This window comes from Macrobrachium nipponense, chromosome 49 (assembly GCF_015104395.2).
Source record: "Macrobrachium nipponense isolate FS-2020 chromosome 49, ASM1510439v2, whole genome shotgun sequence".
In the NCBI taxonomy this organism is placed as follows: Eukaryota; Metazoa; Arthropoda; class Malacostraca; order Decapoda; family Palaemonidae; genus Macrobrachium; species Macrobrachium nipponense.
The window spans coordinates 471,712-543,800 of NC_087224.1; the positions used below are offsets into that span (position 1 = coordinate 471,712).

General features: G+C 49.3%; 1 protein-coding gene across 2 annotated transcripts; it reads right to left on the reverse strand.

Annotated features, from left to right (window-relative positions):
- Nucleotides 1-11,393: 11,393 nt before the first annotated feature.
- On the reverse strand, nucleotides 11,394-38,080 carry LOC135205261 (FIGNL1-interacting regulator of recombination and mitosis-like). 2 transcript variants are annotated; one of them, XM_064235612.1, is made up of 8 exons: nucleotides 37,861-38,080; nucleotides 37,398-37,549; nucleotides 36,609-36,826; nucleotides 34,556-34,701; nucleotides 34,023-34,149; nucleotides 33,679-33,835; nucleotides 26,941-27,169; nucleotides 11,394-11,604 (listed from the first exon to the last, which is right to left on the reverse strand). In XM_064235612.1, the coding sequence occupies exons 1-8, from the start codon at nucleotides 37,923-37,925 to the stop codon at nucleotides 11,409-11,411; spliced, it is 1,290 nt and encodes a 429-aa protein (XP_064091682.1). In that variant the 5' UTR covers nucleotides 37,926-38,080; the 3' UTR covers nucleotides 11,394-11,408. The 2 variants fall into 2 exon arrangements, with proteins under 2 accessions (XP_064091682.1, XP_064091681.1); XM_064235611.1 differs by having other exon boundaries at nucleotides 37,398-37,552; nucleotides 37,861-38,078.
- Nucleotides 38,081-72,089: the final 34,009 nt, after the last annotated feature.

Genomic DNA, 72,089 nt, shown 5'->3' on the forward strand with positions numbered 1-72,089 from the left:
TAATTCGGGGCGAGCAATGAATATTGCACACCTACGAATACGAGATATTTTGAAGACAACTCAGATGTCTGCAAAAATCATTCGCATTATCGCGGTGCGATGCAGCGGGAGACTAGTACAGACTTCTGTTACTGTGCGGTAAACAGAAAGATGAAAGAGTCCAAGAGATATCTCTGTTGAAAATTCTCGCAAATGTCGAAGGCGATGAAATCGAGCGTCACAGCAGTAGATGGTCCCTCATTATTGCGAGAATCCCCGTTAATCAGAGACCTAAGTCCATGATTGTTGGGCAGAGATATGGTTCGGTAGTCAATCAAACCAGGGGAGAGAGAGACGTAACCGAATGTGCATCTCCGAGACCTAGCTGATACTGAGCTGCTATCAGGCAGTTCACAATACGCAGTAGCTCTCGGTGACTCGTCATCCTGAGTTGCCAGGTTAATCCATTATTCCACGAAGGAATTGCGTTCGGCTAGAACCATCGAGCATGAAAGAATACGCTCGAGCAATTATATTTTAAACGAAACGGATTTCGGTAAATACAAAAGCTGATTTGGTGTTGTCATGACAATACCAAGTATCTAAAATCGAAACTGATAACTGCTGGGAGGTTGCAGGCAACCCCGAGTTGCAGTTCAATTAAGATACAATTCGTCTCGGTCACAAACCGTAGAGTTAACTACGGTATGCGCCTACCCCCGGACAATTCAACTGTTAAAAGAATCATGTCGCGAGGATAATATACGTAGTATATTTGTAGGTTCTGTACCACGACCTCCATCCTAAATTCTTTTTCCTCTCGAGGAATGAGAATAAGGATTGGAGATCGACCGCCTTCGTTCTCTAGTCAAGAAGAGTGAAGGAGAAGTCTTTCCCAAAGAAAAGCTTCAATGGTGAACAGAATACGAAGACGATAGTTCAAGCCAAACTGGAAGTTCCCATCCGTTCTTCTCTATTCCAGGTTAATCGCCTACTGTGAGATACTCTTCTTTCAGCAGCAGTCTTCTTCCAAATGCTAGAAATTACAGGAATTCGAGCATAAGCGAGTTCCCGATTATCGTGTAACAATTATCGGGGATTCTCGCTCACTTTGGACCGTGGTCTCGCCTAAGTGTTTGGAATCGTAAAAAACTCGAACACTCTGAGTGCGCTAGAAATTTCCGTAGAATTCTAAGCACTCTGCGAAACCCCCTACCGAATTCGTCAAACGATATCGGATGGTGGTCCTCTCGATTCCCGTAGAAATCGAGAAAGGGGCAGGATCCCTCCTCACGACCGGGGCTTACGTCAGGTAGGACCCGAAGGTCCCCCCGGTAGCGCAGCCCCTAACGTGGGATCTTACCAGAGAAATCTCTGTAGGATCCCTCCCCTTTCCCTCGTAGCCGTAAGGAGAGAGGGAATGGGGGAGGAATTGGATACTGGCTTTGTTGCCTTCCCAGCGTAACTAGCAGTTGGAGAAGAAAAGGAGCAGCCATCGCCTTACGGCGATGGCCTTTCAGAGCTAGGAAAACGTATCGTCAGGAGAAACGTTTTCCCCCGAGGAGGGTTACGAACTCATACTGTAGGTAAGGGTCTGCCGCCACTGTGAACGTCGTCTGGGTGGGGCTGATCGACACCTGACAGGAGAGAGCCGATAACCAGTCCTCCGACTCCATTCCAGTCCTCGTCGAGGTCGAAACCTCTCAGGAGGACCGAAGAGGTATTCAAATACGGTGTCCGAAGACACGTAGAAACGCCTCTGTCGCAGTAGAGGAGGTGAAGTAGCTTGTTCGACCGGCCAGAAACTGAGAGAGCCTTCTTGTCCGGAGACGAGAGACTACCTGGTCAACTCAGTCGGCAAGCTCCGATCGCGGCAGACCCCCACCGTCGATTTGGGTTCCCTCTCGGAGCCCCAAAACGACTCGAGCCGAGACGTGGCTCTGCTGTGGGAGCGGCGATCCTTCCCCGAGGTCGTTGTGCTGACGAATCAGCGCCATAACCTCGGCAAAGTTCCTCTGGATCTCGGAAGTCACAGCATCTTGCAGAGTAGAGACCGTTAAGCCCTTCGAACAAGAGCATATTCCCGAGAACCTTCCTCCTAAGAAGGGGAACAGCGACAGCCCTCTCGGTCTTCTCCATCCACTTGCGCATAAGTCCTGGCCGGTCCAAGAACCCGTGCCTGGCACCCGTAGGGCGTTCGTGGTGGATCATGAGGGCGCACCCCTCACGATCACTCCTCAATACCTCGCTCCTCCCGGTGTAACCCGAGGAGGTTGAAGGTACGGGAGAGGCAGACCTGACGCTCCCTCCTCGCTCGCTGGCAGAACCAGCAGGCTTGGAGGGCTGCAGGCGATCGTCAACAGCCGCGGTGGCGATCGAGCTGCAGGCCTGGTCGAACGTCTCGCTGTGGAGAACGGCTGGACTGAGCACAGCGGCCCCGATCCCGAGGTGTCAAAGAGCTGGTGCTGGTTGCCGTACCCGATCGCTCTCTGTGAGAGCGACGGTCAGGCGACCTGTCAGGCTCCACTGTCACAGTGAGACCGGTGCTTGTCCTCACGGCACGTCCACGTCTGGCTTCCAAGCCGATGGCTGGCACCAGCGAACGGGAGGACCGCTTCCCAGCCTCAGCCCCGTGGCCGGTCGTGGACCATCACGTCCCCGGGTAGCCAGCTGGTCGCCGCGAGAGCGAGAGCTGGTCTGGTGAGTCGCGTGAGCGGCGTCGCCAGTCTTCCGCCCCATGCCGTGAACCTGACGCTGAGCGGGAGCTCAGAGGTCTGGTTACTGGCTGCACGGTCGCTGGTAGGCAACCGTACACTCGGTACCTCCCGCGAACGAGAGGCCGAGACGGACCCTGATGCAGTGGCAGAACCACTGACACCAGGCGAGGAAGTACCGGTGTTACCCGGTACCCCTCTGGTCCCCGTAGTCTTCTTCCTTGCGGAAGAAGAGACGGGCCCCGCTCCCGAAGGAGCAGGAGGACCAGCGGAAGGAACCCTCCCGTCCCACTGAGGTGAGACGGGTCCCGAGAAGCTCCCGAGGGAGACTTCTTAGGAGGGAGGAGGCAACCTTCTTCTTCCTCGGCTGTGAAGCCTTAGAAGTCGAAGGGGAAGAGGCGGCAGCCGACGACGATGAAGAAGATGAAGACGACGACGACGACACCTTCCTCCTCTTCTTCGTCAGCTTCCTCAGGACAGACGTAAGATCTGCTATCCAGGGCGGAGCCGGGGCTGCTGTAGCCGAAGCCACAGGCCCGGACGCACCTGTACAGACAGACCAAAGTCTGGGGTAGTCCACCACGAACAGGGACACGTCAGCAGGTATGGGCATCTCAGGAACAGCAGCACAGCCAGCACAGCATCGGTAGGGACAGCCAGCGCATCAACAGCAGGGACAGCCAGCGCAGCAACGGCAGGGGACAGCCACGCAGCAACGGCAGGGACAGCCAGCGCAGCAAACTGCATGGACAGTCAGGCCCAGAATCGGCAGGTACGGCAGGCAGGACCGGAAACACAGGAAGTGGAGCAGCAGCCAGCAACATCCTGGTACCGCGGCAGGTCCAGGGGCGAGCTCTAGGGCAGCGGAAGTGTGGTCGCGGCAGCGCGGCAACCACGAGCGGCGGCGGCACGCCCCCTTCTCGGTACGGCGAACGGCACTTCACAGCGGCTGTAGGCAAGACTGTTACCACGTAGGCGAGTACACCAGGTGAGGAGGGACGTCGTCACCTGGAGCGTGGTCACCACTCCATGGGTGACCGCAGTAGGCCCAGACTAGAACCGCAGCCCCTGGACACTAGCACGCCCCTGCAAATGGAAGGACGCCCATACCTCACCAAGGTCCACCCTCGTGGCAGTACCACCTGCGGAAATAACAGTAGTAGTGATTAGTGGGGGGGAAGTCCCCTCGCGCGGGGGGGTGAGAAAAAAAAAAAAAAACCCCACACCGAACGAGTGGAAGACCCCGAATACAATTGTATATCGGGCACCGAGCGCCCTCCCCCCGCGCTCGACGGATCTCGGCGAGGAGAAGAACCCAGATAAACCTCCCCCCCCCCGAAGGGGAAGGGCCATCTGTGGGAGCTGAGCGGTGGGGGGGGGGGGGGGGGGGGGGGGGGGGGGGGGGGGATTCTCGTTCCCCACCCCCGCACAGCACCCATGTACCCAACAATAATAATAAGAGCCCGAGAGCAATCGTGCCCTCGGCCCGAATGCAAGGGCATAAGGATCAATTCCCTGACTGAGCGGAACTTGAACCAAATAAATATTGATGCAATCAATAATAAAAGGAATAAAATGAAAAAGAATCTTGCATTACGATTCACTTCACAATGAATAAGGGCTCGGATCGAGCGCATTTGCGCCCTCGGTACCGAGCGCAAGGGTAAAAGGATCCGTTCCCGATTATGAACGGAAACCTTGATCCATAATGAATTGATGCAATCAAAATATATATGAAAATGAAAAAGAATACTGCGCTTGCGATTTCACTTCATACAAAATAAAAAGGGGAAGGATCAATTCCCGGGAAATAGCGGAAACATTGATCCAAGGTAAATAATGCAATCTCATAAAATATGAAAATGAAGAAGAACTGCACTTGCGATTTCGCTTCATTCAAATAAAAAGGGGGAAAGGATCAATTTCCGGGTAAGAGCGGAAAACTGATCCAAATGAGTATTGCTACAATCAAAATAAATATATGAAAATGAAAAAGAATACTGTACTTGCGATTCCACTTCCATACAGAATAAGTTTCCGTGCCGAGCGCATTCGCTCGGCAACGAGCATACAGGTCAAAAAAAAAAATAAATGAAAAGGGCACTTACTTACGATTTTCATCTACACATTTTCAACCAAAATATAAGCTCGGAGCGAGCGCTCTCCCGCCCTCGGCACCGAGCATACACAATACAAGGATCATTTCTGGGAAAAATGAATTCCCGCACTTACGCCCTTCAGTCCCAGCACTCGGTAATCGGAGGGCGTGGAGAAACCGAAGATCCTTTAATTCACAATTGAATTCAATGGAAATAAAGATGAAATGATTGTACTTACAATTCAGTTTCACTAAGATAAATAGAAAAGAAAAACAACAACCATGCGAAAGCAACGACGATGAAGCGGGCAGAGAGCAATGATACACGTCTACACGCCAGCAGGCCGAAAGCAAAAGTGATTTGTTTACCTCCCCAGTCGCGCGCGCGCGCCTGTCGACAAGCAGTTAACTACCGAACCCCTTGTACGAAAGCTTACAACCTATCCAGCTGCCGCTAGTACCTTCCTATTGTAAAAGGACCGAAGGTTTCTATGCCGTGTCGGAACAAAGAGATGCCTACCTGCATCCTCTTCCATACAACCATAAAAACACAAACCAAAAAACAAAGGGGAAAAAATTAAAAAGGATATGCTTCAGCTCCCTGCCCCAGCACTGAATCCGCTGATACGTATGGGCCTAACCCAAAGCACTTCTCATATGTAATTTTCACGTCTCTCAGGTAGTGGTTGGCGAAGACCGAGTCGCATCTCCAAAAAGTTGCTGTCATGAGATTCTGCAGCGACATATTCTTCTTGAAAGCCAACGACGTGGCGATGGCCCTCACTTCATGCGCCTTGACTTTCAGGAGCTTATAATGGTCTTGATCACATGCCACATGAGCTTCCTTTAATAAGTTCCTAATAAAGAATGCCAGAGCATTTTTTGACAAAGGCCTACTGGGATCTTTTACAGAACACCAGAGGTTGTCCATATTGCCCTTAAGTTTTTTCTTTCTCTGGAGATAAAACTTAAGGCTTCTTATAGGGCAAAGAGTCCTCTCTGTTTCTACTCCAACGAGGGAGGATAAGCCTTTTATCTCAAAACTCCTGGGCCAAGGTGAGGAGGGGGTCTCGTTCTTGGCTAAGAAAGAAGGAAGAAAGGAACAAATCACGGAGTCTCCTTTGAATCCTACACTTCCTTCTAAGGCTTGCAACTCACTCTCTTAGCCGAAGCCAAAGCCATGAGAAACAGGGACTTCATCGTTAGGTCTCTAAATGAGGCTGATTGAGGTGGTTCAAACCTTGAAGACCTCAGAAAAAGCAAGACTACATCGAGATTCCAGCTTGGTGTCAAATTAGAGACTTTCTTAGTTGTCTCGAGAGATCTTACCAGGTCATGGAGATCTTTATCTTCCGAGATGTTCAATCCCTTGTGCCTGAACACTGAGGCTAGCATGCTCCTATAACCCTTTATGGTTGAGACCGCCAGACCGCATTTTTCCCTAAGGAAAAAGAGGAAGTCTGCTATTTGGGTCACAGAGTTACTGGAGGAGGAAAGTTTCTGATTCCTGCACCAACGTCGAAAGACATCCCACTTCGACTGGTAGACCCTGATGGTAGAAGGTCTTCTTGCAGTGGCAATAGCCCTTGCAGCCTTTGCCGAAAAACCCTTCGCTCTGACAAGACTCTTGACAGTCTGAATCCAGTCAGATTGAGAGCGGGGAGGTTCTTGTGATACCTGTCGAAGTGGGGCTGTTTGAGCAATTCGATCCTTAGTGGCAGGGATCTTGGAATGTCTACTAACCATTCCAGTACCTCTGTGAACCATCCTTGGGTCGGGCCAGAACGGAGCTATCAATGTCATTCTTGCTCCTTCCGATGCTGCAAATTTTCTTAGCTGTCTCTCCCAGAATCTTGAAAGGAGGGAATGCAATAAGGTCTAGATGCTTCCAGTCCAGCAGAAAAGCATCTATCGCTACTGCTCTCGGGTCTGATATCGGGGAGCAGTAAAGGTCTATCCTCGCGTTCTTGGAGGTCGCGAATAGATCCAAGTGAGGTCTGCCCACGTCTTCCACAGCTCCTGGCACACGTCCGAGTGAAGAGTCCACTCTGAGGGAAGGACTTGGTTTTTCCTGCTCAGAAGGTCGGCTCTGACGTTCCTTTCTCCCTGCACGAATCTGGTGAGGAGTCTTATCCTCCTTTCCTCTGACCACAGAAGAAGTTTCCTTGCTGTTTCGTACAGGGAGAAGGAGTGCGTCCCCCCCCTGCTTCCTGATGTAAGCCAGGGCTGTGGTGTTGTCCGAGTTGATCTGAACCGCTGCATCCCGGACGAGGGACTCGAAAGCTTTTAGGGATAGCCAAACCGCCATCAACTCCTTTTTGTTGATGTGCCAGGACACCTGTTCCCCCTCCCAGGTGCCTGACACTTCCCTTGAACCGAGTGTCGCTCCCCAACCTGTGTCCGACGCGTCGGAAAACAACACTAGGTTGGGGTTCGGCATGTGCAGGGATATACCTTCCACGAAGCGAAGAGGGTCTGCCCACCAGAGGAGATCCTTCTTTATCTCCTTCGAGATCTTGAAGCGGAATTCTAGATCTTGAGACCGGCGGTTCCAAAAGAACTGTAGTGGTCTCAGGTGCAACCTTCCTAGAGAAACGAATTGCTCCAGCGAGGACAGCATCCCCAACAGACTCATCCACTCCCTCGCTGTGCATACATCTTTCTCTAGAAAGGTTCTCTTGTGAAGGTCCTCCAGACATCTATCTTTTGATTTGGCTCTGATAAGCCAGTCATCCAAGTAGAGGGAAACCCTCACTCCCTCCAAATGTAGCCATTGTGCTACATTTTTCATGAGCCCCGTAAAAACTTGGGGGGCTGTAGAGAGGCCGAAGCACAAGGCCCTGAATTGGAAAACTTTTCCTTTCCACATGAACCTTAGGAATTTCCGTGAAGATGGATGGATCGGCACGTGGAAGTAAGCGTCCTGAAGATCTAGGGACACCATCCAGTACCCCGGGCGAAGAGCTGCTAAAACTGAGGATGTCGTCTCCATGGCAAACTTTCTCTTCTTCATGAAGACGTTCAGGGCGCTTACATCCAGAACCAGTCTCCATCCTCCTGAGGTTTTGGGAACTAGGAAGAGGCGGTTGTAAAAACCCGCAGAAAGAGGGTCTTTCACTAGCTCTATAGCTTCCTTCTCCAGCAAAAGCTCTACTGCTAGAGCAAGGGCTTGGTTCATGTGAGGGTCTTTGTACTTGGCCACCAACTCCCTTGGGGTTGTGGTCAAGGGAGGTCTTGAAATGAAGGGAATGAGGTACCCCTTCCTGACGATTGAGAGGGTCCAGACGTCTGAGAATCTCAGTAGTCTGGCACCTACTGTAGTCTGGAGGACTTGGGTGCTACTTCTTCGATCTAATAGATCGAGAGAAGGTCCTTCCTCTCTTAGGAGGTCTTGTTCCTCTAGAGGAGGAGGAACGGAAGGGAGGGCCTCCTAGAAAGGGCTCCTGCCTTGCGGGTGTCTCCTTCTTGGGTTTCGTTTGGAAGGATGTACGAGGCATCCTAGCTGACTGGGCTAACATATCTTGCGTGGCCTTCGCTGAGAGGGCACTCAAGTTGTCTTGTATAATTTTCTTAGGAAAAAGCTGAGGCGAGAGCTGTGCATACAACAGAGGCTCTCTGCGCGTGGGAAACCGCTTTAGTTAGAAAAGAGCAGTACACTGCCCTCTTCTTGATAACTCCCGCTCTGAAAAGAGAAGATACCTCGCCAGAACCGTCTCTCACTGCCTTGTCCATACAAGACAGGACACAATGTAGATCCTCAGGTGAAAGGGACTCCTGGGATTGAGTCTTCTTCGCTAAAACTCCCAGGGACCAGTCTAAGAAGTTAAATACTTCAAGGACCCGGAACATTCCCTTCAGAAGGTGGTCCAACTCACTCATTCCCCACGTCGTCTTAGCTGAAAGAAGAGCCGAGCGACGAGCAGAATCCCCCAACGAAGAGAAGTCCGAGACCGCGGAGGAGGGAAGAACCAGGCCCAAAGGCTCCCCTGACTCGTACCAAAAGCCCATCTTTCCCGTCAGCTTGGAAGGCGGGAAAGAAAAAACAGCCTTTCCTTTCTCTTCCTTGGAGACCAACCAATCCCCAAAACCTTTAAGGGCCTTCTTCATCGAGATGGTGGGCTTCATTTTGACGTATGAAGAAGTTTTCATTGTCTTCGAAGTCGAAAACAAAGAAGGAGGTGAAGGAGGAGCAACAGTAGAAAGGGCGTCTCCAAATTCCTGTAACAGGAGGTCCGTAAGACTCTTGTATGAAGAGATCGAAGAATCCTTGGCCAACTCTTCATCCGTTGCCTCTTGATCCTCTTCAGAAGAAGGGCGCTTATCCTTCGAAGGTCGCCTGTCCGGGGAAGAGCGGCTGCCTGGAGGAGAGCTCTTTCTAGGAAAGCGCCTACTAAGAGATCGCCTACTAGAAGCGGCGCGCTTGTCATGCTCTAAAGCCTTGCCCAGAGGGGAGCGCCTGCCAGGAGAAGAGCGCCTGCTAGGCTCTTGGGGCCTGCCACGAGGAGAGAGGCTCTCAGGCAAAGAGCGCCTACCAGACGGGTAGCGCCTACTAGGCTCTGTGCGCCTGTCCAGAGGAGAGCGGCTACCTGGGGAAGGGCGCCTGCTCGGAGATCGGTGCCTACTAGGTTCTTGGCGCCTACTAGGTTCTTGGCGCCTACTAGGCTCTTGGCACCTACTAGATTCTCGGCATCTGCCAAGAGGAGAGAGGGTCTCTGGTGAAGAGCGAACGTTAGGTGAAAAGCGCCTGTCCAAGGGAAAGCGGCTGCCTGGAGAAGAGCGCCTGCTTGGAAAGGGGCGCCTCCCAACCTCTTGGTGTCTACTAGGCTCCCGGCGCCTGCCAGAAGGAGAACGGATCCTTGGCGAAGAGCACCTGCTTGAAGAGAAACGCCTGTCCTGTTCCAGGTGTCTGACTCTGGACGAGCGGCTATCAGGAGAAGAGCGCCTGCTCGAAGAGAGAAGCTTCCCAGGCTCTTGGCGCCTGCTCAGGGGCGAAAAGTGCCTACTCGGAGAGTAGTTCCTATCAGGCTCTTGATCGAATGAAGAGCGGCTGCGAGGCTCTTGGTACCTTTCTGCTGGAGGCGAGATATCCACGAGGTCTCTCTTAGACTTCTTCACCGGGAGCGAGATGTCCTTCCGACGGTGAGAACTCCCTGCCAAGGAGTCCGCCAGAGCCGAAATCTCCGCCTGCAGACCTGCTAAGATACGCGCCGGAGATCTCTTGAAAGCCTCTACTGGGGACGAGGCTCGAGGGTGAAAAGGAGATGAGAGCTCTTGCGATCTCCTGGTTCTCTTGATTTCTACCTCAGGCTCTTCCGAGAAGTATTCAGGGCTGGAGGGAAGGGCGCAAGGAGCCTTCCAGGCTCTCTTGAGAGGGCGCGAGGCTTCCGAGGCGCTCCATCCGCGCTTAGGAGAGGGCAAAGACGACGAAGAGAAGCACTGGCGCAACACTTCTTTCTTGGCTCGATCAAAGGCAGCCTGGGAACGTACAACAGGATTTGCCGAGGGGACGCCTGACCGGTGGGGGTTCTCCCTCACCTTCCTGCGGCTGTTGACTTTCCTCCTCCACTGGGTCTGGGAGTCTGGAAGAGGTCTAGGCCTGGAAGTGTTAGTGAGCCGGTCAGACGTACCCTCCACTGCACTAGGGGCACTGCACAATTCACTGGCACTATCACTCTTACCTTCTAATGAGCGTATTTTGCTCTCCATGCTACGAATCGTGGCCCTCATGGAGGCCACCTCCGAAGGCGTATCTTCAGGTTCCATGCCGGGAGCAGGGGCTGAAACAGGAGAAGGTACTAACTCTACAACAGGGTTCTCTACTTCAAATTCGCTAATGCGCGATCTACTGGAGCTTCTTGAAGAAGCCTTACGGACCCTATCTTTCTCGAACTTCCTTAAATAGGAAGAAAGAGACTTCCATCCATCTTCATCCAATCTTTCACACTCCTTACACGGGTTATTGAAAGAACACTCATTACCTCTACAACCCATACATACATTGTGAGGATCTACCAATGCTTTAGGTAGCCTCACCTTACATTCACTCACAGAGCACACTCTAAACATGATAGATTTTTTAACATCAGAATCAGCCATCACAAGAAAAATCCAGAGAAAATCAAAAAAACCAGTCCACAATCACGTATGCCAAGCCAACGGAAAAGCTACTTCACCAAAAAAGTCAGTCCAAAGAATCCAGGCAACGAGAAACAAATCCAACTATCGTGAGGACCTAACAACAGGTGTTGTCAGGACCGGCGACAGAGAAAATCTGACAAGAAAGTGGGTTTGGTTCTTACACCCGCCACCCAGCGGCAGGTAAGGTAGATCACCTGACCTACCTGTCGCGTGTGCTGCGAGTTTTGAATTCTGTCGTGACGTCAGAGACGTAAGCTAAGTATATATCTGACAGGAAAGTTCATGTACAAAAACATTAATTCAACACAATTTACATTCTTTGTGTTTTCATATGTAATATATTTCATTACTGTCTCTTAGCACTGCATTTCTTTTACCACATCTGGGTTTTTCATTCCACATAAGCTTGTTTAACAAATTCACAGCTTTTACAACTTTTTTTTACAACAGAAACTCATCCCAATTTTTCTAGCCAAGGTCTACGAACTGACGCCCTCCTTACTTCTTTCCTTCAAAATCGAGACCAACTTCTCCCTGTCTTTGGGCGCTAGCTTGGCAATCAGCCGACTCAAGAGTGATGCCACGATCAGACGTTGGTGAGAGTGAACTCTTCTCTTGGGTAATATGTCCAACAGCAGTATGCAGTAATCCCAGCACAGCTCACTCGTTCCATACCTGGAAAAATTGAGTGTATGATTTCCCAAATAATTCTTCTGTAATAATATAATTCATTACTGTTAAGACTTCAATATCATATATTCATTACTGTATAAATATATTTTCTCTAATTATAAGCGTATTTATACATTTTCTCAATCTTCCATTACGATACTATTTATCATTAATAAATTTCTATATCGTATTACTCACTGTCAGTGAATATTATTCATAATAATTAATAAGTCTTCCATAGCATAAGTCATAACTATTTTATAAAAATAATATACATTACCATAATGAAAACATCTCTTAGCACTATGAGGGTTCATATGAACATTTTTTTCTAAAAAAAACTGTGAAAAATTGAGAGAAAGTTAAAGAAGTTGGACAGGACAGCTAAGAGGGAAGGACAAAGTGAAAGGCCAGAAAAAGTGTCTCCTTTACTGAGTTGTATATGATAGTTAGCACTAAGAGAGCTCAATTTTATCCCAGTGGTCGATTAAACTACCACTTAATAATAATTTAGCAGATGCTATTCATTAAAATGACAATTTGTCCAAAATTGCATTTTTCCTAACTATACAAACCTGAGGTCCTTTTACAATAGGAAGGTTACTAGCGGCAGCTGGATAGGTCGGTAAGCTTCGAACAAGGGGTTCGGTAGTTAAGTGCTTGTCCGACAGGCGCGCGCGCGTGCGACTGGGAGGTAAACAATCACTTTTGCTTTTGGCCCAAGCAAAACTGCAGAGTGAGGGGTGGCATGAGGTGGGACTAGTGTAAAAGGACCTCAGGTTTGTATAGTAGGAAAAATGCAATTTTGGACAAATTGTCATTTGTTCCGACACGGCATACAAACCTTCGGTCCTTTTACAATAGGAAGACTCACTTCTTGGTGGGAGGAATCTGAGTCTTTTGTGAACAGACTGGTGTTCGCCCAACCTTGGAATGCCTCCCTGGTCGTAAGAGCGAGGGAGGGATCCAAGCCTCTGTCCGATTGATCGGGGTGTGCACCGCAGGATCAATGGTCAGACCTCTGGACCAAGTACTAAGAGAGAGGCAAGCGTATCTCTTCGTACCAGCAAGCAAGAACAAGTTCCTATTTGCAAGAGGCAACATAAAGTTATGGTTTGTCTCTTGTTGGCATCCACTTCCCCCCCCCCCCCCCTTGTAGGAGGAAGTGGTGGATATTCGCTCCCATCCCTAGTGAAAGGGATAGGATGGGGCTCTGTCGAGTAGCTCACCTGCATCTCATCCTTATCCAGCAAGGTGATGACCGTATCCCTCTACCCACCGGTAGAGGGGGAGAAAAAGATAGGAAGAGAAGCCAGTCACTCTCTCATTCACTTATCTATTCTTACAGTCACACCAGGACTCGATGCTGTTCAGCCTGCTAGGGTCTGGGTTGGCTACACAACGTGTTGAGCAGCCACCACGGGTCCCAAGGAAAACGATCCAAGGACCTGTGGGCAATATCCAAAAGGTAGAAGGAGGTGCCCTGCCTTCAGTACCTGCGCCACGGAGAAGTTCTTGTGTAACTCGAGGGAGTGTACTTCTAGGTCATCTTGTGCTGACGAAGAGTCTTCAACAACTCAGCCTGGATGTCGAGTTTCTTCAGAAAGCGCGGTCGCGCTTTCACAGGACAAAGCAGCATCTCCTTCGCATCGAAGGCGGTGAAGTCCATTAGGGAGGGGATTGTGAAGGACTCTAACTGATCGTCAGGAACCGAAGGGTTCTGAGTCTTCGCTACGAAGTTTGGTACGAAATCGAGCGTCACGAATCCCCATCCCCTAGATGCTTGACTTCGCAGGAAAAGTCATGCAATTACCTCGGAGGAAAAGAAGGGAATGGTCATATGACCTATCCCTCTTCTCGACTTCGGTGATGTCCTGTACCCATACTGGTCTATCCGTCTGCAGCGAAGTGTCTCACATTCTCCTATCCCCATGCAGTGAAGTTCTTCTTCTTGGTAGTGGATAGGACACCGACACTCAATGGTGGGTGTCGATGGTATGGGTACTGTGACAAGCCGTTAGGACGAAGAAAAGACTGTTATGGAACAACCGAATTAAGTCCACAGCGAAGTTCGTAACTGACTTGGGCGCTCTGACAGCTGCCGACTGACTGCGTTCGGTAGGAGGCAAGTTGTCCAAGCACCCGAGCAAGTCACGTGACCTTCGCCTTAAAAGGGTTATGCCAAGAGACTAAACAAATAATTTGTTCGTCACCGATGCCAGACGGCGAGGTGATGATTCTCTTAAGGCATGTGCCCAACAGGCGAAAGTCAATTGCCCTCTAGAGACCGAGGTCCCTGATGGCAAGATATCTCATAGTATAGTTGACTCTCAGCTAAGGAGAAACAACACTATGTGTCGTTGAAGACGAAGGTGTACAGCCTACGTCTTCACAGCTGAATCGAGAGAAAGGATTCTCAAGATTCTGAACCTGTGCTACAAAGACTGAGAACGAACGCTAACCGCTATTCATTGCTGTCCGGTGAGGATCGTAGTTGCAATGAAAGCGGTGTGCTTTTCAGTAATGAAGACACGGGAATAAAATACTGCCTGAAAAACTGCTTCTCTGGGCTGAACATTTGGAAGTAGAGCTGTCAGGTCGGAGAGTAGGCGATGTCTTCTGACACATCTGTTAATTCGGGGTGAACAATGCATAATTGCACACCTGCGAATAAGAAGATATTTTGAAGACAAACTCAGATGTCTGCAAAATCATTCGCATTATCGCGGTGCGATGCAGCGGGAGACTAGTACGACTTCTGTTACCGTGCGGTAAACAGAAAAGATGAAAGAGTCCAAGAGATATTCTCTGTTGAAAAATTCTCGCAATGTCAAAGGCAATGAAATCGAGCTTCACAGCAGTAGATGGTCCTTCATTATTGCGAGAATCCCCGTTAATCAGAGACCTAAGTCCATGATTGTTGGGTAGAGATACGGTTCGGTAGTCAATCAAACCAGGGGAGAGAGAGACGTAACCGACCGTGCATCTCGGAGACCTAGCTGATACTGAGCTGCTATCAGGCAGAGGCAGTTTAATACGCAGTAGCTCTCGGTGACTCGTCATCCTGAGTTGCCAGGTAATCCCTTCCACGAAGGAATGCGTTCGGCTAGAACCATCGAGCATAAGAATACGCTCGAGCAATTATATTTAAAAACGAAACGGATTTCGGTAAATACAAAAGCTGATTTGGTGTTGTCGTGACAATACCAAGTATCTAAAATCGAAACTGATAACTGCTGGGAGGTTGCAGTTCAATCAAGATACAATTGGTCTCGGTCACAAACCGTAGAGTTAACTACGGTATGTGCCTACCCCCCAGACAATTCAACTGTTAAAAGAATCATGTTGCGAGGGTAATATACGTAGTATATTTGTAGGTTCTGTAAAATGACCTCCATCCTAAATTCTTTTCCCCTCGAGGAATGAGAATAAGGATTGGAGATCGACCGCCTTCGTTCTCTAGTCAAGAGAGTGAAGGAGAAGTCTTTCCCAAAGGAAAGCTTCAATGGTGAACAGAATACCGAAGACGATAGTTCAAGCCAAACTGGAAGTTCCCGTCCGTTCTTCTCTATTCCAGGTTAATCGCCTACTGTGAGATACTCTTCTTTCAGCAGCAGTCTTCTTCCAAATATGACAATTTGTCCAAAATTGCATTTTTCCTAACTATACAAACCTGAGGTCCTTTTACAATAGGAAGGTACTAGCGGCAGCTGGATAGGTAGTAAGCTTTCGAACAAGGGGTTCGGTAGTTAACTGCTTGTCCGACAGGCGCGCGCGCGCGACTGGTAGGTAAACAAATCACTTTTGCTTTTGGCCCAAGCAAAAACTGCAGAGTGAGGGGTGGCATGAGGTGGGCTATGTGTAAAAGGACCTCAGGTTTGTATAGTTAGGAAAAATGCAATTTTTGGACAAATTGTCATTTGTTCCGACACGGCCATACAAACCTTCGGTCCTTTTACAATAGGAAGACTCACTTCTTGGTGGGTGGAATCTGAGTCTTTTGTGAACAGACTGGTGTTCGCCCAACCTTGGAAGCCTCCCTGGTCGTAAGAGCGAGGGAGGGATCCAAGCCTCTGTCCGATTGATCGGGGTGTGCACCGCAGGATCAATGGTCAGACCTCTGGACCAAGTACTAAGAGAGAGGCAAGCGTATCTCTTCGTACCAGCAAACAAGAACAAGTTCCTATTTGCAAGAGGCAACAACGTTATGGTTTGTCTCTTGTTGGCATCCACTTCCCCCCCCCTTGTAGGAGGAAGTGGGGGATATTCGCTCCCATCCCTAGTGAAAGGGATAGGATGGGGCTCTGTCGAGTAGCTCACCGGCATCTCGTCCTTATCCAGCAAGGTGATGACCGTATCCCTCTACCCACAGGTAGAGGGGTAGAAAAGATAGGAAGAGAAGCCAGTCACTCTCTCATTCACTTATCTATTCATACAGTCACACCAGGACTCGATGCTGTTCAGCCTGCTAGGGTCTGGGTTAGCTAGACAAACGTGTTGAGCAGCCACCACGGGTCCTAAGGAAAACGATCCAAGGACCTGTGGGCAATATCCAAAAGGTAGAAGGAGGTGCCAGTGGTCTGGTTGTACCAGACCCCTGCCTTCAGTACCTGCGCCAAGGAGAAGTTCTTGTGTAACTCGAGGGAGTGTACTTCTAGGTCATCTTGGTGCTGACGAAGAGTCTTCAACACTCAGCCTGGGATGTCGAGTTTCTTCAGAAAGAAAAACGCGGTCGCGCTTTCACAGGACAAAGCAGCATCTCCTTCGCATCGAAGGCGGTGAAGTCCATTAGGGAGGGGATTGTGAAGGACTCTAACCCGATCGTCAGGAAACCGAAGGGTTCAGAGTCTTCGCTACGAATTCGGTACGAAATCGAGCGTCACGACCCCATCCCCTGGATGCTTGACTTCGCAGTTAAAGTCATGCAATTACCTCAGAGGAAAAGAAGGGAATTGTCGTATGACCTATCCCTCTTCTCGACTTCGGTGATGTCCTGTACCCATACTGGTCTATCCGTCTGCAGCGAAGTTGTTGTTCTCGGTAGTGGATAGGACACCGACACTCAATGGTGGGTGTCGATGGTATGGGTACTGTGACAAGCCGTTAGGACAAAGAAAAGATTGTTATGGAACAACCGAACTAAGTCCACAGCGAAGTTTCGTAACAGACTTGGGCGCTCTGACAGCTGCCTACTGACTGCGTTCGGTAGGAGGCAAGTTGTCCAAGCACCCGAGCAAGTACGTGACCTTCGCCTTAACAGGGTTATGCCAAGAGACTAAACAAATAATTTGTTCGTCACCGATGCCATGAGCAAGGTGATGACTCTCTTAAGGCATGTGCCCAACAGGCGAAAGTCAATTGCCTTCTAGAGACCGAGGTCCTTGATGGCAAGATATCTCATAGTAAAGAGTTGATTCTCGGGTAAGGAGAAACAACACTATGTGACGTTGAAGACGAAGGTGTACAGAAAATGCAACCTACGTCTTCACAGCTGAACCGAGAGAAGGATTCTCCAGATTCTGAACCTGTGCTACCAAGACTGAGAACGCTAACCGCTATTGATTGCTGTCCGGTGAGGATCGTAGTTGCAATAAAAGCGGAGCGCTTCGAGTAATGAAGACAGGGAACTACTGCCTGAAGAACTGCTTCTCATGGGCTGAACATTGGAAGTAGAGCTGTCAGGTCGGAGAGTAGGCGATGTCTTCTGACATATCTGTTAATTCGGGGCGAGCGATGAAATTGCACACCTACGAATACAAGATATTTTGAAGACAAACTCAGATGTCTGCAAAAATCATTCGCATTATCGCAGTGCGATGCAGCGTTGACTAGTACAGACTTCTGTTACCGTGCGGTAAACAGAAAGATGAAAGAGTCCAAGAGATATCTCTGTTGAAAATTCTCGCAATGTCGCCGGCGATGAAATCGAGCGTCACCAGCAGTAGATGGTCCTTCATTATTGCGAGAAATCCCCGTTAATCAGAGACCTAAGTCCATGATTGTTGGGCAGAGATACGGTTCGGTAGTCAATCCAACCAGGGGAGAGAGAGACGTAACCGACCGTGTATCTCCGAGACCTAGCTGATACTGAGCCGCTATCAGGCAGTTCAATACGCAGTAGCTCTCGGTGACTCGTCATCCTGAGTTGCCAGGTAATCCATTATTCCACGAAGGAATGCGTTCGGCTAGAAACCATCGAGCATAAAGAATACGCTCGAGCAATTATATTTAACGAAACGGATTTCGGTAAATACAAAAAGCTGAATTGGTGTTGTCATGACAATACCAAGTATCTAAAATCGAAACTGATACTGCTGGGAGGTTGCAGGCAACCCCGAGTTGCAGTTCAATTAAGATACAATTCGTCTCGGTCACAAACCGTAGAGTTAACTACGTATGCGCCTACCCCACGGACAATTCAACTGTTAAAGAATCATGTCGCGAGGTAATATAACGTAGTATATTTGTAGGTTCTGTACCACGACCTCCATCCTAAAATCTTTTCCCCTATAGGAATGAGAATAAGGATTGGAGATCGACCGCCTTCGTTCTCTAGTCAAGAGAGTGAAGGAGAAGTCTTTCAAGGAAAGCGTTCAATGGTGAACAGAATACCGAAGACGATAGTTCAAGCCAAACTGGAAGTTCCCGTCCGTTCTTCTCTATTCCAGGTTAAGCGCCTACTGTGAGGATACTCTTCTTTCAGCAGCAGTCTTCTTCCAAATGCTAGAAATTACAGGAATTCGAGCATAAGCGAGGTTCCCGATTATCGTGTAACAATTATCGGGGATTCTCGCTCACTCTGGACCGTGGTCTCGCCTAAGTGTTTGGAGATCGTAAAAAACTCGAACACTCTGAGTGCGCTAGAAATTCCGTAGAATTCTAAGCACTCTGCGAAACCCCCCCACCGAATTCGTCAGACGATATCGGCTGGTGGTCCTCTCGATTCCCGTAGAAATCGAGAAATGGGGCAGGATCCCTCCTCATGACCGGGCTTACGTCAGGTAGGACCCGAAGGTCCCCCCGGTAGCGCAGCAGCCCCTAACGTGGGATCTTACAGAGAAATCTCTGTAGGATCCCTCCCCTTTCCCTCGTAGCCGTAAGGAGAGAGGGAATGGGGGAGGAATTGGATACTGGCTCGCCTTCCCAGCGGATCTAGCAGTTGGGAGAAGAAAAAGGAGCAGCCATCGCCTTACGGCGATGGCCTCTCAGAGCCTGGGAAAACGTTTTCCCGAGGAGGGTTACGAACTCATACTGTAGGTAAGTGTCTGCCGCCACTGTGAACGTCGTCTGGGTGGGGCTGATCGACACCTGACAGGAGAGAGCCGATACCGCTCCGACTCATTCCAGTCCTCGTCGAGGTCGAAACCTCAGGAGGACGAAGGGGTATTTAAATACGGTGTCCGAAGACACGTAGAAACGCCTCTGTCGCAGTAGAGGAGGTGAAGTAGCTTGTTCGACCGTCCAGAACTGAGAGAGCCTTCTTGTCCGGAGACGAGAGACTACCTGGTTCAACACAGTCGGCAAGCTCCGATCGCGGCAGACCCACCGTCGATTTGGGTTCCCTCTCGGGCCCCAAAACGACTCGAGCCGAGACGTGGCTCTGCTGGTGGGAGCGGCGATCCTTCCCCGAGGTCATTGTGCTGACGAATCAGCGCCGTAACCTCGGCAAAGTTCCTCTGGATCTCGGAAGTCACAGCATCTTGCAGAGTGGGACCGTTAAGCCCTTCGAACAAGAGCATATTCCGAGAACCTTCCTCCTAAGAAGGGGGAACAGCGACAGCCCTCTCGGTCTTCCCCATCCACTTGCGCATACGCCTGGCCGGTCCAAGAACCGTGCCTGGCACGTAGGGCGTTGTGGTGGGATCATGGAGGGGCGCACCCCTCACGATCACTCCTCAATACCTCGCTCCTCCCGGTGTAACCCGAGGAGGTTGAAGGTACGGGAGAGGCAGACCTGACGCTAACCCTCGTTGCTCGTTGGCAGAACCAGCAGGCTTGGAGGGCTGCAGGCGATCGTCAACCCGCGGTGGCGATCGAGCTGCAGGCCTGTTCGAACCGTCTCGCTGTGGAGAACGGCTGGACTGAGCACAGCGGCCCCGATCTCGAGTGTCAGAAGAGCTGGTGGCTGGGTTGCCGTACCCGGTCGCTTTCTGTGAGGGCGACGGTCAGGCGACCTGCAGGCTCCACTGTCACAGTGAGGACCGGTGCTTGTCCTCACGGCACGTCACGTCGCTGGTTCCAGCCGTGGCTGGCACCGGCGAACGGGAGGACCTCTTCCCAGCCTCAGTCCTTGTCGGTCGTGGACCGTCACGTCCCCGGCCCCGGGTAGCCAGCTGTTGCGCGAGAGTGAGAGCTGGTCTGGTGAGAGTCGCATGAGCGGACTGTCACCAGTCTTCCGCCCCGTGCCGTGAACCTGACACTGAGCGGACTCAGAGGTCTGGTTCCTGGCTGCACGGTCGCTGGTAGCGACCGTACACGTCGGTACCTCCCGCGAACGAGAGGCCGAGACGGACCCTGATGCAGTGGCAGAAAACCACTGACACCAGGCGAGGAAGTACCGGTGTTAGCCGGTACCCCTCTGGTCCCCGTAGTCTTCTTCCTTGCGGAAGAAAGAGACGGGCCCCGCTCCCGAAGGAGCAGGAGGACCAGCGGAAGGAACCCTCCCGTCCACCGAGGTGAGACGGGTCCCGAGAAGCTCCCGAGGGAGACTTCTTAGGAGGGAGGAGGCAACCTTCTTCTTCCTCGGCTGTGAAGCCTTAGAAGTCGAAGGGGAAGAGGCGGCAGCCGACGACGATGAAGAAGATGAAGACGACGACGACGACACCTTTCCTCCTCTTCTTCGTCAGCTTCCTCAGGACAGACGTAAGATCTGCTATCCAGGGCGGAGCCGGGCTGCTGTAGCCGAAGCCACAGGGCCCGGACGCACCTGTACAGACAGACCAAAGTCTGGGGTAGTACCACCACGAACAGGGACGACATCAGCAGGTATGGGCATCTTCAGGAACAGCAGGCACAGCCAGCACAGCATCGGTAGGGACAGCCAGCGCAGCAACGGCAGGGACAGCCAGCGCAGCAACGGCAGGGACAGCCAGCGGCAGCAACTGCTGGACAGTCAGCCCAGAATCGGCAGGTACGCAGGCAGCACCGGAAACACAGGAAGTGGAGCAGCAGCCAGCAACATCCTGGTACGCGGCAGGTCCAGGGGCGAGCTCTAGGGCAGCGGAAGTGTGGTCGCTGCAGCGCGGCAACCACGAGCGGCGGCGGCACGCCCCCCTCTCGTACGGCGAACGGCACTTCACAGCGGCTGTAGGCAAGACTGTTACCACGTGAGGCGAGTACACCAGGTGAGGAGGGACGTCGTCACCTGTTGCGTGGTCACCACTCCATGGGTGACCGCAGTAGGCCCAGACATAGAACCGCAGCCCTGGACACTAGCACGCCCTGCAAATGGAAGGACGCCCATACCTCACCAAGGTCCACCCTCGTGGCAGTACCACCTGCGGAAATAACAGTAGTAGCGATTAGTGGGGGGGAAGTCCCCTCGCGCGGGGGGGGCGAAGCCCTCTCCGAACGAGTGGAAGACCCCTAATACAATTGTACATCGGGCACCGAGCGCCCTCCCCGCGCTCGACGGATCGGGCGAGAGAAGAACGCCGAAAACCTCCCCCCCCCCCCCCCCCCCCCCCCCCCCCCAAGGGGAAGGGCCATCTGTGGGAGCTGAGCGGGGGGGGGGGGGGGGTCTCGTTCCCCACCCCCGCACAGTACCCCATGAACCCAACAACAATATAAGAGCCCGAGAGCAATCGTGCCATCGGCCCGAATGCAAGGGCATAAGGATCAATTCCCTGACTGAGCGGAACTTGAACCAAATAAATATTGATGCAATCAATAATAAGGAAACAAAATGAAAATGCATCTTGCATACGATTCACTTCACATGAATAAGGGCTCGGACGAGCGAATTTGCGCCCTAGGTACCGAGCGCAAGGGTGAAAAGATCAATTCCTTACCTTTATGGATCAAGGTTTTTCTGGAAACCTTGATCCATAATGAATTGATGCAATCAAAAAATATATGAAAAATGAAAAGGACTACTGCGCTTTGCGATTTCACTTCATACAAATAAAAAGGGGAGGATCAATCCCCGGGAATCGCGGAAACATTGATCCCAGTAAACAATGCAATCTCAATAAAAAATGAAAATGAAAAGAACTGCACTTGCGATTTCACTTCATTCAAAAATAAAAAGGGGGAAGGGTCAATTTGGCCGGGTAAGCTCGGAAACTGATCCAAAATGATATTGCTACAATCAAAAAATATATGAAAATGAAAAAGAATACTGTACTTGCGATTCCACTTCCATACTAAATAAGTTTCCCGTGCCGAGCGCATTCGTTCGGCAACGGGCATACAGGTCAAAAAAAAAATAAAATGAAAAGAGCACTTACTTACGATTTTCATCTACACATTTCCAACCCAAATATACGCTCTGAGCGAGCTCACCGCCCTCGGCACCGAGGGGCATACGCAATACAGGATCATCTTGGGAAAATGAATTCCCGCACTTACACCCTTCAGTCCGGCACTCGGGTAATCGGAGGGCGTGGAGACACCAAGATCCTTTAATTCACAATTGAATTCAATGAAATGATTGTACTTACAATTCAGTTTCACTAGATAATTAGAAAAGAAAAACACAATCAGCGAAAGCAAACGACGATGAAGCGGGCAGAGAGCGATGATACACGTCATCACGCCAGCAGGCCCGAAAGCAAAAGTGATTTGTTTACCTACCAGTCGCGCGCGCGCGCCTGTCGGACAAGCAGTTAACTACGAAAGCCCTTGTTCGAAAGGCTTACGACCTATCCAGCTGCCGCTAGTACCTTCCTATTGTAAAAGGACCGAAGGTTTGTATGCCGTGTCGGAACAAGCTAGAAAATTACAGGGAATTCGAGCATAGCGAGGTTCCCGATTATCGTGTAACAATTATCGGGGATTCTCGCTCACTTTGGACCGAGGTCTCACCTAAGTGTTTGGAGATCGTAAAAAACTCGAACACTCTGAGTGCGCTAGAAATTCCGTAGAATTCTAAGCAGTCTGCGAAACCCCCACCGAATTCGTCAAACGATATCGGCTGGTGGTCCTCTCGATTCCCGTAGAAATCGAGAAAGGGGCAGGATCCCTCCTCAACGACCGGGGCTTACATCAGGTAGGACCCGAAGGTCCCCCCGGTAGCGCCAGTCCCTAACGTGGGATCTTACAGAGAAAATCTCTGTAGGATCCCTCCCCTTTTCCCTCGTAGCCATAAGGAGAGAGGGAATGGGGGAGGAATTGGATACTGGCTCGCCTTCCCAGCGGAACTAGCAGTTGGAGAAGAAAAGAAGCAGCCATCGCCTTACGGCGATGGCCTTTCAGAGCCTGGGAAAAACGTATCGTCAGGAGAAAACGTTTTCCCGAGGAGGGTTGACGAACTCATACTGTAGGTAAGGTCTGCCGCCACACTGTGAACGTCGTCTGGGTGGGGCTGATCGACACCTGACAGGAGAGAGCCGATACCGTCCTCCGACTCATTCCAGTCTCGTCGAGGTCGAAACCTCTCAGGAGGACTGAAGGGGTATTCAAATACGGTGTCCGAAGACACGTAGAAACGCCTCTGTCCGCAGTAGAGGATGTGGAAGTAGCTTGTTTGACCGGCCAGAACTGAGAGAGCCTTCTTGTCCGGAGACGAGAGACTACCTGGTTCAACACAGTCGGCAAGCTCCGATCGCGGCAGACCCACCGTCGATTTGGGTTCCTCTCGGGCCCCAAAACGACTCGAGCCGAGACGTGGCTCCTGCTGGTGGGAGCGGCGATCCTTCCCCGAGGTCGTTGTGCTGACGAATCAGCGCCCCATAACCTCGGCAAAGTTCCTCTGGATCTCGGAAGTCACAGCATCTTGCAGAGTAGGACCGTTAAGCCCTTCGAACAAGAGCATATTCCGAGAACCTTCCTCCTAAGAAGGGGGAACAGCGACAGCCCTCTCGGTCTCCTCCAGCCACTTGCGCATACGTCCTGGCCGGTCCCAAGAACCGTGCCTGGCACGTAGGGCGTCGTGGTGGGATCATAAGGGCGCACCCCTCACGATCACTCCTCAATACCTCGCTCCTCCCGGTGTAACCCGAGGAGGTTGAAGGTACGGGAGAGGCAGACCTGACGCTCCCTAACCTGGCTCGCTGGCAGAACCAGCAGGCTTGGAGGGCTGCAGGCGATCGTCAACCCCGCAGTGGCGATCGAGCTGCAGGCCTGGTCGAACCGTCTCGCTGTGGAGAACGGCTGGACTGAGCACAGCGGCCCCGATCTCGAGTGTCAGAAGAGCTGGTGCTGGTTGCCGTACCCGATCGCTCTCTGTGAGAGCAACGGTCAGGCGACCTGCAGGCTCCACTGTCACGGTGAGACCGGTGCTTGTCCTCACGGCACGTCACATCGCTGGTTCCAGCCGTGGCTGGCACCGGCGAACGGGGGGACCTCTTCCCAGCCTCAGCCCGTGGCCGGTGGTGGACCGTCACGTCAGCCCGGGTAGCCAGCTGGTCGCCGCGAGAGCGAGAGCTGGTCTGGTGAGAGTCGCGTGGGCGGTTGTCACCAGTCTTCCGCTCTGTGCCGTGAACCTGACGCTGAGCAGGCTCAAAGGTCTGGTTCCTGGCTGCACGGTCGCTGGTAGGCGACCGTACACTCGGTACCTCCCGCGAACGAGAGGCCGAGACGGACCCTGATACAGTGGCAGAACCACTGACACCAGGCGAGGAAGTACCGGTGTTAGCCGGTACCCCTCTGGTCCCCGTAGTCTTCTTCCTTGCGGAAGAAGAGACGGGCCCCGCTCCCAAAGGAGCAGGAGGACCAGCGGAAGGAACCCTCCTGTCCCACCGAGGTGAGACGGTCCCGAGAAGCTCCCAAGGGAGACTTCTTAGGAGGGGAGGAGGCAACCTTCTTCTTCCTCGGCTGTGAAGCCTTAGAAGTCGAAGGGGAAGAGGCGGCAGCCGACGACGATGAAGAAGATGAAGACGACGACGACGACACCTTCCTCCTCTTCTTCGTCAGCTTCCTCAGGACAGACGTAAGATCTGCCATCCAGGCGGAGCCGGGGCTGCTGTAGCGAAGCCACAGGGCCCGGGACGCACCTGTACAGACAGACCAAAGTCTGGGGTAGTACCACCACGAACAGGGACAACGTCAGCAGGTATGGGCATCTCAGGAACAGCAGGCACAGCCAGCACAGCATCGGCAGGGACAGCCAGGGCAGCAACGGCAGGGACAGCCAGCGCAGCAACTGCATGGACAGTCAGCACAGAATCGGCAGGTACGGCAGGCAGCACCAGAAACACAGGAGGTGGAGCAGCAGCCAGCAACATCCTGGTACCGGCGGCAGGTCCAGGGGCGAGCTCTAGGGCAGCGGAAGTGTGGTCGCGGCAGTGCGGCAACCACGAGCGGCGGCGGCACGCCCCCCTCTCGGTACGGCGAACGGCACTTCACAGCGGCTGTAGGCAAGACTGTTACCACATGAGGCGAGTACACCAGGTGAGGAGGGACGTCGTCACCTGGAGTCGATATCGTTGTCGTGGTCACCACTCCCATGGGTGACCGCAGTAGGCCCAGACATAGAACCACAGCCCCTGGACACTAGGCACGCCCTGCAAATCGAAGGACGCCCATACCTCACCAAGGTCCACCCTCGTGGCAGTAGCACCTGCGGAAATAAACAGTAGTAGTGATTAGTGTGGGGAAGTCCCCTCGCGCGGGGGGGGGGGTGAGCCCCACACGAACGAGCGGAAGACCCCGAATACAGTTGTACATTCGGGCACCGAGCGCCCTCCCCCGCGCTCGACGGATCGGGCGAGGAGAACCCCAGATAACCTCCCACGAAGGGGAAGGGTCATCTGTGGGAGCTGAGCGGGGGGGGGGGGGGGGGGGGGGGGGGAGATTCTCGTTCCCCACCCCCGCACAGCACCATGTACCCAACAATAATAATAAGAGCCGAGACCAATCGTGCCTCGGCACCGAATGCAAGGGCATAACGATCAATTCCCTGACTGAGCGGAACTTGAACCAAATAAATATTGATGCAATCAATAATAAAAGGAATAAAATGAAAAAGAATCTTGCATTACGATTCACTTCACAATGAATAAGGGCTCGGATCGAGCGCATTTGCGCCCTCGGTACCGAGCGCAAGGGTAAAAGGATCCATTCCCGATTATGAACGGAAACCTTGATCCATAATGAATTGATGCAATCAAAATATATATGAAAATGAAAAAGAATACTGCGCTTGCGATTTCACTTCATACAAAATAAAAAGGGGAAGGATCAATTCCCAGGTAAGAGCGGAAACATTGATCCAAGTAAATAATGCAATCTCAATAAAATATGAAAATGAAAAAGAATACTGCACTTGCGATTTCACTTCATTCAAATAAAAAGGGGAAAGGATCAATTTCCGGGTAAGAGCGGAAACTGATCCAAAATGAGCATTGCTATAATCAAAATAAATATATGAAAATGAAAAAGAATACTGTACTTGCGATTCCACTTCCATACAGAATAATTTTTCGTGCCGAGCGCATTCGCTCGGCAACGAGCATACTGGTCAAAAAAATATAAATGAAAAAGGTACTTACTTACGATTTCATCTACACATTTCCAACCAAAACCTATAAGCTCGGAGCGAGCCCTCTCCCGCCCTCGGCACCGAGCATACACATACAGAGGATCATTTATGGGAAAAATGAATTCCCGCACTTTACGCCCTTCAGTCCGGCACTCGGGTAATCGGAGGGCGTGGGAGAAACCAAGATCCTTTAATTCACAATTGAATTCAATGGAAATAAAGATGAAATGATTGTACTTACAATTCAGTTTCACTAGATAAATAGAAAAAGAAAAACAACCATGCGAAAGCAACGACGATGAAGCGGGCAGAGAGCGATGATACACACGTCTACACGCCAGCAGGCCGAAAGCAAAAGTGATTGTTTACCTCCAGTCGCGCAGCGAGCGCGCCTGTCGGACAAGCAGTTAACTACCGAACCCTTGTTCGAAAGCTTACGACCTATCCAGCTGCCGCTAGTAACCTTTCTATTGTAAAAGGACCGAAGGTTTGTATGCCGTGTCGGAACAAATGTTTGTTTTTAAACTCCATGTACTACTCTAGTTCATAAATACAAAAAGCAAAGACAAAAAGTATTTGTCACCTCACCTTACAAGGTTTAAAAACAATCAGTTGGCTTAATGTCGTGCAGTAACATTTTCTAGTTGTAAAAGAGACGACATGACTCGCAACTACTGTACAAAAATATTTACTCTCACCTTGCAACAAAGCACCACACATCAGCAGCTAAAAGAGCTGGCCACGTTTGGCCGCTCAACAGCCACTTCGTAAGAATTTCCTCCAGGACTTTAAACTGGGTGCCATCAAAACCGGCCACAAGGACGCACATCCGTGTTAGTACGTGCTCGTATAATGGCACCTCGCTCTGCCGTTTTCCTTTGCACATTACCCCATTCATGGTGCATGGAAATGACAAAGAAACATGACCTGCAAATCATAAAAATGCCAATGACTTCCGTGGTAAAATGATGTTATTATGATATAACAAAGTTTCATGTATACTTACCTGGCAGGTATATATATAGCTATATTCTCTGTTCGCACTGGCAGAATTTTCAAAACTCGCGGCAACCGCTAGATCACTGGTAGTTCAGGTGATCGCCACCCCGCTCCCGTGGCGCTGGTGCTCGGAATCATTCCCATTTTCGTCAGATTTTTCTCTGAACCCTGTCTCCTGAGGGAGGTGGGTGGGAATTTTAATTATATATACCTGCCAGGTAAGTATACCATGACACTTTGTTATATCATAATAACATCATTTTCATGTATGACACTTACCTGGCAGGTATATATATAGCTGATTGACACATTTGGAGGTGGGTCAAAGACAGCAACATTGTAAGAGTTTTAAAATTTAAAATTCAAAATACTCTTAGATTCCTTACCTGCTAAGGTAGCTGACTTCAGCGTTCCTGCCTCTTAGCCTGCTAAACCTTAGTAGCTTCCAACTAGGACGTGACCTATTAGTTGATGAAGCTAAATACAAGGGTCTGACAACTGGACGGGACCAATTTGTTGACAGGAAACCCTAGCCCTCTCTTACCACGGGCATTCATGCTAGGATAAGTTAGACACCTGAACCACACACAAAAACTAACCTAACACACTACAACTTCACAGACTGAAGAGGAAATAACCCTCTCAGACAACCGTAAAAACAACACCACTTCATTAAAATACCTAGCATGTTAGTAAGTTATGGGTGGAAAATCCTTTGCCCCAATACTGCTCCTGGAGGATACATATGGACCCAACGTTTGACAATTGTCAAACGTTGTTTTGACGTTTCTAAGGTAATGACTTGCAAACACTGAATTAGTCCTCCAAAACGTCGTTTCAATGATATCTTTGAGGGCCATATTCTTTTTAAAAGCCAAAGAAGTAGCTACTGCTCTCACTTCGTGCGCCTTAACCTTAAGGATGCCGAAATTTTCTTCTTGGCATAACATATGAGATTCTTTAATTAGTTCCCTAAGGAAAAAGGCAATAGCATTTTTGGTCATTGCTCTGCTAGGATCCTTCACAGAGCACCACAGTGATTCTGAAGTTCCTCTAATCTTACTGGTTTCTCCAAATAATAGCGCAATGCCCTTACTGGACAAAGAACTCTCTCTTGTTCCTGTCCTACTAAATCTGAAAGACCCATAATTTCAAACGACCTGGCCATGGATGAGCTGCATTCTCGTTCTTGGCCAAGAACCCCTCCTGAAATGAGCAAACCGCTTTGTCATGTTTCCAGCCAATATGTTTGCTAATTGCTTGCAGCTCACTCACCCTTTTAGCTGTGGCCAAGGCCACCAAAAAAGATGGTCTTTTTCGAGATATCTCTCAACGAAGCTTGATCCACGGTTCGAACTTACTAGTTCCTAAAAATTTCAGGACCACATCGAGATTCCAGGAAGGCGCTCTGTATTGGAGCTCCTTCCTTGTTCCAAGGACCTTATGAGGTCTCTCAGATCTAGATTATTTGTAATATCTAGACCTCTATGTAAATACTGAGGCCCACCAAATACTCCGATACCTTTAATCGTCTGAGTTGACAATTTTATTCCTTCTTTAAGTATAAAAGGAAGTCGGCATTTGGGTCACAGAGGTACTGGATGAAGAAATCTTCCGACTCTTGCACCACTTGCGAAAGATTTCCCACTTCGCCTGGTACACCTTAATAGTAGAGGCTCTTCTAGCTCCGGCACCGCTCTGGCCGCCTCTCTAGAAAACCCCCTCGCTCTGACAAGTCTTTCGATAGTCTGAACGCAGTCGGACCCAGAGCGAGGGTGTTCTTGTGGTACCTGTTGAAGTGAGGCTGTTTGAGTAGATCTCTCTTGCTGGAAAGTGTCCTTGGTACATCTATTGTCCCATTCAGTACCTCTGTGAACCAATCTCGGGCCGGCCAGTATGGAGCTATGAGAGTCATTCTTGTCCCTTGACTCTCCCTGAATTTCTTCAAAAACCTTTCCTAATATCTTGAACGGGGGAAAGGCGTAGACGTCTAGCCCGTCCAATCTAGAAGAAAGGCGTCTACTGCGACTGCTTGACGGTCTGGGACTGGAGAGCAATAAGTCGCCAATCTCTTTGTCATTGCTGTCGCAAACAAGTCCACCACTGGGCGACCCCATAATTTCCACAGACTCTGGCATACTTCTAAATGAAGAGTCCATTCTGTTGATAGAAGTTGACCTTCCCTGCTCAACAGGTCCGCTCTCACATTCTTCTCCCCTTGAATGAATCTGGTGAGAAGGGTTACGTTTTCCTTCTCTGCCCAAAGAAGGATCTCCTCCGCCAACTTGCAAAGAGAGATTGAATGTGTCCCTCCTTGTTTTGCGGATGTACGCCAGAGCTGTGGTATTGTCCGCGTTGACTTGCACACCTTGTTGCGAATCACCGCGTTGAACTCTTTCAAAGCCAAGAAAATCGCATCAGTTTCTTCCTGTTTATATGCCAAGCCGCTTCCTCCTTGCTCCAACGACCTGAACTTCTTGATGCCCGAGAGTCGCTCCCCAGCCTGCGTCCGACGCGTCTGAGAACAATACATGGTCTGGGTTCTTTTGCTGGAGAGACGCTCCCTTCGCTAACTTCCCCGGAGTTAGCCACCACCGCAATTCCTCTTTGATCTTGCGAGGAATTCGAAACAGGAAGGAATCTGGTTGCGATTTTCTTGGCCAGACTTGGTTCAAAAATATTTGTAGGGGTCTCATGTGAAGCCTTCCTAGAGAAACGAACCGTTCCAGGGACGAGAGGGTCCCCAGTAAGCTCATCCACTCTCGTGCTGAACATTGTTCTTTCTCTAGAAAGGCTTGCACTTTCCGGATGCACTGCTCTTGTCTGTTGGGAGACGGAAAAGCCCGAAAAGTCACTGAGGAGATCAGAATCCCCAAATAAACTAGCTCCTGACTGGGGGTCATATTCGACTTTTCTAAGTTCACATCAAACCCTAAGTCTTTCGTTAATGTTAACGTCATTTCTAAGTCCTCCAGACATTGCTTTCTTGATTGGGCTCTTATGAGCCAATCGTATCCAGGTATAGAGACACTCTTTATTATTCCTAGAATGTGTAGCCACTTCGCCACGCTCGCCATCACTCTTGTAAAAACTTGTGGGGCTGTGCACAGTCAAAGCAGAGGGCTTTGAACTGAAAGACCTGTTCTGGATCACAAAATCTCAGGTACTTCCTGGATCCTGCATGAATTGGGATATGAAAAATATGCGTCTTGAAGGTCCAGGGTGACCATCCAGTCCCCTGGACGTACCGCTGCCAGTACTGAATCGGTCGTCTCCATCGTAAATTTGTTTTCTCCACAAATAAATTGAGTTGACTTACGTCCAGTACTGGTCTCCATCCCCCCGAGGATTTCGCTACTAAAAACAGCCGGTTGTAAAAATCCCGGAGATAAGTGATCCAGAACAGGTTCTATTGCTCCTTTCTTGAGCATAGAAAGAACTTGTTCTTGTAGTGCTTCTTGTTTCCCTGGATCGCTGTAGTGAGCTCCAAGCTCTCTTGGCGATGTCGCAAGAGGTGGTCTCTTCAGAGGGAAAAGGGATCTTGTAACCTTCTTTGCTACCTTGACGACCCAAGGATCTGTCTCCCTTTTCTTGCCAAATCTCCCAAAACTTCTGGAGTCTTGGCACCTACTGATGTCTGAAGGACTTGTTGTTCATTGTTTAGTACTGGGTTTCGAACCCCTCTTGGACGGAGCTCTTCTTGCTCTAAAGGCAGGACGAGAAAAGGACTTGCCTCGAAAGGGCTGACTAGTTTGTCTTGATTCCTTAGGCGTCTTCTTAACCACCTTGTTGGGTAAAAAATTTCCTTACCGAGGAAGTTAAACAGATCCTGCGTCGCCTTCTGAGTTAGGGAAAGCGAAATATCCTTGATAATATCCGCAGGAAACAATTGATCCGAAAGTGGGGAATAACCAATTCGGATTTCTGGCGTTAGAAACGCCCTTAGCAGCAAAAGAGCATAGGAGTGACCTTTTCTTTAAAACTCCTGCGGTGAAAAGAGATGCTAATTCATTCGCGCCATCCCTTAAGGCTTTGTCCATGCAGGACATAATACTGCTTGGGAGTTGAGAAGCCGTTGATTCATTATCTTCCACTGTTCGTCCCAGAGCCCCAAGGACCAATCCAGAAAATTAAAAACCTCGAAGGTCCGGAAAATCCCTTTCAAGAGATGATCTAATTCTGATGGAGACCACCACACTTTGGCCGAATTCAAGGAATGTCTGCGGGAACTGTCAAACAATGTTGGAAAAATCCCCCTGGGAGGAGGCAGGAACTCCCAGGCCGAGATTTTCCCCCGTCGCATACCAAATTCCGGACTTCGATGCCAATTTGGCTGGAGGGAAAGAGACAGTCTTGCCCGCCTCCCTCTTTTCCTTCAACCACGTATCAATTCTTTGAAGAGCCTTCTTAGCCGTAATCGAAAACTTCATCTTCAAAACGAGGACTTCTTCGGAGTTTTATTCTTGGAGAATTGAGAAGGGGTGATGTCGGAGCTGCAGGCTGAAATCCCCTTCAAAAAGTGAAAGAAGGCAATTCATTAATTTCTTATAGTCTGAAGAAGGTGCTTCACCCTCTTTTTCTTCCTCAGATTCTAAGTCTTTCGATTTCCTCTTCTGCGAAGACACATCCTGTAAACCAAGGTCTTTGCTGCAGAAAATCTTCTCCAACCTCGCGGGAAGAAACCGGCTCCTGCCGCCTGCGTCCTGCGTCCTTCTGAGCTCCGAGGTTGCGTCCTGCGTCCTGTTCCGGAAGCTTGCGTCCTGCGTCCTGCTCCGGAAACTGCATCCTGCTTCCTGTTCTCGTAACTTGCGTCCTGCGTCCTGCTCCCGTAACTGCGTACTACCCGAGACTCCGAAGCGTGATGAGAAGGAGGCAACCCATCATGCGTCCTTTTAGATGACTTGACGGGGAGAGATGCGTCCTTACGCCTCGTAGGAGATGTTTCCGATGTTCCCCACGATTTAACTAAATCGGCTAACCTCCTTGCATCTCTTCAAGGAAGTTCCTAGTCTCTGCTTCCTGGCGGGAAGTCTGAGCAAGCGGAGAACGACGACGAGACGGATCATCAAAACGAGAAACTCGATCTTGAGTTCTACGATAAGGAGAAGATATCGGAGAGACTGCTCCGTATTCAGAAGGAGGGCTCCTATCCAGAGAACCGTCGTATACATGAGGTCTTGCGTCTTGTCTTGACTTAAAGGATCTCCTCCTTTTAATCGGAACCACCTCTTCCTCATCACTAGAAGAGAAAATCTCGGGACTACTCCACCGTTCTTGAGGGTAACGCTCATCTTGAGAAGACGTAGGTCTATGCGTCCTCTTCAGAGGACGCGAAACTTCCGCATAAAACGTCCATACCTGCCTGATGCAGCACTATCTGTAGAGGAAAAACACTTCCCAGTGTCGCCTTTTCTATGACGCACTGCTGCAGCCTGGGACGCAACAGGACTGCCTGAAGGGACGACTGATCGTAAGGGAACCCCTCTCGCTCCTTCGACTGTCGACATGCCTTCTCCCTTGGGGTCTGGGAGCTTGGCAGAGGCCTAGGTCTAGGAGCACGAGTGAGACGATCAGCCGCCCCCTCCACTACACTGACACTTTCAAACGTACCCACTTTGTCTGTAAGACGCTGAATCTGATCGCCCATTGACAGCAAGGGCGGCAAACACTTTCACATCAATTAGTATCCTCAGAAACAGCAGCGGGCGCAGGAGAGACCTGAGGAGAAGGATTAACAACTTCTACTTGGGAAGAAGGGGGAGAAATAACAGAAGTATTCAAGGCCTTACTAGAAGAACCTGACCTCTCACTCCGAGACACCGATCTTCTTACTCTATCATTTTCAAGTCTCTCAACATATTTTGTGAAAGTCTTCCACTCCTTCTCATTTAAACTTTCACACTCATTACAATCTATTATCCCAAGTACACAAAACCTCTTCACACTTTCTTACATACTGTGTGAGGATCTACCGAAGCTTTCGGCAGTCTCACCTTGCACCCTTCTTTCATACACACTCGAAATACTATACCAGAATCAGACATTATAATAACTTCCAATCGCGATTGCCAATCCAACTTTCCAATACGATACCCAATAAACCATCCAAGTACAGCGAAAGTCAGCTAACGAGTTTCGAATTCTAGCAGGGAACCAACAACGATGTTGCCGTTCAGTGGCAGAAAAAAATCTGACGAAAATGGGAATGATTCCGAGCACCAGCGCCACGGGAGCGGTGGCGATCACCTGAACTACCAGTGATCTAGCGGTTGCGCGAGTTTTGAAAATTCTGCCAGTGCGAACAGAGAATATAGCATATATATACCTGCCAGGTAAGTCTCATACATGAAATTAATTATAGCTAGCAAAGCCCTAAAACTAACATAACTGAAATACATTATGAACATAAATTCAGTCATAAGCATTTAAAAACTTACTTTTCTGCATTGCCGAAAATATGGCAGAGAGAAACTTCTTCATATGAATGACTACAGTCGCTGAAGGAGGGACCGCTACAGCTATTAAAAGAAGTAAATAACTACTCCAATCTTTCATTATCTCGTCCATTAGTTCTTTCTTGTCTTCGAAAAGTACCTGGAAAGATGAGATCTTTTAAAAAAGAAAATCTGACCTAAAGCGGCTGCCACTTCCTACATTTGCTGGAGGAGTAGGAATCGGTAATCATCAAGCTAAAAGGTTTTGTGACTTATTTTTCTCCCTGGGAAGCAAAAGAGAAAAATCAATATGCAATATCCAGTCAGCCAGCAACGTCTTCACAAACCTTAACAAAATCCTCATCTTCCCTAAGATGAAGAAGTAGTGGCTCGATACCTATCATGAGCTGAGTTTCTACTTCATCCTTCAATTCATGGGGAAAATTCTTCATAACGACGTTGCCAGGCGAATATCTGAAAAGGTAATTGGAAGTAAATATTGATGTTTCACCAGAACACCAAATTACATTTCCAAAATCTCACAATACCATCTCAATGAAAGTGTCCACGAATGGCAGAGTGAAAGTTTCAGAAACAATACTGAAGAAGTGGGCAGTTTTGTGGCAAGAGACCAATGGGAACAGGTGAAGATCCAAAGTGTCAAGAATCTATATAAGGCAACAGGCGCATATCTTGGAAGACAGGCGACTATATGAAAAGAAGCAACAACAGAGAGAGCATTCCAAAGCTGAATATTTGACGCCAGAGGAAAGGACTCGGGATAAATGTTACGAGAGGTAGCGTACAAAATCTGACGTGATTTCTTAATAACCATATTCTCTGCATCCTATAAGTATAGCTAAGTCCAAAACACATTCACCTGAAGAGCAACAAAAGAAGAGACGCAATGCTGCAATGACCAGCCCGTAAATATCCTCGATACTTCTCGCATATTGCAACCACAATTTTGAGGCAGAAGTTCATCGTCTTGATGGTGCGCTGCATTATTTTCTGAGTTCTAGCGGCCTGTAAAAAAAGAAAATTACTAGTGGTTTAAGCTTTTGTTATGCATCTGTCTTGGTATATATTACATTGAAAAGACCTTTCTGTCTTTCATTTTTTGTTTTAAACTTCAGCAGAAAACCTTCAAAAGCAGAACCAACAGACTAAAACCCAAGAGGGCTCCAAAGGAAGTGAGGAGGAACTGTGAAGGCATCAACCTTGTGGAGTACAGAGGTACCTCGAGATACGAAAGGCTCAACTTACGAAAAACTCCAGATACGAAAGCCAATACGAAAAATTTAACGGCTCTACATACGAAAAGTTTTCAAGATACGAAAGGTTTCTAAAAGTCCGAGATTCGCCCGGATAACAATTTTGAAAATCGTGCCGCGCGCCGCCATCTTAGTACTAGTAGACTCACCACCATCCTCCTGCTCTCCCATTGGTTCCTGATGCTAGTCGCGGCCATGAAATCCTTCTCTCCTATTGGCCAGTGTCCCTCCCATCATGCATCTACTATGTACACGTGGTGGCGTGCCTCGGCCACTCGGTACCAGCATTGTTATAGTACACACGCGGTATTCGTTTTCGGGATCGTCAATGTGTATGTTATTTAAAAAAAAAAAAAAAAAAAAAAAAAAAAAAAAAAATTTACCAAGATCTCTCACATTGGATAAGTGATCAAGGTCTCTCTCATGGCATAACTGGAAACTTTGCAAGGTTGGTAGAATCTCCACTCCCTGCTGAACAGAAGGTGTAGACCAATCATTTACAACATGCATACCAGTACGTATAATCAAGGCACTTCAGTTATGTTGAAGGTCAGCAGCCGAACATTCAGTACCCAAATCAGTTGCAGAGAGAGCATTTGGTTGAACAGGGTTTTGATGGACACCAGGGCCAACAGAGTCATGAGGTGCAAAAAAACAACCAAGTGATACAAACAGAAAGTTGAAAACCTACGTAAAGTAAAAAAAAAGTTAAAAAACAAAAAAGAAAAAAAAACGACAGAAATTAAAGCCGCTTTTCATAAAGTGCAATCATTTGTAGAAGACACCCCCCAAAAAGGCTCACACAGGAACATTGTGTACGTATATTTTTTAAAGTGTACGTACGTACATATGTACAAAAGAAAAAAAAACGGCAGAAATTAAAGCTGCTTTTCATAAAGTGCAATCACTTGTAGAAGACACCCCCTGAAAAGGCTCACACAGGAACATTGTGAAAAGTAAGCAGAAGCAATCTTCCTTGGATAGTTACGTATGTACGTAGCCTCACTCGAAAGGTAAGCTTCCACATTTTACGTACAGTATATTTCTTGTTACCATGTACACTAATATACACTTTATTTACAGGTTATATTTTGCATTTTTTTTATTAATTTAGGTATTGAATGGTCCAAATTGTTGTAGTATTTCATTGTTTATAGGTCAATTTAGCTATATTATGAAATTTACTGGGGTGTTTTTGGAGGGCTTGGAACGGATTAGCCATTTTACATGTAACATGTGGTCCAAGATACGAAAACCTCATGATACGAAGGGCGCCTCAGAATAGATTAATTTCGTATCTCGAGGTACTACTGTATATTTATATATATTCCTAGTTTGGATGAAGAAGTCTTCTTGCAAACTGGTACGGCAATTTTCGACTCCTAGCAAAGTCTTTCCTAGTGAAAACTTTCCATAAACGAGCTTCTCAGCATTTAATGGTCAGTGAGACTTGCATATTGCATGCCATTATGAGCAATTACTCAAGTCTCCCAATGAAAAATCTGCAAACAGCATTAACCAAAGAAAAATATAAATATGGCAGTTTATTTATCAGGAATAATAATTACTGTAAATCATTCAAACCTCAACAGAACCAGCATTTCAGCTACATGTGACTAGCATTAAAAGTAAGTACGTATCAAAGAATTCAAACATTACCGACTCCTTGTCATCAAATGGAAGTGTCTTTAGCATTTCAAAACCGTTACTTATTTCCTTCGCAAGGGCCTTCAGAGGAACTGAAGTATCTAAGGCCGTCGTCAAGGAACTGTGATGCTGACTGACGAGATTAGCATACACTCGCCAAACACCCACAAAAGCTTTCAAGTCCGAGAGCCGTGACAAGTGGGAAGCTGTCGTGCACAGCTGCTCACAAACTGCAAGACAAATGATTACAAAGATACTATTGAGAAGGTTAACAGATGGTTCTTATCATTTATGTAAGTAAATGCACATGAAACAAGCTTAAAAAAATACTACTTACGTATTACCTCACCAAAAACCTTTCAAAGACTAGAACAGCCCCATTTGAAGAGAAAAAGGGTACACTAGAAAAATACTATGAAGGGGACATGACTAGACATATTACTACTGTGGATGAAGATTTATAGGATTTCAATCGATTATTTTTTTCCATCTGTCCACCCGCCTGTGGTGTTTGCATATGGTAACACTGGGTCCCGGGCTTTAGATAGTTACATTCAGCTTACATTCAACGATTATAATAATATCCTATTTCGAATATTAATAGTGTAATTCACATACAGTAAATTATTAAAACACTTTTCAGTTGCAAATGTACACCCAGACATCCTTTTATTTACCTAAAACTTACACATAGCGTAACTATCTAAAGCCCGAGACGCAGTGTTACCATACACAAACACCACAGGCGGGTGGACAGATGGAAAAAAAACAGAGTATAGGTAAGACAGTGTATATACTTACTACAAACAAGAGCATCCAGATCTGACTCATCAAAAGTATCAAAAGTAATCTTGGGTGCGAAGTTTGCAAAATGCAAGCTAAGTTCCACCGTCTGACGACAGAGCTCGGTTAAAGAATCGCTGACTGCCTCGAAACAATCTGCATAAGTGTCTCTGCTGCAACAAGGAAACTATTATCAGTTTGAGTAAGCCTATGAGCCCTTACATACACAGTATTCATGTTTAAAGCCTTACCTGGATATCTAACGTTCAAGCAAACTATGGAAGCGCACATAAACATTTGTAAAGAGCTTACAACTACAGCCACCTCAAGAAAGGTTGTCTTATTTTTATTATAACCAAGAGATCATTATGGGAAAGGCTGCAAAGAAAGAGTTAACAGACTTCTCTGCTTAGATGATGACAAACTGTCTTCTTGAATTGAGGAAATAGCTATAAAAAAAAAAAAGTAGACTTTCACAAACCTACTGTCACAATGTTGAAAAGAAGCATTCATAATGTGGAGAACTGCCTGGGGTACTTCCTCCATGTCTTCAATGCACACAGTCTCAGCTTGACATAAAAACTGGACTGTGAGAAGGCAGCACTCGATTACCAGAATACATTGCTGAATAGAAAGACAGTTATCAGTTTACAACACTGACTGGAATTAAAATGCACTAATTTGAAATAACAAATGCTGATAACTTTTGCAAGACTAAAATGCTCCGAAATGAAACTAAAAGACAACAGTCAATAGTACAACTCTTTTAAAAGAATGGCCGAGGAATCACTCCCTTTATGTCCTCATAAACACAACAGCTCTCATTACTACAATGAAAGTTGTTGAAAAATAAGCTTACTGAATCATTTTACTTATTGCTCCAGATGTCAAATCATTAATGAAAATAATAACATGCGCTTAAACACTATCATATTTGAAATGCATATAAAAGAAATTATCACCACATAAGATACCAAGTCTTCAGAGATAGTCCCATGTTGAAAAGTCAGAGCAAATCCTTCAAGTAAATCAAAACATGAAGTTTTCATAATAAAACTAATATTGTAATACTTACCTGGACACCTGAATTAGCCCTGGTCACTGACCAGCCCGAACTATATCCCCACATATTTACCCACTAAGTGGGTAATTTTAACTGTCAGTGTTACAAACGCTGCAGGTAAAATCTAGTCAAATGAGTTACCTGTGTTACCGTTGGCAACGCTGCCGCAAATACCGGCCACCAGCCACCAGAGGCCTGTCTCCTCAATTGAATCATTCACTATCAAATTGAAGTGGGGAGGAGGGTAGGAATCATTCAGGTGTTCAGGTAAGTATTACAATATTAGTTTTATTATGAAAACTTCATATTGCAATACACTCCCAGAACACCTGAATTAGCCCCATTAACAATATTTACTCGGAGGTGGGATCAATATAATTCAGCCCGACCTGTCCACGGAACATACACATGAAACTCATAAACAACCTACCATGTATAAAAGCACATATCTTCACCTAGTTACTCGGAGGTTAGGATGTTTGCAAAGAAAGTACTTCAACAATCAGTTGTTGGTCTAGTACCGTTGAGTAGAATCAGTATAAGGATATTCTTATTCATGGAGGTAAAAAACAAATCTCTCTGCTAGCTCAGTAGGTGAGAATGCTGCAAAGACCAAAGTATTCAACATAGTGTTGAGTCTAAGGGACCGTCTAAGTCAGAGTCTCAGTGTAAGGTACTTACTTATTCATGGAGGTAAAAACAAATCTCCTCACCTGGTTGTCCAGCTCAGTAGGTGAGGATGCTTGCAAAGGAAGTACCATACCGTTGGTGTCGAGTCCAAGGTACCGCCTTAGTCTGAAGAACCTCCCATGTGGTATTCTATACCTCTCATGTATGGAGGGGAAATGGTGAATCTCCCATGTGGCTATCTAGCCTCTCAATGTATGGAGAAGTTGAGTGTGCAGGACCTTCAGTTCTCTACTGCTCACTGTTGTAGATGACTTGTGCTGAAGAAGTTGTAGTTATTCCTACATGAACATTGGGATCTGCCTAACCTCAAAGGCCTAAGGAACAATACACTCAGTCTAAGCTTGATCAACAGAAACACTAGAGTTCATTAGACTATCACTGCCTCCCTAAATTTCTAACCTTAGTTCATTTACACTATCACTGCCTCCCTAAACTTCCAACACCCTAAAGTTCATTTAGACTATCACTCCCTCCCTAAACTTCTAACACCCTAACTCTACCAAGCCACCCGTAAAACTGAGTTACCGCAACGACAGGACCCCGCGAGTAACCTCTCTGAAGTAACTGAAATTCCCTAAGATGCGGTGTTATGAAAAACCACACCAACTCTCAAATAACCACCTACATGATCGCCGACACCAAAACATTCCTCCGGAAGCCAAAGGGTAGCCCTCCGCAATACTTTGCGCCCTTGGATTGACTAAGAACCCCTTCTTATGAATGTCCGGATAGCGCTGAGGCAACAATTTAACAAGAAGTCCCTCCTCACCTTGACAAGAACATAGTATAACCATCAGAAATGTTAGTCTGGTATGCAAACCCCCTCGAAACCAAAGTGAAGAGGTTATCAAACAGTCCAGGCTCAGAGAAACACCCATCAACTCTCACCACATCCACACAGAGTGGGACAAGGCCTCCCACTGGCTGTAAAAGGTGTCTTCCAAATACGAGCCTCATGATCCGTAACCCCTACCACACGAATCGATGAAGGAACCCAATAGAAAAAAGCCTCAACTGACTCATAAACCAGAAGTCGGACTCCGGCAGAGGAGTTACCCGCTACCTCATACAGAAAGTGATGCTAGCTTAAGTCCTTCCCCAAAAACTGTCCAACTCGCCGGAACCAGATCAGCCTACTTGATGTTTGAGAGACTGCTGGTTTGGTCAAATACAACGTATCAAACATTACTTGAATTAACTATGAGATTCCTCCGGAGCCTGGAATGCGGAAAGAGAGAATGGACAAAGTCCATAATCCGTTATACTCGCTTCCTTCGCCAGAGAAACAAAAACCCACAACTAGCAACCGAGTCTCTCTTCATCGGTATCTATCCTCTGTCAGACCTGTCCGGCCACACCGGAACAGGAAAAAGGAGAAAGGCCGAACCCCAACAAGAGCAGCACCCAAGAACCCGGAACCTACTACGCCTGGCTGCTCGATACCAAAAGACATACAAGATCCCATCATATCTGAGCCTACCGATCTGATTGCGCAACGATATACCGACAAGATGATAAACTCCTGAGCAAGTCGTACTCAACTGCGCATTCTGCACTCTCCCCCAGACATGATGACGTAACCCCTGTCCGACCGCTGTCCACCCCCTAACAAGAGCTAACTGTCACCAGTTCCACAAAACCTGGAAGAGTTAGTCACTCGACTGCGCATACCCTCAGTACACAGTGACGATAACGTTACACCTGAGCCGAATATACCTTGGCGATGAACGCCCAACCCTGCGAGTCACTCCCACACTGTTGTGCCAAACATGTACCAACCAAGACGATGACCTAACCTTGAACCAGTCTCACTTGACTGCGAAACTCCGCACTCTCTCGGGCCGACTACAATAGGCGAGCAACACCCCCGAAGAGCGAAGAGGTCGCAAAACGCGATCCAACTAACGCCCGTTACCAATACTAAACCTGGACTGGAGTCCGGAGCAAGTGAGGGAATGAAGTACTCCCAGTAGACACGGAATCAAGGTCGAACCCACCTTGAAACCCCTTAAGGTGGAACAGAAAAGCACACGAAAAAGTTGGGAAAATAAGCAGAAGGAGAGAGAAAAGTCACTACGAGTAACCACCGGAACACCTAGCGCTGACATTGTGCAGGTGGAGGAACCAACTGTGCGGTACACAGTGCTTTAATGACGGGTTACGAACTGTGGAACCAATGGGAGCTGCAGAAGGAAATTACCAGCTACCCTAAGAAAAAGGGGGCCGAGGGCACAAAAAGTGCTAACTATGATGCAAACGAACTGCCAACGGCCGTAGCGCCCCCAGCAATTACCGCAGTGAGCCGTTACGTCTCACACACCTAAGGTATATATGAATGGGAACGAAGAAGGAAGATTACTAACTACCCTATGAAAGGAGTGGGTGATGACACTACTGGTATCGATACAGTCAACGATGGCGCAGATGAATCTCCAACTGCCGTATCCCCCGCAAGAACTACAGAGGACACATTACGTCTCAAAACAAGTAAGGATGAAAATACGGAGTTGCGGATACCGCCTTGAAGCATCAACACCAGCAGCCTGAGAACTACAGGACCCGTGGAAGGTGCTACGAAGGCAGCCCCTCCAAAATTACTTCCTTTAACCCCGAAGAGAGAGAGAGAGAGAGAGAGAGAGAGAGAGAGAGAGAGAGAGAGAGAGAGAGAGAGAGAGGTTGAAATCCCCAAATTTCAGGATGAAACAATGAAAACTGGCTCTGCTGTGTTATTGGCAAAGAAAAACAGGATGAGTGAGAAGATTCCGAAGCGACATCCAGAGAATGACCAGATAAAGAAGATAGTCTAAAGACATTATAAGTTTTAACAGAGAAAATTGGGCGAGAGAGAAAACTAGACCGACGCTGTTCCCCACGATAATCTGACAAACATTAGAAAATCAGGAAAATTATTCAAGGCGTGATCGTGAATACAGTCCGTATTGAAGCTACAGTAATTGACTTGCGTTAATTCGATTTTACGATGGGGTTAGTAATTAAAATCAGCACTACATTGCAAATAAGTCCTTCTATATCTCTCACGCAGCTGGCGTAGGCAGCACTACGCCGTGCAGTCAAGAGAGCGAGATTGTTGGGTTTAAAATAATATTTAAGCCAAAAGCTGAGTAGTATTGGGACCTATGAGGTCATTCAGCGTTGAAAGGAAATTGACAGAAAAGTGTTTGAAAAGGTGTAACAGGAAGAAGAAAAAACCTCTCTGTTGCACAATGAATCGAGTGTTGGGAGAGGGTGGAAAATAGGATGAATAGAGAGAATATGAAATCAGGAAAGCAAGAGAGAGAGAGAGAGAGAGAGAGAGAGAGAGAGAGAGAGAGAGAGAGAGAGAGAGAATAATTACAATCGTCTAACATCTCCATCTCCATAAATTTTCACCCTCTTCTAAGTTAAAAAGTATTATCTTAATGATAATATATACTCGTATAACTGCGTACAGCTATGAACAACCAAACGAGAACTTGTTGCTAAACGATCGAATCTGAGAGCAACATCATTTTATTGTATTGATCCGGGTGCGACAGTAATCGAAACGGATAGTAACATCCGTTTATTGTATTCATCCGCGTGCGACAGTAATTACTGTATTCATGTTATAAATGTAGCTGAAGCTAAGGCAATATTACGTGCATCAGCAACCTGGATAGCATTCCCAAGCTTTTGTATGAATTCAAATGCAGCCGTGGTAAAAGAAACTAATAGCATGAAAGAGTTCATTTACTGTTGTTTCACACCGACAAAAGATTAATAAAGTAAGGTTCGTAATACCTATGAAAAAGAATGAAAATGAACAGAATCGCTAATTTTACGCAATCTAACCTGAGGGAAAAACTAGCTTCCAATTAGACGTATTAGTCAAATTTTGGCCTTAAATTACATCGCAAGACGAACAATATGACTTTATTCCATAAAAGTTAAGTATCCAGATATTCATTTATGCTAACTAGGAACAAAAACATTAGCCGAGACCAAGTGATATGGTTGAATCTGAAGCCAAGGAAATAGACTAGCCGGAATCATTGTCTGTCTAAGCCACGCCTCCTTACAACGGTGCTGTTTTGACGACAAACTTGTAACTGTAATTTAATTGAAAAGTAATCAATTATATATCTTAAGGAAATTAAATGTAACTTTTTAGGCCTAATATTAATTTCAGTTGTCACTGTAATTTGATGATACGACTGGTAACTATTTTTTTAAATAATTGACATAAGCACAATGTAATTACTGACAGCAATTAGTCTGTTAAATGGATGAAGACGTCATACAAACGAATTCCTTATATCTGATATCTGATTATATGGCACAAGATACCATAACTGACTACAGTAAGTCCTCGGGTTACGCTGGTCTCGACTTACGATGTTTCGTGGTTACGAACGCGCCCCCATAAAAATATAAAAAATAATATTTTGCGTCGTTCCGTCTTACGCGGTTTAGCGTCGTAAGCAACGTAAACAAACGCGAACTAGTTCCAGGCACACGGCGGAAGAATACGCTTTGTGGGGGAGAGGACGGCGTCGCTTCGCTACGCTCAGTCCTCGCCCATACGCCATTTTGGTTGTTTACACTGCCTCTCTCTCCCTCGTGTTGTATCGTTTTTGTAACTTTTTGCTCTTTGTTATGGCTCCCAAGCGCAAGGCGGACTCTTCTGATGGTAGTGCATCGAAGAAAAGAAAGGCCATCACCATGGAAATTAAAGTGGACATTATAAAGCGATCCGAGAAGGGAGAAAAACGCCAACAAACATTGGCCGCTCGCTTGGCCTTAGCCGTTCGACGTTGCTACCATTATCAAAGATAAAGAGCGCATCGTTGAACATGTGAAAGGATCTGCTCCTATGAAAGCGACAGTGATAACTAAGCAGCGTAGTGGTCTAATAATTGAAATGGAAAGGTTATTGGTTGCTTTGGTTGGAAGACCAAAATCAACGGCGTATCCAGTCAGCCTTATGGTGATTCAGGAGAAGGCGAAAATAAAAGATTGTTTGAAGCGTTGAAAAAAAAAAAAGAGGGGGAGGGAAGTGAAAGTGAAGAGTTTGTGGCTAGTAGGGTTGGTTTATGCGATTTAAGGCTGGGCCAATTACCATAACCTTAAATTGCAAGGTAAGCTGCTAGTGGGGATGAGAAAGCAGCGAGTGAATTTCCTAAAGCGTTGTCTGAGATAATTAAGGAGGGGGGTTATTCTGCTCAGCAAGTGTTTAACGTAGACGACAGGTTTGTTTTGGAAGCGTATGCCTAACCGCACTTACATCGCCAAGGAGGAGAAGTCAGCACCCGGTCATAAAGCCAGCAAGGAGAGGCTAACTTTACTTCTTGGGGGTAATGCTGCTGGCGACTTCAAACTGAAGCCCTTGTTGGTGTATCAGGCTGAAAATCCAAGGGCACTCAAGGGCATTTGGAAGGGTCAACTACCAGTAAGTTTTGGAAGTCCAACAAGAAGGCATGGGTGACACTTGCAGTGTTTGAGGATGGGTTCGTAAACCATTTTGTTCCAAGTGTGGAGCGGTATTGCGCCTCCAAGGGTATCCCCTTTAAGGTGTTGCTAGTGCTGGACAATGCCCCTGGACACCCTGCCCAGCTGGGGAGACTTCAACCCTAATGTCAAGGTGGTTTACCTTCCACCTAATACCACGGCCCTTTTACAGCCTATGGACCAAGGAGTGATTGCTTCGTTCAAGGCCTACTACCTACGAAGGACAATTGCTATGGCTTTACAGGCAACTGAAACCAAGAAGGACTTGACTCTGAAGGACTTTTGGAAATCCTACAACATCCTTGATGCTGTAAAGAACATTGCTAATTCCTGGGAGGAGGTTAAGCAAACAAACATGAATGGTGTCTGGAAGAAAATTTGTCCTCAATTTGTGAATGATTTCCATGGGTTTGAGGACACAGTTCAGCTAGTTGTCAAGAACGTTGTTGCCACTGAGTAAGGAAATCAATTTGGAGATGGAGGTTGATGATGTTACAGAGCTGCTGGAAGTCTCATGGCGAGGAGTTATCTGCTGAGGACCTGATACAACTGGAGAAGCAGATAATAGAGAAGAAGAAGAAGCACCCACCCCAGAGCCTAAGGCTTTCACAAGGCAGGACTTGATAAGAGGTTTTGCAGAGTTGCAGCAAGCGTTGTCAACTTTTGAGGCTCAGGATCCCAACTTGGACAGGTTCACTAGGGTTTCCAGAGGCGTCATGGATTTGATGCAGTGTTACAAGGAGATCTTGGATGAAAAGAGGTCGCTCTCTGTTCAGACTAACCTGGAGCAGTATTTTAAGAAGGTAGAGAGGCCTGCAGAAGATCCTGTACCCTCTACCTCAGCTGCCTCTGCTAATCCAGCACCTTCTGAATGTTCTGCTAACCCAGACTCACCTGCCCCAGTATCTCCAGCACCTTCTGTAGGTTCTGCCTCACCTAAAGACTCACCTGCCCCCAACATCTTCACTAGTATGTTCTGCCTCACCTCAAGAATCACCTGCCTCAGCATCTCCAGTACTAGTATGTTCTGCCTCACCTCAAGAATCATCTGCCTCAGCATCTCCAGCAACTGGAGGTTCTTTTTCTCTTCACTAAACTCCCCCAGTCTCTCCAGCACCGCAGCTTTCCTCTCCAGTGTGCAAGCCAATCAAACTAATAAAGGTAAGGAATTGTTCTCGTTGTATGATAGGTATTATTTACATTAAATCATGTGGTTATTTTCAATGTTCGACTTACGCTGAAATTCGTGTTACGATGCATCGTAAGAACGGATCAACGTCGTAACTCGAGGACCCCCTGTATGTTAAATGTCAACATAGTTGAAAACATGTCTCCTTCAAGACGGCAAACATGGCATAAGTGTGGAAGTGTTGTTACGTTAGTCATGCTAGCCAATCAGGACAAGAATGAGTTGGATAAGGCGACGCAAACTCGTATTCGCCATCAGCTGATTCCAGAGCGAGAATGACTGCCGAGTTAGTATTTATACTACGCTAATATGATGATACCTATAATACACTTATAATGCTTTAGTCGGATATAATCTGATCTTCATTCCTGTTCGATTACATTCATATTGAATTATCCCAAGATCGGATTCTCGTTCGTGTTCAATTTACACCTGTACTGAATTATCCGAAGTCAGAATGCCTTGAGCCTACAGTGTTTGCCACTATAAAAATTACTTTACCGATATGTAGTACAGCGAATACTTTAGGCTAGGCTACTGTATATGCATACAATATATCATCGTGAACACTAGGCTAGCCGTAGTTAATTTTATTCGATTTCTCTACAGACTGAATTATCATAAGTCAATATGCATTGAACAAAGAATTAGTTGATATTAACAATTACCATATCGTATAAGCAGAGGAAGGAATCTTTAAGACGAAGGAGCAGTATTCAACCCTTCAGAACCCGACAGACCCGAAACCAGACCTGAACGACCAACCATGGCCTAAAAAGCTTCTGATGCAAGGAACTCGAAGCAGGAAAAACCCAAAGAGGCTCTGAGGACACTGTCCCTCTATAAACTACTACTTATAACAGAAAACCGACCCGAAGAAGCCTTCACTTCTCTTCCTAAACGCTATGTAGCCTATTATCCCTACTCGTCTGTATCTGACCTAAAGTTTCATCATCCTGAGAACTTACACATCGAGGGAAGGGGAAATCTGCTGCCAACACTGCCTGCTCCGCACCGGGGGGAGCTGGCAGAACCTACCCAATTGGAGGCTTGCGGTTCTCCATTTCCTAACTATACAAACCTGAGGTCCTCTACAATAGGAATGTAACTTGCGGCAGCTGGAACCGGTTGTAAGCTTCGAACAAGGGAGTTCAGTAGTTAACTGCTTGTCCAACAGTCAGCGCTCCGCGCGACTGGGAGGTGAAGATCCACTTTGCTTTAGCTAAGCCCAAGAAAACGCAGAGTGAGGGGTGGCATGAGGTGGGACTATGTGTAAAGGACCTCAGGTTTGTATAGTTAGGAAAAATACAATTTTCGACAAATTGTTATTTGTTCCTATACGAATACAAACCATTGTTCCTTTACAATAGGAAGACTCACTTCTTGGTGGGTGGAATCTGAGTCTTAAGAACAGACTGGTGTTCGTCCAACCTTGGTTCCCTCCCTGGTCGTAAGAGAAGAGGGAAGGATCCTAGCCTCTGCCCAATGATCGGAGTATGTACCGCAGGATCAATGGTCAGACCTCTGGACCCAAGTAATAAGAAGGAGGCAAACGTACCTCTTAAAACTAGCAAGCAAGAACTTATTCCTATTGCAAGAGGCAATATGAAGTCATGGGTTTGTCTCTTGTTGGCTTCCACTTCCCCCCCTTTGTTGGGGGAAGTGGTGGATAATCGCTCCTATCCCTAATGAAAGGGATAGGATGGGGCTTGGTCGAGTAGCTTACCTGCATTGTCTCCTGTTCCAGCGTAGTGACGACCACGTCCCTCTGCCCACAGGTAGAGGGGGAGAAAAAGATGGGGAAGAGAAGCCAGTCACACTCTCATTCACTCATCCATTCATGCAGTCACACAAGGATGCGATGCTGTTCTGTCCGCTCGGGTGCTGGGTAAGCTACACATCGTGTTGAACAGCCACCACGGGTCCCAAGGAAAAAGTGAAGGTGGTCTGGTTGGACCAGACCCCTGCCTTCAGGACCTGCGCCACGGAGAAGTTCTTGCGGAACGCAAGGGAAGGACCAATACCTTGACTTCGTGGGCTCTCGGACGAAGGGTATGGATGCCGTCGCTACCATCAGCTTCATACGCCCTCCTGATCACTTCACACAGCCAGAAAGAAAGTGTTCTTGGATACTTCTTTCTTGGTCACCCCAGTGCTAACGAAGAGGTGTCAACACTCGGGTCTTCAGATAGTGCCGTAGCGCTCTCGCAGGACAAAGTCAGCATCTCATCCGCATCGTTGTCAGTGAAGTCCATTAGGGAGGGGATTGTGAAAGACTCGAACTGGTCGTCAGGGATCGAAGGATTCTGAGTCTTCGCTACGAAGTTCGGGACGAAATCGAGCATCACAGATCCCCATCCCCTGGAGTGCTTGACATTGAAGGAAAGACCATGAAGTTCCCCTACTCTCTTCGCCGATGCCAGGGCCAGCAAGAAGAGGGTCTTGAGGGTCAGATCCCTGTCTGACGACTCTCGGATTGGATCGAAGGGACCTCGAGTCAGAGTCCTAAGGACGAGAGTCACGTCCCACCCCGAGGGGCTGAGTTCCCTGGGTGGGCAAGGCCTCTCAAAGCTTCTCATAAGCAGGGAGTTCTCGAACGAATTCGAGATATCCACTCCCCTCAGTTTCAGGACTAGGGCCAGAGCGGCTCTGTATCCTTTGACTGTAGGGATGGAGAGGAGCTTCTCTCGGCGAAGAAAAACGAGGAAATCCGCTACCTGCTGAAGAGTGGCTCTGAGAGGAGATAGACCCCGTCTACGACACCAACCACAGAAGACGGCCCACTTTCCCTGGTACACAGCTGCAGAGGACTGTCTGAAATATCAAGCCATCTCTGTTGCTGCTCAGCGAGAAAAGCCTCTCGCTCACAAGAGATGGTGGATAACAGCTAGCCATGAAGATGTAGAGACTGGACTGTCCGGTGGTACCGTTCCACGTGTGGCTGGACGAGAAGGTTGTGCCAAGGGGGAATCTCTCTCGGTGCTTTTGCAAGCAGAGCCAGCAGGTCAGGGTACCAAATAGCCTGGGGCCATTTGGGAGCCACCAGGATCATCCGGAGATTCGGGGTGACCAGCACTCGACTGATCACCTTGCAAATCATGCCGAACAGGGTAAAGGCATGCGCGAAGAGGTTGTCCCACGGGTGTTGAAGAGCGTCCTCTGCAGCTGCCCATGGGTCCAGCACAGCTGAGAAGAAAACCTGAAGTTTTCTGTTGTGCCGGGTGGCGAACAGATCCACTACTGGACGCCCCCACAGGTTGAAGAGCCTTTCCGCCACGTCTGGGTGTAGGGACCATTCGTGCACCTGCAACGTCAACTTATCCATAGCGAGTACAAAGTAGCTATCCAAAGTCAAATGAGAGAAAAAACGTTAATCACAGTCCAAGGTCGTATTCTGTATCCAAAATACGAAAATTCTTTGAGTGGGGTCGGGCTAAATGACCAAAAGTTCGCCTGATGTGGGACTAATCCGCCCAGCATGGCAATCAAGAAACAATTGAGGAGACAGGCCTCTGGTGGCCGGTGGCCGGTATTTGCGGCAGCGTTGCCAACGGTAACACAGGTAACTCATTTGACTAGATTTTGCCTGCAGATTTTGTAACACTGACAGTTAAAATTACTCACTTAGTGGGTAAATATGTGGGGATATAGTTCAGGCTGGTCAGTGACCAGGGCTAATTCAGGTGTTTAGGGAGTGTATGGCAATATAACAATTTGTCGAAAATTGTATTTTTCCTAACTATACAAACCTGAGGTCATTTACAATAGGAATGTAACTTGCGGCAGCTGGAACCGATTGTAAGCTTCGAACAAGGAGTTCAGTAGTTAACTGCTTGTCCAACAGTCAGCGCTCCGCGCGACTGGGAGGTGAAGATCCACTTTTCTTTAGGCCCAAGAAAACGCAGAGTGAGGGGTGGCATGAGGTGGGACTATGTGTAAAGGACCTCAGGTTTGTATAGTTAGGAAAAATACAATTTTCGACTAATTGTTATTTGTTCCTATACGAATACAAAACATCGGTCCTTTACAATTGGAAGACACTTCTTGGTGGGAGGAATCTGAGTCTTAAGAACAGACTGGTGTTCGTCCAACCTTGGTTCCCTCCCTGGTCGTAAGAGCAGAGGGAGGGATCCTAGCCTTTGCCCAATGATCGGGGTATGTACCGCAGGAACAATGGTCAGACCTCTGGACCCAAGTAATAAGAGGGAGGCAAGCGTACCTCTTAAAACTAACAAGCAAGAACTTGTTCCTATTGCAAGAGGCAATATGAAGTCATGGGTTTGTCTCTTGTTAGCTTCCACTTCCCCCCCTTTGTTTGGGGAAGTGGTGGATATTCGCTCCTATCCCTAATGAAAGGGATAGGATGGGGCTCGGTCGAGTAGCTCACCTGCATTGTCTCCTGTTCCAGCGTAGTGACGACCGCGTCCCTCTGCCCAAAGGTAGAGGGGGAGAAAAAGATGGTGAAGAGAAGCCAGTCACACTCTCATTCACTCATCCATTCATGCAGTCACACAAGGATGCGATGCTGTTCCGTCCGCTTGGGTGCTGGGTAAGCTACACAACATGTTGAGCAGCCACCACGGGTCCCAAGGAAAAAGTGTCCAAGGACCTGTGGGCAATATCCCGAAGGTAGAAGGAGGTGAAGGTGGTCTGGTTAGACCAGACCCCTGCCTTCAGGACCTGCGCCACGGAGAAGTTCTTGCGGAACGCAAGGGAAGGACCAATACCTTGACTTCATGGGCTCTCGGACGAAGGGTATGGATGTCGTCGCTACCATCAGCTTTGTACGCTCTCCTGATCACCTCACTCAGCCAGAAAGAAAGAGTGTTCTTGGATACTTCTTTCTTGGTCACCCCAGTGCTAATGAAGAGGCGTCGACACTCAGGCCTGAGGTGCCGAGTTCTCTTCAGATAGCGCCGTAGCGCTCTCACAGGACAAAGTCAGCATCTCATCCGCATCGTTGTCGGTGAAGTCCATTAGGGAGGGGATTGTGAAAGACTCGAACTGGTCGTCAGGGACCGAAGGATTCTGAGTCTTTGCTACAAAGTTCGGGACGAAATCGAGCATCACAGATCCCCATCCCCTGGAGTGCTTGACGTTGAAGGAAAGACCATGAAGTTCCCCTACTCTCTTCGCCGATGCCAGGGCCAGCAAGAAGAGGGTCTTGAGGGTCAGATCCCTGTCTGACGACTCTCGGAGTGGCTCGAAGGGACTTCGAGTCAGACTCCTAAGGACGAGAGTCACGTCCCACCCCGGGGGCTAGAGTCCCCTGGGTGGGCAAGACCTCTCGAAGCTCCTCATTAGCAAGGAGATCTCGAACGAATTCGAGATATCCACTCCCCTCAGTTTCAGGACTAGGGCCAGGGCGGCTCTGTATCCTTTGACTGTGGGGACAGAGAGGAGCTTGTTTCGGCGAAGAAACACGAGGAAATCCGCTACCTGCTGAAGAGTGGCTCTGAGAGGAGATAGACCCCGTCTACGACACCAACCACAGAAAACGGCCCACTTTCCCTGGTACACAGCTGCAGAGGACTGTCTGACGTATCCAGCCATCTCTGTTGCTGCTCAGCGAGAAAAGCCTCTCGCTCGCAAGGGATGGTGGATAACAGCTAGCCGTGAAGATGTAGGGACTGGACTGACTAGTGGTACTGTTCCACATGTGGCTGGACGAGAAGGTTGTGCCAAGGGGGAATCTCTCTCGGTGCTTCTGCAAGCAGAGCCAGCAGGTCTGGGTACCAAATGGCATTGGGGGCCACCAGGATCATCCGGAGATTCGGGGTGGCCAGCACTCGGCTGATCACTTTGCAAATCAGGCAGAACGGGGGAAAGGCGTACGCGAAGAGGTTGTCTTACGGGTGTTGAAGAGCGTCCTCTGCAGCTGCCCATGGGTCCAGCACGGCTGAGAAGAAAACCTGAAGTTTTCTGTTGTGCCGGGTGGCGAACAGATCCAATTCTGGACGCCCCCACAGGTTGAAGAGCCTTTCCGCCACGTCTGGGTGTAGGGACCACTCGGTCCCTATCACTTGATCCTGACGGCTGAGCTTGTCTGCTTCTACATTCCTCTTGCCTGGAATGTAGCGGGCTGACAGCTCTACCGAGTGGGCCACGGCCCACTCGTGCAACTGCAGCGTCAACTGGTGCAACGGGAGGGACACTAGGACCCCCCGTTTGTTGACGTGCCACTACCGTGGTGTTGTCGCACATCAACACCACCGAGAGCAAGGAACGCTGCCTTGAGTTCCAGGACATTGATGTAAAGGTGCTTGTTGTGATGATCCCACACTCCTGCAGCCAGCAACTCCTCCAGGTGTGCGCCCAATCCCTTGGTAGACGCGTCTGAAAACAGCAACATCTCCGGGGGGGGGGAGTGCGGAGAGGCACTCCTCTGAAGAGGTTCCTGTTGTCCAGCCACCAGGCTAGGTCCTGCCTCACCTCCTCTGTGAGGGACAAGGGGAAGTACGGTAGGTCTCTTGCCTGTGATCGCAGCAGGTGAGGGGGAACGCCGTCCCTACCGTTTCCCACCTCTCTTCAACTTCTTCCTGACTCCCCCTCGTGGGAAGGAGAGCTGGGAAGAGGGCTGATTGCAACCGCTCCTGGCAGAAGTCGAAGGCAGTCTTTCCCCGGGGCTTCGACGATGCGATCGTCTTAGCCATCGAGGAAGCGCTAACCAAGCTCTTGGGGTTGGCCGCAGTCAATCGAGGCTGCCCAGACGCCTTCGAGACTGCCTGGTGGACTAGATGGTCACTGTCATCAGTGCGCCGTCGTTCCACCGTAGCGTCCACCATCTCTCCTGGGAAGAGAGAGGAGGAACTCCGCACTGGTCCGTTGTGAAGATCCAATGCCGCCTCATGCCCAGCCGCACTGGTCACTCGGGTGAGGACTGTGTCCCTATGCCGAAGTACTAGGTTGGCCAACAGGTTTGCCGTCTGGTGGGCGAGGTAAGAGATGGCTCTACCTCCAGACTGGCACAGTCTCCCGAAAGCCAGGTCACTTTCAGGAGTGATATTTCCCGAGGTGGCCGCAACCTTAGACACTGTGAGGGACCACAGGTCTAACCAGGAGACTGCCTGGAATGCCACCATGGCGGTGGATTCCAGTGCAAGTGCCTCTTGCTGTAAGAACCACAAGTTCTCCGACAGGAGCTGCTGCAGAGACACCCCAGGAGTTAGCTTAGCTAGCTCCGGGTTAACCTGTTTGGGCGGTATAGGATCCTCCGAAGGCACGTAGAACCTCCTCTGTTGCAGTAGAGGCGGGGGAAGTAGCTTGGATGACCTACCAGACCGTAGCGAACCCTCCTGTCCGGAGACAAGCAAGTCCACCTGGCCCAGCACCGAGTCAGCCAGAGCTGATCGCGGTAGACCCACCGTCGTCTTGGGTTCCTTCTTAGGACCCTAGAATGACTCGAGCCGGAACGTGGGCTCAGAAGGTGGGAGCGGCGATCCTTCCCCAAGGTCATCGTGCTGACGAATCAGCGCAATAACCTCTGCAAACGACCTCTGGATCTTGGGAGTGACTGCGTCTTGAGGAGTAGGACCGTCAAGTCCCTCCAACAAGAACACCTCTCGAGACCCTCCTCCTTCAGGAGGAACAGCGACAGACCCCTACTGGTCTCCTCCTGGCACTTGCACGTACAACCTGGTCGGTCCTAAGACCGTGCCTGGCTCGTAGGGTGCCGTGGTGGGACCGTGAGGAGCGCAATCCTCACAATCACTCCGGGTCGCCTCGCCCTTCCCGGTGTAACCCAAAGAAGTTGAAGGGATTGGAGAGGAAGACCTGATGCTCCCCCCTCGCTCACCGGCAGAACCGGTGTGCTTGGGGGCCTGCAGGCGATCGCCAACCCGCAGTGGCGATCGAGCTGCAGGCCTGGTCACGCGGCTCACCTGGGGAGAGCGGCTGGACTGAGAACAGCGGCTCCGGTCCCGTGTGTCAGAGGAGCTGCTGCTGGTCCCCCTACCCGCCCGGTCCCAATGGGAGCGGCGGTCAGGAGACCTGCAGAGACCACTGTCACGGTGGCAGCGGTGCCTGTCCTCACGGCGCGTTGAACCGCTGGAACCAGCCGTGGCTGGTTCCTGCGATCAAGGGGACCTCTTCCTAGCCTCAGCCCGCGGCCGGTCTGGGACCATCAAGTCAACCCTGGTAACCTGCAGATCGCTACAAGAGCGATCGCTGGCCTGGCGGGAGTCACCTGAGCGACCCTCGCCAGTCTTCCGCTCCGTGCCTCGGTCCTGGCGCCGAGCGAACTCGGAAGCCTGAGCCTTGGCTGTACGGTCGCCCACAGGTGACCATACACTCGGTACCTCTCGCGAACAAGAGGCCGAGCCGGAACCTGGTGTAGTGGCAGAACCTCTAGCACCAGGCGAGGAAGTACCGGTGTTAGCCGGTACCCCTCTGGTCCCCGTCTTCTTCTTCCTCGCGGAAGGAGAGATGGGCCCCACTCCCGAAGGAGCGGGAGGACCAGCGGAAGAACCCCCCATCCTACCGGAGTGAGACGGGCACTTAGAAGCTCCCGAAGGAGACTTCTTAGTGGGGGAAGAGGCAGCCTTCTTCTTCCTTGGCTTGGAAGCCTTGGAAGTCGAAGGGGAAGAGGCGGCAGCAGACGACGACAAAGACGACAACGACACCTTCCTCTTCTTCTTTGTCAGCTTCTTCCTCAGGACAGACGTCAGGTCCTCCATCCAGGACGGAGCCGGGGCTATTGCCGAAGCAACACGGCCCGGCTGCACCTCTCCAGAAGGACCCGCGACTGGGGCAGCAACACCACGGGCAAGAACGACGTCGGCAGGGGCTACGGCAGGAGCGGCAGGTACGGCAGGAACATCAGGTACAGCAGGAGGCGGGACAGCGGTCAGCGACATCGTGGGTACCGGTGGAAGATCCAGGGGCGAACTCTTAGGGCACAGAAAGTCGGGGGCTGGGGCGAGAGCGATGAACCCGGGTGGAGGAGGCACGCTGAGGGAGTCACCGAAGCCACATGCTGAGTGTACACCAGGTGAGGAGGGGCAGCATACCCCGGTGTGGCGGGATCACAAGCTTAAGAGCAAGCAGCAAATCTCCCCCACATAAACTTAATCTGTCTGGCCACTAAACCCACCCTCAACCACACTTTCCTCTTTACATTACAAAATACAGCAGGACAATTGACCCATACCTACACACAGAACAAAAAAAAAACACAAACAGGTACTCACCTCTGGCTCCAGATAGGCTAGGCTGTGCTGTCCGCTGGATAGGCTATAGGCTAGCCGTGACACAACCACCGCCGATAACCAACCACACACCAACCGAGACCAACAAACCCACCACAACTCATCAACCTGACAAACAACTGCAGACGAAGAACACCAACAGCCGAAAGAACACGACAACCACCCGACTTACAGAAGCACAACAACTCGCCAAAACCAACACTGCCCCAACCACCACTCACAGACACAGAAAATGCACCCCCCCCCCTCTTCAACTTCACCAAAACCACACAGACACACGCACAACAACCTTACAACACCAAAATCAATCAAAAACCACAAAATCGACTAACAACCAACGGACAAATGCTGCCAAACCAACTCTGCGAATTCACTAACTGCCTTACTTCTTCCTACTCTCGAAACAGCTCTCCCCTGACATACTACAGAGCGCCACAACAGACATGCTTCCGACCGCCATCTAACCACTCCCATTCATTCTTCCACCAATATCTCTCTCTCTCTCTCTCTCTCTCTCTCTCTCTTCTCATCTCTCTCTCTCTCTCATCAAACATCACACACACAACCTTGTTTAGATGTTGCCAAATATAAACTATCATTACTCCTCCATATTACCTCCCCCAATTACATTTGACAACTCTCCTTACACTCACAACATCCACACTAAATTGCCTTTCGCAACACCCAAGGATGCTCAGATGCAGGCCCCCCTGGATCTTGTTTGAGGACCATCATACACTCTTTCAGTTACATCGCCATTCACCTCTTCCAAACCACTCTCTTTCAAACTCCCCATTATCTCCCTCACTACCATCTCACCAAATTCCATTCACTACTTTAAAAAAACCGATAGTCTTCTAACTCTGGTTCCACATCTCCCCTATTTCAGCCACCAAACCACTCAGTTCATCCATACTTCTGTCAACTCCTGCAAAGACTTATCCATCCTATCAACTACTCCTCACCACTCAGTTTCCTTCTCACTGAAGTCCTTTTTTTTGTCCTGTCAACTCAAAACCACATACACTACAGTATCATTCATTCCCCCAAAGTCATCCGTAGCACACGCTTTATCAACCGTTTGCACCCCACCACCAACTCCTTTACCATGCCGTTCACGCTTTTTCCTTCCACTTCCTCTCTCCACACTCTTCTGTTTTCTTCATACTCAACCAACACCAACTGTCGATCTCCCAGAACAATTGTTCACCGACCAGTCGGCTCATACTTATTCACCCTCAAACCACTCACTCATTGCATTCTCCTGAACATACTGTGGTACTTCCCTCCCCCCATGGAGCTAGTTATGGTGTGCCCTAACCTCATCCATTCCCCCACCTACTCGCAATTTCTCCAAACCTAACTCAATACCTACTCGATTTCTCCAAAACCTACTTCCAATCCACTCAGGCCACTCCAAAATTCAAAGGTCCTTCAAACTTCTCCCTTACTTTATCCACACTCATTCTTCCCATTTCAACCACCTCTTTCAACACCTTATCCCCAATCTTAAAACTCTCAAACCTTTCACTTGCTTTCTTCCACAAATCCTGATCACCTTCTGACAGACCCAACCGCGGTCTGACAATCCTTTCAAAATTCAACAACATATTTACAAGGAGACATACCTATTACTCCTTCTGCAGTGTGGTGTTATATACCCAAACTGCACGTCCTACATACATATCCCAATCCTTCTCGCCCTTACTCATCGTTCGCAAAATCTCAGTCATCGTCCTAACAGTCCTTTCAGCCAACCCATTCGCACTGGGCATATACGGCGTAGAATACACATGCACAATACCCCATTCCTTCAACATTTCTTCAAATTCCCATCCCACAAACTCAGTCCATTATCACTCAACATTTTTTGCTGGCTTACACACACACATGGGCAACATCACTTGACCACCATTCGTGCAACATTTGTTTCAACTCCTCTTATCTTTGATGGGAACCACATAGGCAAATTTACTCATGTGATCCACCATCACAATCATCCCCACGTGTCCTCTCGCAGTCCTAGGCAAAGAAAGATAATCAGTCACAAGCATTTCAAACGGCTCTTTCATCTGCAATCGCAACACAGGTGGACTTGCATGCACACTGATACTTTCCCCTCTGACAGTCTTCACACGTGACAGCCACATCCACACAAATCTTATTCAACCCAGGAGCATACAATCTCTCTCTCGTGCATTCCCACAACTTATTTTTTCCCATATGCCCAAACTGATCATGCACCAACAAACACATACTCACAGCTGACTCAACAGAAAACACCGGCACATACATTCTTCCTTGTCATACACCCCCCTTCCTGATGCAAAAAGTACACTATGTTTTTGCACACCACAAAACGTTTAGCAGCCCTCTTATATACATCCAGCTCACATGGCCAGTCTTCCACACGCACTCCTCCCAAAACACATTGTCCCGCAACATACTTTACCTCCAGGCACTTATTTGCATTTCCTCAATCTCTTCCTCACTCAAAAAGATCATTCTCACTCCCAGCAATATCAATCATACCTACAAAGTTTGCTACAAATACATTACCATCTTGAATCCTAGCTTCTTGTCTGGCCCCCTTTCTAAAAATTCCATTTCCTATAATCTACGTCTATATCGTGGATCCTCAAAAAACTAAAAAACTATCCCTATTAAAAAGCAAGATGGCATATCATTTTGTTTTCTCCTATAACTATAAAGTTATGCATTACCTCAAGATCTCCCAACCTAACCTATAACCGTACCTCTTCCCATACTAAAACACTTCCTTGTCCTAACCCATGTATTCTCGCACTTGTAGACTGCCTTTTCACTTCCCAATCACATCTCTCAAGTTCACTCACCACTGACCCACTCACCAAGGAAACTTGTGCCCCTGTGTCAACCAACTACAGTACTCTACTCACTTACTTGGACAAACGGTCACCATTTTCCCTCGATCCCATGCATACACACATTCAATACCACGTCCCATGGTTATTCCACATCACAATCCTCCTCATCACATTCATCGTCAGTCAATTCCCCATTTCCACAATTCTGACTCAGATCCCCTTCACAGTCCCTTTTTGCAACCAACCAATTACAACCACGTTCCCCGCACTGAATCATCAAAACCCCACGTTCATTACCTGTACTTTTATTCCAAACAACTCAGCTACTGCTGACAATTCATGCAACATTTCTCCTTGCCCACTTTGTTCCTCAGCACATGCCACTTCCTTCTGCACATCACTCATCAACTTCACTCGCAACTCATTCACACTACCGGGCACCTCTTCAACCAGACCCCCACCTTCCAAGTTTTTCAATGCTGAAAACAAACATTCACACACTCTGTCCTTCCCTTCAAACCTCTCTTTTACAACCAACCCCTCAGGTACCATATTCGGATCCCAGTCACATTATATCAGCAATCACATTTTTACTACCCGGCACATATTCTAAGCTAAAATCAAACTCCACTCAATATCTCAATTGTCCTCGCAATCCTAGCATTCACACTTTCCTTCTTGATCATATAAACTAACGGCCGATGATCTGTCCTTATGACAAATTTAACCCCATACAAAAACACTTTCACACAAAACCTTATTGCCACAAGCTCCTTCTCAACTACCGAATACTTAAGCTCTGCTTTATTAAAAGCTTTACTCACATACGCAATCACTCTCAATTGTCCCTCCCCATTCACCTCTTGCATCTGCACCAAGCATCCTCCCATACTAAACTTACTAGCATTAGCATACAACTCAAGCTTACTGGCATCCTCACTGTAGTCCGGAAAAGCCAAGGTGACGTCCCTAGCAGCCTCCTCTTTCAATCTCTCAATGCTCCCACCATTCGCTCATCCCACCTCAGCTTAGTACAATTTTTCTTCCCGGTCCATTCAGTCAACGGCTTCCCTATACCCGAAAAATCCCTAACAAACTTCCTCCCGAACTCAATCAAACCCAAAAAACCCTTTAACTCCCGCACGGTCCGGGGACGTGGAAACTCCTTTACTTTTTCCACAAACTTTTCACTCTTCCTTACACCACTCGCACTCACCTTTATGACCAAGAAATTCCACTTCCCCAGCCAACCACCCATACAATTCTCCAGCTTCACTTTCACTCCAACCTCTTCCAACCGTTCTAACACCTTCTCAAGCAGTTTCCACATTCTCCTCAACATCTCACTTGCAATCAAAACGTCATCTATAAACAGAGTCACCTTCCTTCTATCAAAACCAGCCAAAAACTACATTCCATCGCCCTTTGGAAGGCAGCAGGCGCATTAGCCAATCCAACAAAACTTAACCTCTTGAATTGATAGTGGCAGCTACACGCGAAAAGCTGTAACATGCCGGCTCCCTTCCTCAAGAGGCATCTGGTAATAGCCCCTTACCAAATCCAATTTTGTGACACTCTATCCCATGCATCTTATACACACAATCAGACACCACATTCATCGGGAATCGCTCCTTCACAGTCACTTCATTCACTTCTTTGTCATCTACACACATCCTCAAACTCCCATCTGTCTAGCATACTGGGACTATGGGACTATTCCAAGCACTCTCGCTCCTCTCGATCACTCCCACTCTCTCAAGTTCCTCACACTGTTCCTCAATCTCTTGGGCAATAGGCGCAGAAAAGTGACGGGGACGCTGATATATGGGGGTATCGTCATTCAAAACTATCTTGAACTCTGGAAGCTTAGATCCCCTGAAATCCTCGTCACCCCAACTCAACGCACCCCGCCTATCCCACAACATCTGCATCAACCGCTCCCTCTCGTCATCACCAACATTTTCATCCACCTCAATTCTTTCTCTCAACTCACCACACTTCCAGTCATCACTTTCTCTCATGCTACCTGTCATCACCCGCGCACCCTAACATATCTTTCGTCGTCCACATCCACCAACGTATACAACAACCCCACACAATCACCTTCACGTATACCCCGCACTCGCTTTTTCCTAACACTCGGCAATGAGGCCACAAAAACCCGAGGATTCTCCATATCCAAAATCCCGTCGTACACATGCACGCTCGCTCTTACCAACTTGTTCGCATCCACACCCTCAACCAAACTTCTCCAACTTCTCGTGGCACTTTTACACTCTCTTTCACAACCAACGGCACTCCCTTCCATATTTTACTGCTTAACCCTCCATCCCTATCCAAGTACAACTCTCCATGTACATTCCCCTTCCTATGCAACTCAATCATATTCCTGCTCAGATGGACCACCATCCCACACTTCTTCAGGAACCTGTATCCTAACAACATATCATACTAATCACTCATTCCCTCGATCACATAAAAGTCACCTTCATCCATCACTACCCCTTCGATTTCTACATTTCCTAATTTCACACTCACTCCGCAACTTGTCACATCCATTCTCAAAAAGAACACTGACACTGCACCCAGTATCAATCAAAGCAACCAAACACACCCCTTTGCTCCTCACTTTTACACTCATACATTCATGGGCTCTTCCTCCAAACCCTTTTTCATGCAATAATCCTTCACGCACATGCATCACTCACTGATCGCACACCAGAGGACCCACCCAACTGAATCCCCTTTGTACCTAGTTTCCCAAACTCCCAGCCTGACTCATCCTCTTTCGCCTACACACACTCACCACATGACCTTCCATTCCACATTCAACACATTTTGCCCGCTGTTCCTTACACATCCTAGCATAATGCCCATTCTTCCCGCAATTACCGCAAACCTCAGTCACACGAGTACCTCAACATCCACTTGCTATATGCCCTACTTGCCCACACCTGTAACATTTAATATCCCTATCTTTCTTACACTCACTCACTAAATGCCCTGTTTGCCCCACACCCGGAAGCAAGCTCCCCAACGCCCACCGACATTCATTCTTCCTGTGCCATAGCTTTCCACATCTGTAACACTGCTGCTCTCGTTCACGACTAACCGACCCTACTCTTCCAACGCTCGCACTCCGATCTCTCTTAGGGCTAACCATACTTACGTTACTGACTCTAACGCTCCTATCAACCACTCGCTCTGCCATTCGCCTTGGGCCCTTTCCAAAAACTGCATCCTATAAAGCTCTTAACTCTGGTATAACATCAGCCACTTCAGTCCTAACACTAACACTTCTACTCTCTTTCATACACCTATCCAACTCATAATCCTCTACTATTTCCAAAATGTCGTTCCAAGACAACCTTTCATTTGTCCATCGCATTTTCTCCTTACGTTTCAGATTTACAAACTCATACACACTCTCAGGCACAGTTGCCAACAACTTCCTCACTAACTCTTTACACTCATTTATCCCTTCATCCCCAAACTTTTTCCTGGCTAATGTTTCCAACCTGCACATATACATCGACAATGACTCACCAACATTCATTCTTACCTCATCAAAACCATGTTTTCTCCTATATCTAACACTACTCCTTATCCTCTTCGCCTGTTCCACAATCCTGGCTTTCACACTCTCATAAGGCACATGCCCCACACTCATCATTACCCCATACATATTCAACAAAAATCCCGTCAAAAAGCTACCCAACTCTCTTGCCCAGACTCTCTTGTTATCCCCATACTTTGCCTCACAATACCTTTCATATTCCTTAAAAAAATCCCCTATGTCCCTACTACCATATTCCTTGTATTGTGCACATCTAGGTATCTCTCTCATATATAGTACAGCCTTTCGTACTTCCCGCTCACTCTCACTTTCGCTACTAACATTCTGATCCCTTTTAACCTCGTCCGAATACAGCGAATCAACTTCCATACTAACATCCATGCTCCTGATTACGCTCTTCTTACCCTTCTTTCTACCCACCTGTTTCCACTCACTGCTATCTAAATCACTCTCAGCCCTTTCCCCAATGTATTCAGTCCTAGTCTCATCCTGTCCGTCATCCTTACTAGCCTTTTTTCCCTTTGTCATCTTTTTTCTCTTCAGGCCCCTTCTTATTCTTGTCCTCAGGTTTATCCTTATCCTGTCTCTTTCCCTTCTTTCCTTTACCTATCACAACCAAGTCACCTTCGTCACTCGTAGTTTCATCCACTCACTCTTCCACCGTCTTTACCACTTCTGGCCTATCACAAGACCTAGTAGGCCTACCTCCTACAGCTCCCTCTCCCATGAACCCCTTCATCATCTCCTGCACTGCATTCATCATCACTAAGAATTTTTCGTCCATTTTCTCAACCATTCTCTCTTCCGCTCCTTTCACTTCTTTCATTTCCACTTTTGCACTCCTTAGCATTCCTCTCATTTCCTCTAACTTGCTCCTCAGCTCCTCACACTCTACCCTTAACCTCTCACTATCCACTTCCAATTGTCCTCTTACTTCCCTCTCCAACCTCAACTCTTCCTTCAGCCTCTCCACCTCACTCGATCCTTCCATCCCAAACTTTCTCATCACTCATACACACTAGCTTAGGCCAATCGTCCTGCAGCTGCCACACCAGCAGTCCCTGTTCAGGCACCAAAAAATAATGTGGCGGGATCACAAGCTTAAGAGCAAGCAGCAAATCTCCCCCACATAAACTTAATCTGTCTGGCCACTAAACCCACCCTCAATCACACTTTCCTCTTTACATTACAAAATACAGCAGGACAATTGACCCATACCTACATACAGAACAAAAAAAAACACAAACAGGTACTCACCTCTGGCTCCAGATAGGCTAGGCTGTGCTGTCCGCTGGATAGGCTATAGGCTAGCCGTGACACAACCACCGCCAATAACCAACCACGCACCAACCGACACCAACAAACCCACCACAACTCAACAACCCGACAAACAACTGCAGACGAAGAACACCAACAGCCGAAAGAACACGACAAGCACCCGACTTACAGAAGTACAACAACCCGCCAAAACCAACACTGCCCCAAACACAACTCACAGACACCGAAAATGCACCCCCCCCCTCTTCAACTTCACAAAACCAGACAGACACCGCACAACAACCTTACAACACCAAAATCAACAAAAATCCACAAAAATCAACTAACAACCAAACGGACAAATGCTGCCAAACCAACTCTGCGAATTCACTAACTGCCTGGCTTCTTCCTACTCTTGTAACAGATCTCCCCTGACATACTACAGAGCGCCACAACAGACATGCTTCCGACCGCCATCTAACCACTCCCATTCATTCATCCACCAATCTCTCTCTCTCTCTCTCTCTCTCTCTCTCTCTCTCTCTCTCTCTCTCTCTCTCACACACAACCTTTGGAGATGTTGTCAAATATAAACTATCATTACTCCTCCATACCGGGGTCGAGACAGTGGTGATGGTGGTGGTCACCGGTCCATGAGTGACCGGAGCAGCACCCACCAGATGATGCAGCAGCCCCCGAACGCTCGGTGTGCCCTGGAGACCTAACGAGAACCATACTTGGCCGAGGTCGTCGTCTGTAGCAGAAGCACCTGAGGAGGCAAAGGTCGGCTTAGTAGGAGGGGTTCCCCCTCGCACGGGGGGGACAAGCGCCACCCCGAACGAACAGAAGACCCCAAATACAGCTGAACGTCAGGGTACCTCGGTCCCTCCTCTACGCTCGACGGATCGGGCGAAAAGAAGGAATGAGAAACCCCCCCGAAGGGGAAGGGGCCATACGCGGGAGCTGAGCTGGCGGCAGGAAGGAAGACGACGTGTCTGTGACCAAGGGAGTCGCCGGAGAACCTTCCGAGGACTCCTTGGCAGGCTTACGTCGCTTCCTCCTACCCTCATAGAGCACTCACTGCTCCTCCGACCAAGACATACACAAATCACAGGGCTCGGCCCGAGAGCATTCACGCCCCCGGCACCGAGCACACAATATGACAATTTGTCGAAAATTGCATTTTTCCTAACTATACAAACCTGAGGTCCTTTAACAATAGGAAGGTAACTAGCAGCAGCTGGGACAGTCGTAAGCTTCGAACAAGGGGAGAACGGTAGTTAACTGCTTGTCCGATCGTGCGCGCGGCTGGTGAAGAATCACTTTTGCTTTAGGCCCATGCAAAAAGTTGCAGAGTGAGGGGTGGTATGAGGTGGGACTATATGTAAAGGACCTCAGGTTTGTATAGTTAGGAAAAATGCAATTTTCGACAAATTGTCATTTGTTCCGATACGTAATACAAACCCTCGGTCCTTTAACAATAGGAAGACTCACTTCTTGGTGGGTGGAATCTGAGGTCGTCTGGTGAACAGACTGGTGTTCGTCCAACCTTGGAATGCCTCCCTGGTCGTAAGAGCAAGGGAGGGATCCAAACCTCTGTCCGATTGATCGGGGTGTGACCGCAGGATCAATGGTCAGACCTCTGAGCCAAGTACTAAGAGAGAGGCTAGCGTATCTCGTTGTACCAGCAAGCAAGAACTTGCTCCTTTACAAGAGCCAACATAAAGTTATTTGTCTCAAGTAGGCATCCACTCCTTCCCCCTTGTTAGAGGGAGTGGAGGATATTTGCTTCTATCCCAATACTAAGTGATGAGATTGGGGCTCGGTCGAGTAGCTTACCTGCATCGAAATTCCTTCCCAGCGTGGTGACGACCGTGACCCTCTGCCCACAGATAGAGAGAGAGGAAGATGGAGAAGAGAAGCCAGTCGCACTCTCATTCACCCATTCATTCCTACAGTCTACACCCAGGAATCGATGCTGTTCTGCCTGCTCGTGCTGGTAAAGCTACACAACGTGTTGAGCAGCCACCCCACAGGTCCCAAGGAAAAGTATCCAAGGACTTGTGGGCAATATCCCGAAGGTAGAAGGACGTGAAGGTAGTCTGGTTGGCCCAGACACCTGCCTTCAGGACCTGCGCCACGGAGAAGTTCTTACGGAACGCCAAAGAGGGTCCAATACCTCTGACTTCGTGGGCTCGGCTTGGTTGGTAGCGTACGGATGTCGTCACTACCATCAGCCTCGTAGCTTGCAAGCTCTCCTGATCACTTCACGCCAGCCAGAAAGAAAGTGTGTTCTTTGGATACTTCTTTCTTGGTAACCCCAGTGCTAACGAAGAGGCGTCGACACTCAGGACCTGAGGTGTCGAGTTTTCTTCAAGAGCACCGTAGCACCCTCACAGGACAAAGCAGCATCTCATCCGCATCGTTGTCGGTGAAATCCATTAGGGAGGGGATCGTGAAAGAATCGAACCTGGTCGTCAGGGATCGACGGATTCTGAGTCTTAGCTACGAAGTTTGGGACGAAATCGTAGCGTCACAGATCCCCAGCCCCTGGAATGTTTAACATTGAAGGACAGACCATGAAGTTCCCCTACTCTCTTCGCCGATGCCAGGGCCAGCAAGAAGAGGGTCTTGAGGGTCAGATCCCTGTCTGACGACTCTCGGAGTGGCTCGAATGGTCTTCGAGTCAAACTCCTAAGGACGAGAGTCACATCCCACTCAGGGGGCCTGAGTTCCCTGGTGGGTGGACAAGACCTTTCGAAGCTCCTCATGAGCAAGAGATCTCGAATGAGTTCGAGATGTCCAGTCCCCTCAGTTTAGGACAAGGGCCAGGGCGGCTCTATATCCTTTAAACTCGTGGGTACTGAGAGGAGCCTTCTCTTGGCGAAGAAACACGAGGAAATTCCCTTACCTGCTGGAAGAGTGGCTCTGAGAGGAGATAGACCCGTCTACGCACCAACCACAGAAGACGGCCCACTTCCCCTGGTACACAGCTGCAGAGGACTGTCGGACGTGTCCAGCCATCTCTGTTGCTGCGCTGCGAGAAAAAGCCTCTCGTTCGCAAGAGAGGTGGGGATAACAGCCAGCCGTGAAGTTGTAGGGACTGGACTGCTCGGTGGTACCCTCTACGTGTGGCTGGGCTAGAAGGTTGTGCCAGTGGGCATCTCTCTCTCTTCTTCCGCAAGAAGAGCCAGCAGGTCCGGATACCAAACGGCTTGAGGTCATTTGGGAGCCACCAGGATCATCCTGAGATTGGGAGTGACCAGCGCTCGGCTGATCACTTTCCGAATCAGACAAAAGGGAGGAAAGGCGTAGACGAAGAGGTTGTCCCCAGGGGTGTTGAAGAGCGTCCTCTGCAGCTGCCCATGGGTCCGGCACGGCCAGAACAAAAAAACCTGAAGTTTTTTGTTGTGCCGGGTGGCGAACAGGTCTATGACCGGACGCCCCCACAGGTTGAAGAGCCTTTCCGCCACTTCTGGGGTGTAGGGACCACTCGGTCCCTATCACCTGATCCCGACGGCTGAGCTTGTCTGCTACTACATTCCTCTTGCCTGGAATGTAGCGTGCTGACAGCTCTATTGAGTGAGCCGTGGCCCACTCGTGCACCTGCACGGTCAACTGGTGTAGCGGGAGAGACACTAGGCCCCCCTGCTTGTTGACGTATGCCACTACTGTGGTGTTGTCGCACATCAACACCACTGAGTGTCCCACCAAGCGGTCCTGGAATTCTTTGGGAGAACGTAGAACGCCGCCTTGAGTTCCAGGACATTGATGTGAAGGTGCTTGTCGTGATGGTCCCACACACCTGCAGCCAGCAACTCCTCCAGGTGTGCGCCCCATCCCTCGGTCGATGCGTCTGAAAACAGCAACATCTCCGGGGGGGGAGTGCGTAGAGGCACTCCTCTTAAGAGGTTCCTGTCGTCGAGCCACCAGGCTAGGTCCTGCCTCACCTTCTCCGTGAGGGACACGGGGAGTAAGGTGGATCCTTTACCTGTGACCAACTCTCCCTTAGTCCTCCACTGGAGAGACCGCAGGTGAAGACGTCCGTGAGGAACTAACTTCTCGATGACGACAGGTGGCCGATCACGACTTGCCATTGCTGAGCTGTCTGTTTCTGCCGAGACAGGAACCGGCCGGCTGCCTCCCTGAATTTGCTGATCCTCAAGTCTGCGGGGCGGACTTGAGCTGCTACCGTATCGATCAGCATACCCAGGTACTTCATCTTCTGCTTGGGGTTCGAGATCGGACTTCTCGTAGTTTATCACGTATCCCCAGATCGCGACAAAACTTTAGAAGTCGATCCCTGTCCTGCAGCAACTGCGAGAGCGGGAGCTCGCCAGGACCAGCCAATCGTCGAGATACCTCAGAAGACGTATCCCGTGCGAATGGGCCCAAGCAGACACCAGAGTGAACACGTCTCGTGAAACACCTGTGGGGCGGTTGAGAGACCGAGCGAAAGTGCCCTGAATTGGTACACCGTCCCATCGAAGATGAAGCGGAGGTACTTTCTGGAGGACTGATGGATGGGTATTTGAAAATACGCATCCTTCAGGTCCACCGAAAGCATGAAATCGTTCTCCCTGATGGAGTCGAGCACGGAACGTGCCGTCTCCATCTTAAACCGAGTCTGGCGAACAAATCGGTTTCAGGGGAGAGAGATCTATCACACCGGGCGCTAGCCCCCCGATGCCTTATTCACTAAGAAAAAAGGCGGCTGTGTAAAAGCCCGGTGGACCGATCTACTACAACTTTCTACTGCTCGTTTGGTCCAGCCATGGTCCTTGATCTCCATGCCGAAGAGCGTTCGTCCTTTGAGGATCCTAGTACAAATATGTCTGAAGATGGACCGGGTTGGAGGTGAGGGTGTGGCCGAGATTCGAAGGGTAGCAGATATCCCTCCCGCCCAAGGACGTCTACTATCCCAGGTCTCGGCACCGTAGCGCTGCAGTTGCCCAATGGCTCGTTAGGCACCCCCCAACTTCGGCAGGCGTGGTGAGGGGGAACGCCGTCCCTAGCGTTTCCCTCCTCGTTTCGACTTCTTACCACCACCTACGGGTCGGGAAAGGAGGGCTGGGAGGAGGGCTGGTTTACGGCCTCCTTTACCAGAAGTTGAAGCAGGAAGAGTCTTTCCTCGGGCTTCGATGGAGCAGCCGTCTTAGCAGCCGAAGAAAGCGCTAGCTAAACTCTTAGGCTTAGCCGCGTGCACGAGGTTGCCCGAAACCTTCGTAACTGCCTGGTGAACCAGATGGTCACTGTCATCAGTGCGGTCTCTCCACCGCAGCGTCCACCACATCTCTCGGGAAAGAGAGCGGAGGAACTAAATTCATAGGTCCGTTACGGAGTCCAATTTTACCGCCTCACGCCCAGCCCCCGTTGGCTACTCGTGTAACGGACAGCGTCCCCCTACGACGGAGAACCAAGTTGGGCCGGCACAGGTGTTTGCCGTCTGGATGGGCGAGGTAGGAGATGGCCGGCCACCCTACCTCCAGACTGGCACAGTCTCCTGATTCGTCGTCGTCTTCGAGGGCAGCGCCCCCAGGAAGTCCGGCCGCTGACCTTGGATACTGTGAGGGACCACAGATCCAACAAGAGACTGCCTGGAAAGCCGCCATAGCGGTAGCTTCCAGGCCCAGTGCCTCCTGCTGCGAGAACCACAAGTTCTCCGACAGGAGCTGCTGCAGGGACACACCTGGAGTTAGCCTAGCTAGCTCCGGGTTAACCTGTTTGGGCGGTATTGGGATCCACTGATGGCACGTAGAACTTCCGCTGTCGCTGCAGAGGAGGAGGAAGTAGCTTGGAAGACGTCCTGACTTTAGTGAATCCTCTCGTCCTGAGAACGAAATTCTCCACCTGGTCAAGGACTGAGTCTGGCAAGCTCCGATCGCGGCAGTCCCCACCGTCAATTTGGTTTTGGGTTCCCTCTTCGGGGCCCCAAAATGACTCGAGCCGGGACGTGGGCTCAGATGGTGGGTAGCGGCGATCCTTCCCCCAGGGTCGTTGTGCTGACGAATCAGGCGCAATAACCTGGTCAAAGTTCCTCTGGGATCTCGGAGTTACAGCGTCCTGAGGAGTAGGACCGTCCAGTCCCTCCAACAAGAGCACTCTCGAGACCCTCCTCCTTCAGAAGGAGGAACAGCAACAGACCCCTGACGGTCGCCTCCAACCACTTGCGCGTACGACCTGGCTGGTCCCTAAGACCATACCTGGTGCGTGCGGCATCGTGGCGGGATCGTGAGCACGCACCTCTCACGATCACTCCTAGCTACCTCGCTCTTCCCGGTGTACCCCGAGGAAGTTGAAGGTAGTGGAGAGACAGACCTGACGCTCCTCCCCCGCTCGCTGGCAGGACCAGCGTACGTGGGGGGCTGCAGCCGATTACCAACCCGCGGTGGGGATCGATCTGCAGGCCTGGCCGTGCCGCTCACCTGTGGCGAGCGGCTCGACTGAGCACGTCGACCCCGGTCCCGTGTCTCAGACGAGCTGCTGCTGGCCACGCCGTCTCCGTCCGGTCCCTGTGGGTAGCGGCGGTCAGGTGATCTGCAGAGCTCGCTTTCGCGGTGAGACCGGTGAGCGTCCTCACGGCACGTCAACCGCTGGTACCAGCCGAGGCTGGTACCGTCGGTCGAGGGACCTCTTGCCAGCCTCAACCCGTGGCCGGTCAGAGACCGTCACGTCAACCCAAGGTACCGGCTGGTCGCTACGAGAGCGGCCGCTGGCCTGGCGAGAGTCACCTGCGCGACTTTCGACAGTCTTCTGCTCCGTGCCTTGATCATGACGTTGAGCGAGCTCAGGCGTCTTGACTTTGGCTGCACGGTCGCCCGAAGGAGACCGTACACTCGGAACTTCTCGCGGACGAGAAGCCGAGCCGGCACCTGGCTTAGCAGCAGCGCTACCAAGACCAGGCGAGGATGTACCAGCGGTAGCCAGCAGCACACCCTTGGTCCCCGTCTTCTTCTTCTTCTCAGAAGAGGAGACGGGCCCTGTTCCCGAGGGAACAGGAGGACCAGCAGAAGCACCCCCCGTCACACCGGAGTGAGATGGGCCCTTCGAAGGTCCCGAAGGAGCCTTCTTAGGGGGGGAGGAGGCAGCCTTCTTCTTCTTCGGCTTGGAAGCCTTAGAAGTCGAAGGGGGAGAGGCGGCAACAGACGACGAAGAAGACGATGAAGACGACGACGACACCTTCCTCTTCTTCCTCCTCTTCTTCATCAGCTCCCTCAGGACGGACGTCAGGTCTTCCATCCATGGAAAAGTCGGGCCAATTGCCGAAGCAACACGCCCCGACTGAACCTGTCCGGAAAGACCTGAGTCCGGGGCAGCACCTCCATGACGAGACGTGACGTGGGCAGGGGCAGGCACGGCAGGAGCGGCAGGAACATCAACAGCAAGACCAGCACCAGCAGGACCAGCACCAGCAGCAACATCAATAGGAGCGTCACGCACTGCGCGCCTCGTAGGAGCGGCGCGAGCGGCTGGGCCAGCAACACTAGCGGCAGGTACGGCAGGTACGGCAGCATAGTTAGGCGTCACAGGCATCTCCAACTCAGCCAGTTTCATCATCGGGACGGGCGGCAGGTCCAGGCAGGGGAGAACTCTTTTGGACAGCGAAAGTCGGGGGTCGGCAGCACATAGAACCCAGGTGGAGGCGGCACGCCCCTCTTAGGTACGGCAGCAATCGGCATTTGGATTGATGCAGTGGGGGTTACAGACGCAATATGTTGCGTATAAACCACATGAGGAGGGGCGGCGTACGCTGGAGTAGACACCGTATTAGTAGTCGTTGTCACTACACCATGAGTCCCTACTGCCGGCCCCGCCAGTCGCTGAATTAAGCCCTGGATACTGGGAGCGCCCTGCAGTCCCAACGACGCCCACACCTGTCCAAGGTCGTCACTCACAGAAGGCACACCCGAGGGAGGAACAGTCGGGTCAGTTAGAGGGGCACCCTCACGCCTGGGGGAGGACGAACCCCACCCAGAGCGGACGGAAGACCCCGAATACAATTGAACATCCGGGTATCGAGCACCCTCCTCCACACTCGACGGATCGAGTGAGGAGGACTCCGAAACCCCCCCCCGCAGGGGAAGGCGCAAACCGTGGGGGCTGAGCTGGGGGCAGGAAGGATGACGAGGTATCCGTCACCAAAGGAGTCGCTGGAGAGCTTTCCGACGACTCCTTGGTCAATCTACGCCTCTTCCTACCCTCGTACAGCACCCACTGCGCCTCGGACCAATTCTTACACACATTGCATGGTTCGGTTCGGGTACATTCGCGCCCCCGGCACCGATAACACAATTCATGGGGATCTATTTCAGGAAAAGAGCGAAATCCGCCGCATTTACGCTCCTCCAGCCCGGGACACACTCTACGGGCAACTGGTGGGCGCGGCGAAAGCTCTTCGAGATCCATAATTCAATCAATTCACAATATAATGAAAATGAAAAAAAGAGTACTTACAATTTCATTCACAACCACAAACAAACCAGTCAGAAGAAATTGTAAACACATCCAAAGCACACGACGAAATAGCGGGCAGAGCGATGACGAGCACGTCCTGTCACACCACGGCCGAAAGCAAAAGTGATTCTTCACCGCTCAGTTGCGCGGCGCGCGCACGATCGGACAAGCAGTTAACTACCGTTCTCCCCTTGTTCGAAGCTTACGACCGTACCAGCTGCCGCTAGTTACCTTCCTATTGTTAAAGGACCGAGGGTTTGTATTACGTATCAGAACAAACATGAGGATCCACTTCTGGGAAGGAGCGGAAGGCCCCGCACTTACGGCCCTCCACACCAGGGCAAACTCTGCGGCTGATGGGGGGCGCGGGGACAGCTCCAATTCACGGGAATCCATAACAATAATGAATAACAAAAATACAAAGTACACGTACTTACAGTATTTTCACACACACAAAGCAAACCAAGTTTGAGGAAAAAATGAAGTTTTTATTGTAAAACTAATATTGTAATACCTACCTGAACACCTGAACTAGCCCTGGTCACTTACCAGCCCGAACCATCATTTATTAAAAATTTACCAAATCTTTGGTTAAAATAAACGATCAGTGTTGCCAATCTCCTGGCAAACACCCTCGTTACCTAGTTACCAGCCCACCGCTAGTAGCCCTGCCTCACGGGCCGGTCACACTCGCCCTCTCACGTCAATCATAACTCAATAACGTATGAGAGGGGAGAGGGTGGGAATCATTCAGGTGTTCAGGTAGGTATTACAATATTAGTTTTACAATAAAAACTTCATATTGCAATACACCCCCTGAACACCTGAACTAGCCCGATTAACAACATTAATTTGGAGGTGGGGAATCAAATCTGCCCGGCCCTCCACTGTACTAGTTGTCAGTCATATAATTGAGTACGCGAGTCAGTCTCAAGTTCATT

Bases quoted from the DNA above. Each gene is read 5' to 3' on its own strand.
- LOC135205261 (XM_064235611.1), bottom strand. From the start codon at position 37,925: ATGGAGGAAGTACCCCAGGCAGTTCTCCACATTATGAATGCTTCTTTT. The intron at 34,150-34,555 runs GTGAATGTGTTT...TTACCTTTTCAG, and splicing joins CTTCTTTTGTTGCTCTTCAG to ATATTCGCCTGGCAACGTCG. The intron at 11,605-26,940 runs GTGAGAGTAAAT...CAATTTTTCCAG, and splicing joins GTGTGGTGCTTTGTTGCAAG to GTATGGAACGAGTGAGCTGT.